At 35.8% G+C, this 72,089-nt stretch overlaps 1 pseudogene; it reads left to right on the top strand.

Moving 5' to 3' along the window:
- Nucleotides 1–14,083: 14,083 nt before the first annotated feature.
- Nucleotides 14,084–57,691, top strand: LOC122490504 (annotated as a pseudogene).
- The last annotated feature ends 14,398 nt before the right edge of the window (nucleotides 57,692–72,089 follow it).

Below are 72,089 nucleotides of genomic sequence, written 5' to 3'. Positions count from 1 at the left end.
CATTGTGTATGACGGCTATGGGTTTTCCTAGATGGCCTTTATTATGTAGAGGTGTAATCCCTCTAAACCTACTTTGTTGAGAGTTTTTATCATGAATGTTGTACTTTGTCAAATGCTTTTCTGCAAAATCTATTGAAATAATTATGTGGTTTTTATCCCTTGTCTTGTTGGTGTGATGTATCATGTTGATTGATTTGCTAAAACCCACTTGATCATGGTGGACAATTTTTTTTAAATGTATTGTTGAATTCAGTTTGCTAGTATTTTGTTGAGGATTTTGCATCAGTTTTATCACAGATACTGGCTGGTAGCTTGTAGTTCTTTCTCTCTCTGTCTGTCTGTCTCTCTCTCTCTCTCTCTTTTTTTTTTTTTTTTTTTAGTGTTTTTCTGGTTTTGGTGTCACAGTTATACTGGCCTCACAGAATTAATTAGGAAGCTTTCCTTCCTCTTCTATGTTTTGGAATAGTTTCAGAAGAATAGGTAACAACTGTGTTAAGTGTTTGGTAGAATTTACCAAGGAAGTTGTCTGGTCCTGTACTTTTGTTCATTGGGAGTTTTTGATTACTTATTCAATTTGATTGCTAATAATTGGTCTGTTAAATTTTTCTATTTTTTCCTGATTCAGTTTTGGGAGGTTAATATGTTTCCAGGAATTTTTCCATTTCTTCTAGAATATGTAATTTGTTGGCATGTAAGTTTTCATGATATTTATTATAATCTTTTGTGTTTCTGTGGTTCCAGTTGCTATTTCTCCTTTTTTATTTATGATTTTAGTTACTTGAGTTTCTCTCTGTCTCTCTCTGTCTCTCTTTTCCTCTTTCCCTTTCTCCTACTCTCTCTGTTGTTGTTCTTGATTCTGGCTAAATGTTTATCAATTTTGTTAATCTTTTCAAAGAACCATCTCCTGGTTTCACTGGTCTGTGCTATTGTTTTTTGTTGTTGCTGTTGTTTCTGTTTTATTTACATTTGCTGTAATCTTTATTTCTTTCTTTCTACTGGGTTTGGATTTTGTTCTTTTTCTAGCTATTTTAAGTGTAAGTTTGCATTGTTTATTTGAGATTTTTCTTGCTTTTTGAGGTAGGCTTGTATTGCTATTTTCTTTTCTCTTAGAAGAGCTTTTGCTTCATCCAAAGGATTTTGAATCATTGTGTTTTCATTTTCATTTGTCCCCACATACTTTTTGTTTTCCTCTTTGATTTCTTGGTCGATCATTCATTGGTTAGTAGCATGTTATTTAACCTCCATGTATTTGTGTTATTTATGGATTTTTTTTCTTGTAATTTATCTCTATTGCCATACCAGTGTGGTCAGAAAAGATGAGTGATATGATTTCATTCTTTTTGAATTTGTTGAGACTTGTCTTTTGGGTCAACATGTGATCTATTCTGGAAAATGGTCCATTCCATGTGCACTTGAAAAAAAAAAGGCGTTCTCCTCTGTTTTTGGATGGAATGTTCTGAATATATCTGGTAGATCTAGATATGGTCCAATGTATGATTCAAAACCACTGTTTCCTTGTTGATTTTCTGTTTGAATGATCTACTCATTGATATAAATGGAGTGTTTAAGTACCTTACTATTATTGCATTACTATCAATTTTTTCCTGTATGTCTGTTAATAGTTGCTTTATGTATTTGGGTAGTTCCATGTTGGGTGCATAAATGTTTAAAATTATTGTATTTCTTGTTGAATTGTTCCCTTTATAATTATGTACTGTTCTTTGTCTCTTGTTACAATGTTGGATTTAAAATTTATTTTGTTCAATATAAGTATTGCTACCCCAGCTTTCTTTTTGCTTCCTTTTGCATGATAGGTGCTTTTCCATCCCTTCACTTTCAGTCTGCATGTGTCTTTATGTCTGAAGTGAGTCTCTTGTAGACAGCATATAAATGGGTCTTGCTTTTTTTGTTTTTAATCTATTCAGTCATCCTATGTCTTTTAATTGGAGCATTTAGTTTATTTCCATTCAAAGTAATTGTTGATAGGATCTGTTCCTTTCTTCTCTGCTCATTTCTTCTCTTGCTCTTCCCTTTTGGTTTGATGGGTTTCTTAGTGATATGCTTGGATTCCTTTCTCTTTATTTTTTGCATATCTCCTACAGGTTTTAATTTGCAGTTATCATGTCCTATGCATATAGCAGTCTGTGTTAGGAAGATGCTCGCTTAAGTTTGAACCAATTCTAAAAGTATTAAATCTTTACTACTCCACCCATATTTCATGTAGATGATGTCATACTCTATCTACATCCTTTTGTGAAACATTTGATTGAGTTTTGTAGATGTAATTGATTTTACTGATTTTGTGCTTTAACCTCTGCACTAGTGATTATAAATGATTAACTTGCTACTTTTGTTATGTTTGTGTATACCTGTGATATTTTTTTTCCTTTCCTAATTTTCTTATTCCTGATTATAGCCTTTCCTTTTCCACTCAGAATTACATTTAACGTTTCTTGTAGGGCTGGTTTAGTGGTGATGAACTCCTTTAGCTTTTGTTGTCTGGGAAACTATTTATCTCTCCTTCTATTCTGAATGATTACTCTGCTAGATAGAATATTCTTGTTTGCAGGTTTTTTCCTTTCATCACTTTGATATATAATGCTACTCCCTTCTGGCCTGCACAGTTTCTGCTGAAAAATTAGCTGATAGTCTTATGGGATTTCCCTTGTATGCAACTGTTTTATTTTCTCTTGCTGCTTTTAAAATTATCTCTTTGTCCCTACATTTTGCCCTTTTAATAATTGTGTGTCTTGGTGTGGGCCTGCTTGGGTTGATTTTGTTGGTAGTTCTCTGTGTCTCCTGGATCTGGATATCTGTTACCCTCTCCAGATTAGGAAAAATTTCAGGTCTCTTTTCTCCTGCTTATCCTTGTGGGATCCCTATAGTATGAATGCTTTTACTTGATGATGTTGCTGAGTTCTCTTGATCTATTTTCATTTTTTATTATCACTTTTTCTGTTCGCCATTCAGCTTGGCTGCTTTCTATTACTCTATCTTCCCACTTGCTAATCCATTCTTCCTCTTTCTCTAGTCTACATTTTATTTCCTGTAGTGTATTTTTAGTTTCAGTTATTGAGTTCTTCATATATAATTGGTTCTTTTTCATACTTTCTGTCTCTTTGGCAAACTTTGGAACTTACTGAGTTCCTCCACTCTTTTCTGAAGTCCAGTGAGTATCTTTATGGACATTACTTTAATTCTCTATCAGGCATATTGTTTATTTCCATTTCATTTAGCTCTTTTGCTTAGATTTTGTCCTGTTCTTTAGAATATAGTCCTCTGTCTCCTCTTTTTGTCTAGCTCTGTTTGTTTGAAAGTCAACTGTGTCTCCTGATCTTGAAAGTAGAGGCCTTATGAAGAAGAGGGCCTGAAATGCCCTGAAGTGCAATGTCTCCCTTTTACCAAAGTGTGGCACTTTAAGGGTCTTTCCTATGTGTGTTGTGTGTGCCTTACAATTGTGGATGAGCCATGCTTGTCTTCAGTCCAGTTGGCTGCAATTGTCCACTCTGCCTCTCCTGGGCAGGGTTTGGTCTCTGTACTGTTTCTGGGACTGCCTTGGGCTCATAGTTGGTTCAGACCAGATGTGTCCCTAAGCTTCTTCACTGGAACTGTGATCACTCTCAACTACAGGCCACTCTCTTTGTATTGTCCCTGGAAGGCTTTTGTTGGCCGGCAGGACCTGCATTCAGACCAGATGTTTGCCCCTAGTCTGTCTGTTGGGGTTGCAGTGACCCCAAACAGGGTTCTCTCTTTGTGCTGCCCCATGTGACATTTTTGGTGGTGGTCAAGGCCAAAAGCCAGTCAGATGTCTGCCCCCACCATAGTTCTGGGGCTGCAGTTAAACTGGTGTGTGTGTGTGTGTGTGTTTATCTTCTCCTTTCCCCAGGGCAAGAGTCACTTTACAGTGTGGGCCACTGTTGGGGCTGCTTGGAGAATGAGAGGCATTAAGCACCACTTTGGAAGGACTGCTGCCAAATAAGGCTGGTTGGACAGGGCAGTCTGCAGGAGAATGCAGAGGCTAGGCACATGGTGTTAGCAAGCTAGACAACACCTTCATTCTTGATGATACACATTTGTGTGGTTGGTTCTTTCTTTTTACCAATATTCCAGTTCAAGTCACTTCTGCAGAGTTGCTTTTCCTGACTTACCAAGCTGAAGTCCTTCACACTTGTCACACCTCTGCTATTCTCTGTCGTATCACCCTGTTATTTTTTATCATCCATTATTTTCTGAACTTCTTTTGGTTATGTAATATTTTAGGTACTGGTTTTCTGGTTTTAGTTACAATGGTGACTGAACATGATGGGTATGCAATCAAAAGTGTTGAATAAATTGACGCCACCATAATAGGATTTGAATAGATTTTAAAGGGCCTTCTGCTTATCTTTTGTGATAGCATTAAACTTTCTAACATTAGACAAACACATGCCTTAACAAACAATGGAGGAACAGGAGTGCTGTCCCCTAGAGATTGCAGTAAATATGTGCTAACTAGTGTAGCATAAGGCTTGGTTGTATGATTTCTTTAGAATGGACTAATTCATGGGGCGCCTGGGTGGCTCAGTCGGTTAAGCGTCAGACTTCCGCTCAGGTCATGATCTCGCGGTCTGTGTGTTCAAGCCCCGCGTAGGGCTCTGTGCTGACAGCCCAGAGCCTGGAGCCTGTTTTAATTTCTGTGTCTCCCTCTCTTTCTGACCCTCCCCTGTTCATGCTCTGTCTCTCTCTGTCTCAAAAATAAATAAGTGTTAAAAAAAAATTAGAATGGGCTAATTCATAAAAACAGCATATTTAATTACTAAACACCAGAGTGTATGAAATTCTATTGTTAATTTGGGACTCATGACAACTTCTGGCAAGTTCTCCAATATATAGTACATCCTGGGTAAGGCAGACTATACCATATGACATAACTACAACATGCCATCCTGATATAAAAGAGATGATGTGCTTCAAATGGAAAGGTTTTTGGAGAAATAGCAATTATTATAGCCTAACACTTACTGAATATTATTTCATGTCTAAAGTACTCCTAGTTTTTCTCATTTTGCTGTAGAAAAAATTGAGTCAAAGAAGGGGCAGAAGACCTTATTCAAGTAGTAATTATTACAACTAGTAATTAAAGGAGCTGGTATTTGAATCCAGGAAGTGACTGTCTGGAACCAGTCCTCTCAATCACCATACTACACTGTATGGAAAGGGTAGGAAGTAAAAGTTTTGTTGTTGTTGATATTGTTGTTTTTCCTAGAGTAAGTTCCATTAGTATAATGGTATGCTTAATAGGGAGATACAGTTAAATCAAAAATTCCCAAAATGTGTTCCAAAGAACACTAATACCTCTAGACAGTCTGTGAGGTGAAAATATCTTAGAGTAATATCATTTTAAGAAAACCATATAAATATAATGGCTTCCTTAGGGAATCCTGTTGTATTCCAGACTTATAAGAGTTTATCTGGCTCTGAGGCACTCCAAAAAGTACTGACATAGCACGAACATCCCTACATTACTTTTACAATGGAATGACTCCTCTTCCTTTTTTTATACTTATTGATATCCCAAGAGGCAAACCATAATTTTGGTAGGCCTTTTTAATATGAATTTATAGTACATTGAAAACACTTGGTTGAAGTGGCCATAGAATATCAAATTTGAGAATGGGAGCAGTTGTGTTGCACCTCTATCTATTAATGACTATCAGCCTTAGCTGACTGAAAATATTTTAGTCCCCACTTCACTGATGGTTATTAATGTACAGAGAAACAGATCGACTTGTGGCTTGCTCATATGAAGTAAGTCAGCAACACTTAGGAATGCAGATCTCTGTGTGGGTGTGCATATGGGCTGTGAGGAGGGAGAAGCAGGGCAGCTGAGAGGAGAAAAGAAGCTTAGTTACATACATATTTAAAAGTCAAGAGGATGTGATGCTTAATTTTTTTCTTGTATTCATTACTCCTCTAATCCTTGACTTTGTTACCTTTAATTCTGCTGATTAAAAGGTATTATGTGGGTGGGATAGTCAGTGCTGTGGTGTTACTGAACAGCAGGTAGACAGTAAGTATAGTTCATTTTTTGCAGTAGGACAATTAAAAATGTAATCAGCTTTGGAAACTGAGGGTAAAAAAGAAATACCATGTAGAGACGGATCTAAATAACTGTCTGGCTCCCAGACGGTCATTGCACATCTCCAGAATTGGAATAAATTCTTTTTAAAATTTAGGGAAGAGTCAGATTAGAAAAGAGATAATTTTTCTGATTGATCATTGCATACAAAAAAGGCTTGACTTATGCATTTTACAACAGAACACAATGTAAAAGCTGAAAGATATACCATAAAATACAATGCAAAATTTCCATATCACAGCTGCCCAGAGTGCATAACAAGGAGAATATTAGTAATGTCCAGATGCACATAAGTCTACAGGGATGCCTCTTGCCAACAGCAAAATGAAAGGAATGACAGTGTCAATCACATCCAATAGACTATGTTAATGTTTTTCAAACAGTTCTTTCACACTCAGAAATAGTGCTCATTAATAATGGATAGTACTGTATGAAGGAGAAGGAATGTTGCCTACAAAACTGATGGAATTCATTGTTCATTGCTCATCTCCTCTCAACGATGAACTGCATTTCTGCAGAATGATTTTCCTTTTGTCTTTAAAGCTATGCCAAAATTGTTGTAAAATTTCTAAGCTAATTGATCCCTTTCTTTTCTGAACTAACATTTCCTATATGGCATTAATGCACTGCTCATCCTCACATTTCCCTCTTCATCCCTACCTGTTCCTATTTAAAGCCTCCTCTCTTGTAATCATATTTTTTTTAACTAGTACTGCTGAAATATACAAGAAAGTTCTCACATTTTCAAAACTACCTTGAAATCTTGATGGTAAATACAAGATTGAGGTTTTGGTTTTTTGTTGTTGTTTTCAATTCTTTTTACCCTTCTTCTGCCCGGCTGCTCAAGCAACTGTCAGTAGGGCCTCTGGGTTTGCTGGTATATTTGGAGGTTTCCAGATTGTATAATCAAATATAAGAACTGAAAAATCACTGAAATTCAGAAAGGTTACCAATTCCATGGAGATTAATTTCCTAATATACCACTTTCTTCAGGGAAGCACCTAATTATCTCTCTTTGACTAAGAAGCCATTTGGAGTCAATTTTGTATAATGACCTCCATTTTTAACATTTTTAAGTAAATGCTTTTTTGGAATAGCTTTGAATATTAGATGATTATTCTGTTCATATTAAAAGCTATCTTTTAGCAATATATTGGAAAACCCATGTACAGAAATACAGGATTCCACTTAGAGCTATAGTAAAAATATATTTATATAGACTCTAATGATAATGCTTTTCATGTAAAAATGAATACTAGATGAAAATGACAATTTGTGTTGAGATATATAGCAATAAAAAGAGAAATTCTGTCTTTGGAAATATATCAATTGCTAGTTAGTTGATAAATTCAGGTTTTTCCATCTCTATAATTTAATTACAGTGATTAATTAATAGACAGGAGAGATTTCTTGTCTATTGGAATTCATTCATCTCAATAAAATAATGTCTTATCAAGAGATGAAAAGAAGTGCAGAAATATTTAGAAATATTTAGAAATATTCTGCAATCTGCAGAATTTCATAGGACCTTCTCCATTGCTTCCATTAGATCTTGATCTATTACCACATCCATGTTGGTTACCCTTTATGCCTTTATACTACTTCATTTTTATTCATATAATTAATTATTATACTAAATTTTATTGTATGTTAACTTAATTCATTATTTTCTGCTCTCCCACTCAAATTAGAAGTTCCCTGAGAGCAGCTGCTGTCTCCCTCTGTTTCAACATTGGAGGTCTAGCAACCAGAACTGTACCTACCACTGTCAGTAAAATGAGGTTCATTCTGAGGTTTAGCTTGAATCAATGAGTGATTAAAAGTTTTCATACATTATTAGGAAAAGTCCTAGGCATTTATTTTTTATTATTTTTATTATATTTATTAATTTATTAATTTTTAAATTTATATCCAAGTTAGTAAGCATATAGTGCAACAATGATATCAGGAGTAGATTCCAGTGATTCATCCCCTATGTATAGCACCCAGTACTCATCCCAACAAGTGTCTTCCTTAATGCCCCTTACCCATTTAGCCCATTCCCCCTCCCACAACCCCTCTAGTAACCCTCTGTTTGTTCTCCATATTTAAGAGTCTCTTATGTTTTGTCCCCCTCCCTGTTTTTGTATTATTTTTGCTTCCCTTCCCTTGTGTTCATCTGTTCTCTGTCTCAATGTCGTCGTATGAGTGAAGTCATATATTTGTCTTTCTCTGACTGACTAATTTTGCTTAGCATAATGCCCTCTAGTTCTATCCACGTGGTTGCAAATGGCAAGATTTCATTCTTTTTGATTGCAGAGTGATACTCCATTGTATATATATACCACATCTTCTTTATCCATTCATCCATCGATGGACATTTGGGCTCTTTCCATATTTTGGCTATTGTCGAGAGTGCTGCTACAAGTATTGGGGCATGTGTGCCCCTTCGAAACAGCATACCTATACCCCTTGGATAAATACCTAGTAGTGCAATTGCTGGGTGTAGGGCAGTTCTATTTTTTGGTTTCTTGAGGAACCTCCATACTCTTTTCCAGAGTGGCTGCACCAGTTTGCATTCCCACCAGCAGTACAAAAGAGATCCTTTCTCCACATCCTCACCAACATCTGTTGTTGCCTAAGTTGTTAATGTTAGCCATTCTGACAGGTGTGAGGTGTTATTTCATTGTGGTTTTGATTTGTATTTCCCTAATGATGAGTGATGATCATTTTTTCATGTGTCGGTTGGCCATCTGGATGTCTTCTTTGCAGAAGTGTCTATTCATGTCTTTTGCCCATTTCTTCACTGGATTATCTGGTTTTGTGTGTTAAGGTTGATAAGTTCTTTATAGATTTTGGATACTAACCCTTTATCTGATATGTCGTTTGCAAATATCTTCTCCCATTCTGTCGGTTGCCTTTAAGTTTTGCTGATTGTTTCCTTCCATGTGCAGAAGCTTTTTATTTTGATGAGGTCCCAGTAGTTCATGTTTGCTTATGTTTTCCTTGCCTCTGGAGATGTGTTGAGTAAGAAGTTGCTGCGGCCAAGGTCAAAGATGTTTTTGCCACTTTCTCCTTGAGGGTTTTGATGGCTTCCTGTCTTACATTGAGGTCTTTCATCCATTTTGAGTTTATTTTTGTGTATGGTGTAAGAAAGTGGTTCAGGTTCATTCTTCTGCATGTCGCTGTCCAGTTTTCCCAGTACCACTTGCTGAAGAGACTGTCTTTATTCCATTGGATATTCTTCCCTGCTTTGTCAAAGATTAGTTGGCCATACGTTTGTGGGTTCATTTCTGGGTTCTCTATTCTGTTCCATTGATCTAAGTGTCTGTTTTTGTGCCAGTATCATACTGTCTTAATGATTACAGCTTTGTAATCCAGCTTGATGTCCGGGATTGTGATGCCTCCTGCTTTGGTTTTCTTTTTCAAGATTGCTTTGGCTATTCGGGGTCTTTTCTGGTTCCATACCAATTTTAGAATTGTTTGTTCTAGCTCTGTGAAGAATTCTGGTGCTATTTTGGTAGGTATTGCATTGAAAATGTAGATTGTTTTGGGTAGTACTGACATTTTAACAATATTTGTTCTTCCTATCCAAGAGCATGAAATCTTTTTCGATTTTTTTTTGTCTTCTCCAATTTATTTTATAAGCTTTCTACAGTTTTCAGTGTATAGATTTTTTACTTCTTTGGTTAGATTTATTCCTAGGTATTTTATGGTTTTTGGTGCAACTCTAAATGGGATGGATTCCTTGATCTCACTTTCTGTTGCTTCATTATTGGTGTATAGGAATGCAACCAATTTCTGTGCATTGATTTTATATCCTGCAACTTTGCTGAATTCATGAAGCAGTTCTATCAGGTTTTTGGTGGAATCTTTTGGGTTTTCCATACAGAGTGTCATGTCATCTGTGAAGAGTGAAAATTTGGATGCCTTTTATTTCTTTGTGTTGTCTGATTGCTGAGGCTACGACTTCCAACACTATGTTGAATAACAGTGGTGAGAATGGACATCCTGACCCTAGGGGGAAAGCTCTCAGTTTTCCCCCATTGAGGATGATATTAGCATTGGGTCTTTCATATATGGCTTTTATGATCTTGAGATACGATCCTTCCATCCCTGCTTTCTTGAGAGTTTTTATCATGAAAGGATGCTGAATTTTGTCACATGATTTCTCTGCATCTATTGAGAGGATCATGTGGTTTTTGTCCTTTCTTTTATTGATGTAATGAATCACGTTAATTGTTTTGCGGATATTGAACCAGCCCTGCATCCCAGATATAAATCCCACTTGGTCGTGGTGAATAATTTTTTTAATGTATTGTTGGATCCAGTTGGCTAATACCTTGTTGAGAATTTTTGCATCCATGTTCATCAGGGAAATTGGTCTGTAGTTCTCCTTTATATGGGGTCTTTGTCTGGTCTTGGAATCAAGGTAATGCTGGCTTCATAGAATGAGTTTTTGTAAACAAACAAAAAAATTGTAAGTTTTCCTTCCATTTCTATTTTTTGGAACAGGTTCAAGAGAATAGGTGTTAACTCTTCCTTAAATGTTTGCTACAATTCCCCTAGAAAACCATCTGGCCCTGGACTCTTGGTTTTTGGGAGATTTTTGATTACTGATTCGATTTCTTTACTGTTTATGGGTCTGTTCAAATTTTCTATTTCTTCCTGTTTCAGTTTTGGTAGTTCATATGTTTCTAGGAATTTGTCCATTTCTTCCAAATTGCCCATTTTATTGGCATATAATTGCTCATAATATTCTCTTATTATTGTTTTTATTTAAGCTGTGCTGGTTGTGATCTCTCCTCTTTCATTCTTGATTTTATTTATTTGGGTCCTTTCCTTTTTCTTTCTGAACTGGCTAGGGGTTTATCAATTTTGTTAATTCTTTCAAAGAACAATCTTCTTGTTTTTTTGATCTGTTCTACTGTTTTTTTGGTTTCGATAGCATTAATTTCTGCTCTAAACTTTATTATTTCCTGTCTTCTGTTTTGGGGTTTTATTTGCTTTTTTTTCCAGCTCTTTAAGGCATAAGGTTAGTGTGTGCATCTGAGACCTTTATTCCTTCTTTAAGAGGGCCTGGATTGCTATATACTACCCTCTTATGACCGCCTTTGCCGCATCCTAGAGGTTTTGGGCTGTGGTGTTATCATTTTCATTGGCTTCCACGTACTTTTTATTTTCCTCTTTAACTTCTTGGTTAGCTCATTCATTCTTTAGTAGGATGTTCTTTAGTTTCTAGGTAGTTGTTATCTTTCCAAATTGTTTCTTGTGGTTGATTTCGAGTTTTGTGGCATTGTGGTCTGAAAATATGCATGGTATGATCTCGATCTTCTTGTACTTGTTGAGGGCTGATTTGTGTCCCATTTTGTGGTCTATTCTGGAGAACGTTCCATGTGCACTGGAGAAGAATGTGTATTCCGCTGCTTTAGAATGAAATGTTCTGAATATATCTATTAATTCCATCTGGTCCAGTGTGTCATTCAAAGCCATTGTTTCCTTATTGATTTTCTGATTGGATGATATGTCCATTGTTGTAAGTGAATTGTTGAAGTCCTCTACTGTTATGATATTATTATTAATGAGTTTCTTTATGTTTGTGATTAACTGATTTATATATTTGGATGCTACACATTTGGTGCATAAATGTTTACAGTTGTTAGGTCTTCTTTATGGATAGACTCCTTAATTATAATATGCCCTTACTCATCTCTCGTGACAGAATTTATTTTAAAATTTATATTTTCTGATAGAAGTGGCGACTCAAGCTTTTTTTTTGTTGACAATTAACGTGATAGATTGTTCTCCATTCCCTTACTTTCAATCTGAAGGTGTCTTTAGGTCTAAAGTGGGTCTCTTATAAAAGCATATAAATGGATCTTGTTTTCTTATCCGTTCTGTTACCCTGTGTCTTTTGAGTGGAGCATTTAGTACACTGACATTTAGAGTGATACTGAAAGATACGAATTTATTGCCATTATGTTGCTTGTAGAGTTGGAGATTCTGGTGGTGTTCTCTGGTCCTTTCTAGTCTTTGTTGATTTTGGTCTTTCTTTCTTTCTTTCTTCCTTCCTTCCTTCCTTCCTTCCTTCCTTGCTTCCTTCCTTCCTTCCTTCCTTTGTCTTTTCCCCCCTCAGAGAGTCCCCCTTATAATTTCTTGCAGGGCTGATTTAGTGGTCATGAACTCCTTTAATTTTTGTTTGTTTTGGAAACTTTTAATCTCTCCTATTTTGAATGATAGCCTTGCTGCATAAGGAATTCTTGGCTGCATATTTTTCTGATTCAGCACATTTAATTTATTCTGCCACTCCTTTCTGGCCTGCCAAGTCTCTGTGGATAGGTCTCCTGCAAACCTGATCTGTCTTCCCTTGTAGGTGAAGGACTTTTTTTTCCCTTGCTGCTTTCATGATTCTTTCCTTGCCTGAGTATTGTGTGAATTTGACTATGATATGCCTTATTGATGGTCGGTTTTTGTTGACTCTAATGGAAGTCCTCTGGGCTTCCTGGATTTTGATGTCTGTTTTTCCCCAGGTTAGGAAAGTTTTCTGCTATGATTTGCTTACATAACCCTCTTACCCCTTTTTTCTTTTCATCTTCTGTGACCTCTATGATTCTGATATTGTTCCTTTTTAATGAGTAACTGATTTCTCTAATTCTTAAATTGTGCTCTTTTGCCTTAGTATCCCTCTTTTTTTCTGCTACATTATTCTCCATAAGTGTGTCCTCTATATCACTGATTCTCTATTCTGCCTCATTCATCCTTGTCACTGTGACATCCATTCGAGATTGCAGCTGAGTTATAGCATTTTTTATTTCATCCTGACTAGCTTTAACTTCTTTTATCTCCACAGAAAGGGATTCTAATCTATTTTCAACTTTAGCTAGTATTCTTATTATTGTGATTCTAAATTCTGGTTCAGACATCTTGCTTCTTTCTGTATTGTTTAAGTCCCTGACTGTTGTTTCTTTCTGCTCTTTCTTTTGGGGTGAATTCCTTTGTTTTGTCATTTTGAAGGGAGAAAAGGAATTAATGAGGGAAAAATTAAATAAAAAATTAAAATTAAAAAAAATTAAAAACAATACACACACCCCCAAAAAATCAGATAAATGATGTTAGATCCTAGGTGTGTTTTGGTCTGGGTGTTGAAAGAGGCTTGATAAATTAGAGGAAAAAAGGAAAAAAAGGGAAAGAAAAAAAAAGAAGGAAATCACTTGAAAATTTGAAAAAATTAATACACTGAAATAGAATAAAATGAAATCATGGAAATAGAATTTGAAAATGAAATTTGAAAAACTTTACAAAAAAGGAAAATATATGGTAGAAAAAAATTAAAAATATTTAAAAAAATGAAAATATTTTTAATAAAAATTATTTGAAGAAAATTGAATAGACTGAAATATGATTGAAATTACTTCATTTTGCCCTATAAGTCAATCTATGAAGCACTTTATAGTCCCTAAACTAAGCAAGTGCAGAGAGTTGTGTTCCTAAAGAGTGTGGTTGGTCCAGTTTGGCAGGGCTTAGTGTAATGGTTCCATTCTCCACTAGAAGGCACTGCTTAGCTTATTGGGGTGGATTGTTGTGGCTCTCATTTGTATGTGTTTGCACGGGAGTGGTGAAAATGATGTCACCCAGCTACCCCTTCTCTAGTGTCAGAATTCTGTTCTCCCTGATCCACAATTATGCATCTGTCCTTTGTTTCCTGCTTCCATCCATGCCCTGCTTTTACACTGTCCATGCAGCACCTCCCTCCTGAGTTTTATTTCAGATATAGCTGTTTTTCCTGAACCCTTACTTCTGAGGAACTGTGGCTTTGATCTGCTCAGAACCTCTGCGGAAGGGTTTCCCCAAGTAATGGCCAGATGCCGGCTGCACCCAGGATCGTTCGCAGTACTGTGCTGTTGCCAATGCCCAGAGACTGCGGCTGAGTACCAGCCCACCCCAAAAAAGTTCACGTGATCATGTAGCAGCAGCATTTCGTGGATTATGGAAAATCACAATACAGATCTGTCACCAGGCTTCACCTTTAATGACCTTGTTCTAGCACTAGTGAATGTGGTTGTTCTCCCGGGTCCCCTGGGGTCTTTGCCTGTTGTGGGGACCACAAAGCCTCTATCAGATGTCCTCCCAGCAGAGGAACTTCTTCTTGCTGTGTGGCCTGAAGACCCCCAGACTTTACTCCTGGGGATTCGCCCTTCCCACCAGAAAACCAGCAGTTACCCAGCTGCAGAGTTCAGACTCTGCATTCCCCCTGTTTATAGAGGCTTAATGGAATTTAAGCCTCTTCCTTTTTAGTTCAGTCCCTGTGGCTGTTTCCTTTCAGTTCAGTCCCTTTCTCTTCCTTTTTAGTTCAGTCCCTGTGGCTGTTTCCACTTTTCCACTTTCTCTCCAGCTGCTTTTGGGGGGAGAGGTGCCTTTCCCGTATTCTCCTCCCCCCCATCTCTCCTCTCTCTGCAAGCAAAAACAACTCCCTGCCCTCTTAGGCTTCTCTCTCCCCCAGTTCACCTCTCTGTGCTATGTACCTGCTGAGTTCTGTGGTTCAGATTGTGCAGATTGTTGTGTTAATCCTCAAATCAGTTTTCTAGGTATGCAGTATGGTTTAGTGTTGGTCTGGCTGTATTTCATGGACATGAGGCACAAAAAAAACTTCCATGAGGTTCCACCATCTTGGCTCCTCAAGACTATACATATTATTATGGTCTAAGTAATAGCATATCCTTTTATTCTTCAAAGTACCTTGGTTTAGATAATAAATTATATCATTGACCTAACTGAAATAAACAATATTAAGGATGAAAAGAGACTTAATTATAGATGTTTCTGAAATCAAAATGTAAAAAAAGGTATTTTCAGCAATTACACACTAGTGTATTTGAGAATTTATATGAAATAGATATACTCATTTAAAATCAATGCATTAAATTGATAACTACATATATACATGTATATAAAACTATACATATATTATATATAACTATATATAAAACTATATATATGTGTGTATATAACCTAAGGAATCATCAGAGAAGTTGAATGTGTTAAACATTTTCCCACAAAGAAAATATCTGACTGAGATGGTGACATCCAAAGAGTAAATAATCCAATTTTAACATAACCTTGCAGAGACAGGGAAAAAAGACAATAGCCTCTCAATCTTCATGAGGCAAACACAATTTTAATAATAACATTAGATATTGATAATACTGAAGAGAGAGAGGGAAACTAAAAAATAATTTTACTCGAGAACATAGGTGTAGACTCCCAAACAAAATATTGGCAAGGCAAATATAAATATTTTCCTTCATATAAATCCAAAAGAGTGATATAATGGACACATATAACACATTACATTCTCCCAAAGAGAAGAATGCACGTTCTGTTCAAGACCAAAGTGTTTATCTCAAGTGTTTGTCTTCTCCTGAAAGTCCATATATTGTCCTTTCTACTCAAAAGTCCAAATAGATAAATACATTGCCCAACCAAATTCAAAATTTCCCAAATTACATTTATATCTATTTAATAAATTTTTTGTCACATCCTCTTTCTTTCCCCTACATTAACCAGCTCACTAACCACGAACTCTTGGAGTCATCATAAACTTTGTCCGTTCCTTGCCCAGAGGCTTTCACTTGGTTACTGCATTCTGCCAGTTCTTCTGTCTGGCTCTAAGAGCAGTCCTCCCTTTTCCATCTACATTGGTAACACCTTAGTGTGGCCCTCATTGTTACCATTTAGACTACTAAGCAGCATTCAATATCATAATTTTTTTACACATTCTTCCCATTCTTGCAACTCCTGCAGATTGATGTCTTTAATATATGTATCTGATTATCACTTTCCACTTAAAACACTTTTGCAGTTTTGTATCCCCTTCAGAATAAAATCTAATCTTAATATAAAGTGTGTTTCTGGCTTCTTCCTTCTTGACATATTGCCATATTTCTCTACACTTTAATTTATCTCTACTAGATTACTTGCAGCACCTGAAAACCAATATATTAATTTATGTTTATTTTTGCAAATGCTCCTTCTTTTCCTTGTAGTATTATGTTTTCTTTTCTTAAATGGTTAATCCATAATTTCTTTAGAGACCCATCACAAGAATCATTTACTCTGAGATTCTTTCCAACTAATTATTATTTTTTACCTTTCTCATGACCAACCCCTCCCCTGTTCAGTCTCTACTGTATTTATCACATTGTAGTTTAGTTTTCTTTTTACTTTTTTTCCCTATCTAGGCTGCAAGCTCCCTGAAAGAAGGAATCATGACCTGACCTTTGTGTTGAGTGCCTAGTATATACACACAATGAAGATTTGAATAAGTGATTATGAATATAAAGAAGTAGAATATGAAACCATATGTACCAGTATCCATATGTACACTTAAATTTTTGAAAGTAATTATTTCTGTTTTGACTAAATATGAGATTTTTTTTCCTTTCGGTATCATTCTTAGTTTATATTTTGAGGAATAATGTGTACATATGCATTTTTTAAGGTGGACATAGAATTAACATGGGAATTTACTGTGGAATTGATGAGTTAAATGAATTCAATGAGTTAATGAGTTAAAGTATATTTGGACTTCTTGTGTTCCTTTTTGTGTTGCTAAAAAACTTTAATATTAATTTTGAACACTTGAAAGAAAAAGAAACAGAGGAATCAGTAGAAACTACACCACTTTTTGGCATGTGGTATGCATTTGCTGAAGCAGAAGCCTGCCATATGCCATACGTGATATGCCACCCAACTTTGCCATCATGTCAGGGAATGCATTGTATCCTGCAGCCAAGCCACATGGGCATGACATGCCTTCCACTTCAGCATTTCTATGAACATTTTCCCACTTAATTCTGTCACACATGGTATCTATAATCTGTTAGGAGGAGTTCTGCCCATTTTGTCACCTTTAACATCTGAGAGCTCTTATGATGGCGCCAAATTGATTGTTCTTCTGATTTGAATCAGATGTGAGTCATTCTGGGTGAAATTTCTAAAAAGGGTTTCCAGTAGTCACTTTTCCATAAAAATTGAAACAAGAATGGGTAATGGCACATACAAGAAATCACTTGGAGTGTAGTTAATTGCATATGCTTTCTTTCTTTTTTTTTTACTCACACATTCATTCATTGACCAAATATTTATTGGCCCTTCATGATGTGCCATGCACTGTGCTATATGATGAAGAAGAAAAAAAAGAGAGAGAGAGAGAAAGCATACTAAACCAGGATCTTCCTCCTCAAGAAAGCTGGGGGGAAATGAAAAACAAACATTTTTAAGTTTTTATCTCATTTAATTCATTGTATCTTGCTGTTTTAAAATAATTTTATTTCAAATATTTATCCACTCAAATTCTCTTCTTGCCATTTTGAAAAAAAGAAAATTCAGCCTATGGATAGAGCTATTTTTTTCAAAGCAGAATGCAATATATAACAATTCAGAAATATAGAGAAGAGTCAGAAAAATTCTATATATAAACAAAGCAAACAAATACTGAGCACACATTTTTACATGTGTATTTTCAGTAAAAGTTATTTTGGGGCTTTGGCAGAAAAGATGGCATGAAAAACATTTCCTTACAGGTCTTTCATTATTTAATTTGGAAGAAAAGAGAGTTTTTTTTTTTTATTTACCTCTTTTCTTAAGCATATATTTTGGTAGTCATATTAAAAAAAGGGCTGTCCTCAAAATAAATGTCAAAGTAATACGTTAAGACATTTGCCCTTTTGAAAGAGTACACTTCGTGAAAAAATGAACAGACTGAAATAATGGAATAGGTAAATTTCAAAGCTAATTTTTAAACCAGAGATGGGAATGTCTGTGGAATATCAAAACCAGTATTTGTGAATGGAAAGGGCTAATTTTTATCACAGAGTTTGACATTTGCAAGCCACTCAGAGTTGAATTCTTAAACATGAGAACTCTGTTTACTGTTCCATATGTATTCCTATAGATATTTATTCAATTTAGACCATGTGGCATTTATTAAACTCTGTTAGAATGTTTCATCATAATGAGAGTTGGACTGGATAAAATTAAAGATAGACTTTTGGTTTTGGTTAGAATGTTTATTTTTTCCTATCGTAAATATTAATAAACTTGATTATATAATTTTATATCTCTCTTCCAATGTATAATGTACATAAAAAAATCTGACAATCTATTTCCCATTAATAGGCTCTTGATATTTAGCTAGTATCACATTAAAACCATAGAGTATAGATAAAAAATTAGAAAAGACAGACCTTCCTGGATTAATTTTAAAATCAAAAGGTGATTGAATTCAGTAAGAGATAAGAAAATAAATGTTAGGATTTTAAGAACATTGTTAATATTTTATTTAAAAACAAAATTGCCCTAAAACCATTTTTATAAAGACAAAAACAAAGTATTCTCTAGAATCTCAAAATACTAAAAAAACCTTATAGTTTATATAGGTATTTACATTAAGAGATAACTCTATTACTAAAATATGTAATTTCTACCTGTCCCTAGTGTCCTAGGTCAATTTTATGCATGACAACAGTAGCACACAATTGAATAAATAATAATATAGGAGCAAAAATAAGATTAAGACAGCCACAGACACAAGAAATACTTGAATGTATTTAATAAAAATGGAAGCATTAAAATGGATGATAAAGCAACTTGTAATGGCCATGGCTATGGGATATGCTAAATCAGATCTCTGCCACAGACCACCAGTGGCCACAACTTAGTGAGTTTCCATTGCTCTTACAGTGAACATGACAAACATGAACTCATTCTTCTTGATGACTGTCTTCCTTAAGGAAAGTCATTATATTTTGTGTGTTTCTACAAACATTTTGGCAGTGCCTGAATGAACTGATGTAATGAATAACATTGGCTTCAGAATTATGAGACTTGGATCATTCACATTAAATATATCTAGGATGTCTTAGAAAAGTTAACTTCTTGGAATGTTCTATTCATCAACAGGAGGAAAGTTAATCGATGACCTCTAAGCTACTTTATATTTATAACATTTATAACTATATCAGTGATCAGAACGTGCTTTATGGTAGTATTATGGTTTTGTTAATATTTATAATAGTATTGGATTCATGCTTGTAGACACAGCTGAAACCTAAGCACTTAGAGCCTGCCATCAATATTTAGTGTGCTAGGGGCGCCTGGGTGGCGCAGTCGGTTAAGCGTCCGACTTCAGCCAGGTCACGATCTCGCACTCCGTGAGTTCGAGCCCCGCGTCGGGCTCTGGGCTGATGGCTCAGAGCCTGGAGCCTGTTTCCGATTCTGTGTCTCCCTCTCTCTCTGCCCCTCCCCCGATCATGCTCTGTCTCTCTCTGTCCCAAAAATAAATAAACGTTGAAAAAAAAATTAAAAAAAAATATTCAGTGTGCTGATCTTCATGCTTTTTTTCTCCTTTTTTCAATATTTTCCTTATTCCTTCCTTCCTTCCTTCCTTCCTTCCTTCCTTCCTTCCTTCCTTCCTCCCTCCCTCCCTCTCTCCCTTCCTCCCTTCCTCCTTCCTTCCTTCCTTCTAATTTCTGCAAAGTAGAATAACATGTACAAAATTTATATTTTGTTTTGGTTTATCTGTGCATGTGTGTGTGTGTGTGTGTGTGTGTGTGTGTGTGTATGTGTTTGTGTGTTTATATGCATATGTGAAGGGACTGACCAAATTTGCATCAGCCTTCCCTGTGATGATATTGGAAAATTTCAGCCCCATATTGAATTCTTTTGTTAGTTTCCTGATTTATGAAAAATTCCCTCTATCCCACATGTTCTCAATTCTGTGAGTTTACTGTTCTCATCCACAGCACACCTAGAAACACATGAAGTATTTTCTTCTATTCTTGCTTAAATTTTAAATCAGATACTTGCTGCTCTCTGGGCATGAAATGGCCCTGACATCATACAGAAAAAGAAAACTACTGGTGGTACTGGGGAACATAAACAATTGACACTGTAATTATTTTTTTCTGCCATACCAGAGGTAAAATTATTAAAGATTTTAAGAGGTACCTATTTTTAGACAACTGGTTAGTAATTTTAGATATATGCATGGGATATGAAAGAAATGGCATCTCTTAGGCCTTAGCTAAATTACAGGGTAAGTATTTACTTATCCACATGTTTAGTATTTTAGCCAGTGTTTAGAATTCCTTCCTTGAACCTGGCAATATATTTTCTGTAAGTATATTTCAATTTTGGGAACAGCAAAATAAGGGAATATTATCCTAATGTGCCCTCATATCTGTTTCATTTCTTTCCCCTCCGGTAAACTCATACCCATTTTTTTAAGGTAAATATTTACACAGTCTCAAGAATCATCTTTCCATATAACCATCCCCACCTGAAGTCATAGTGAAAAGTATCAAAAGTCAAGAGTTTATTAATGAGAGGTATCAAATGGATTTGTAGTTGGAGAGTAGCAAAAGACATCTAGAAGAATTTAGTGAACTCCATTCATATGTTTAAATTAAAGTCATCTAAGGATCCACCTTTGCTGCCATGCTGCTTATTTACTTTCCATGAATTTCATTCTGGGTGAATATGATAATCAGGCAGGACTCTTTCTCCAGAAAACAATTAGTCAGAAATGAGGGCTATCATGATCTTTATTTTATTTTTTTTAACTGACATAAAACAAACAAATGGGTTAACATTACACATTAACTCCTAAATTTTGATCAATCCTTGAAAGTTCTTTAGACTCTTGTTTCTCATTGCTTGTTAAGGGATGCTAAGTTAGTAGTGGTTTGTTTATTCTTCAAGTGAGGCTGCAAGATAAAATATAAAAAGGGAATAGGCCTAAAAAGAAAAAAAGAAAGTTACAAAATTTATCAACTCCCATCCGCAAATTGTCAGAGATACTGCCTCGCAGATTCATGTTCTCCACTACCAAAGGGTAATACCTGTTTACCTTTGACAAAAATTTTCATAGATTATTTACCATTTCAAAATCATTTGTTACTGGATCCCTGCTTTGATTTTAAAAAAGAAGATGGAGGGGCGTCTGGGTGGCTCAGTGGGTTAAGCGTGAGATTTCGGTTCAGGTCATGATCTCATGGCTCGTGAGTTCGAGCCCTATGTTGGGCTCTGTGCTGATGGCTGGGAACCTGGAGCCTGCTTTGGATTCTGTGTCTCCCTGTCTCTCTGCCCCTCCCTGCTCACTCTCTGTCCCTGTCTCTCTCTCTCAAAAATAAATAAACAGTGGGGCTCCTGGGTGGCTCAGGCGGTTGATCGTCCTACTTCGGCCCAGGTCATGATCCTGCTCTTCTTGGGTTCCAGCCCCGCATCAGGCTCTGTGCTGACAGGCTCAGAGCCTGGAGCCTGCTTCAGATTCTGTGTCTCCCATTCTCTCTCTGCCCCTCCCCCAGTATGTCTCTCTGTCTCCTGAAAATAAACATTAAAAAAATTATTAAAAATAAATACATAAATAAACATTAAAAAATTTCTTTAAAGAAGATGGAATTTCCAAAAGCTTATATATTATATATGCAAAACATATATACATACACACATCCATATATATATAAATATATATGTATATACTACACATACATAAGCATATATATGTATTTGATTATATATAGGCTTTCAGAGTTTATTTTCTTTTTTTAAACTTTTTTTTAAGAGCTTATTTATTTATTTTGAGAGAGAAGGAGATAGAGAGCAAGCAAGGAAGAAGCAAAGAGAAAGGGAGAGAGAGAAAATCCCAAGACATGAGGCTCGAACTCACCAACTATGAGATGTCCTAGTCTGAAATCAAGAGTAGATCCCTTGACTGACTGAGCCACCCAGGCTCCCCAGTTTGTTTACTTTCTTCGTGTTTAATGTAAAATAAATCTGATCTAAATTTAAATATACCCCAAAACCCTGCCTTCAGTTTTTTTTAAGTGTATTTATTATTTTAGTAATGTCTGAACCCAACATTGGGCTCAAACTCGCAACCCCCAGATCAAGTGTTTCAAGCTCTTCTGACTGAGCCAGCCAGGCATCTCCCTTCAACGTTATTTAAAGAAAAAAATTATAAATTTTAATGTAGTTTACTACATAATGCTGCTGGATTGATCAATGATATGTTGTTAGCTACTTTAAGATGTCTTTTAATATAGTAGATTTAGAATTGCCTTTTTGTTAAGGAATTGGTGTCTGCATCTTCAAAAATCATAATTAAGTTTGTTCAGAAGGAAAGAGAATAAAATTATATGGAAAGCTACTTTTATTGGTGTGTAATTAGATTGAATTGTAACTTAAAAAATTGTGAGATAAACATCTTCTGATAGGTTTATAGTTTTTATCCCATACAAGAGAATTGATTAACCAATGATTTCAACCATTGTAAATGTTACAGCTGTTATTATAGCCCTTTAATTTATGGTTTAAAAAATCAATTTAAGATTTCATTTTATACAAACAAAAATATAAATAATTCAGTGGGGTCAATCCAATATATTGTGTTGTTTTTTAAGAAATAACTTTGCCATAATGACATGAGTGAACATGGCAGAGTGAGGTCTCTTGGAAATTCTTCCTATTATAAGAGCAGTAAGAACCCTGGCAAAAATGGTCAGAATCAACCTTTTAGAACTCTTCAAATTAACCAGACTTTCACCAACGAAGGGAATGTTTATTTAAGGAAAAAACAAAGTTGAATCTCATTAAGAAAAACAAGCCTTATGGCATTTTAACACCATCTAATCCAATTCTTCTCTTTTCAGCTTTCAGTAGCCTTTGAAATCAACAACTACAATTACGGGGAAAATCAGCAATCTGGCTGAAATGGGAGGAGGCAGCATGGGATTGGAGTACTTTCAAAGCCCCATTCTCAGGGAATTGTCATTATTTGACTCATCTTGATTCTCAGGAAGACCCCATTTAAAAGGCCATATTTATTGGACCTGACTCTGAGCTTGCTCAGTCCAATCAGTCTTCTCCTGTGGGACATTTGTCAACAACAATCAGAGGCAATTGTTGAATTTTTGAACAACTGTTGAATTGCTCAAGGCAGTGGATAATAGTTGAGGAAAACAACAGCCTAAACAAATAAACTTAAAACAAAATACTGGAATATGAGATATCCATATGGTACCTTTAAGGTTCCAACATATTCCAAGGAATCTAGAAGGGCATATACCTGTGTAGGGTTGTGCACATGCCAAGATTGTTATACATTCTCAGGAAAGACTAACAGCCTCTAAAACCTCAACTTTGGCTAATTTTGAGGCTCTGCCCAAGAAGATGTGAAGGCTAAAGTGTAGTTGAAACTACCTGGCTCAATGTGGGAGGCTTGATTCACATGAACACAGAGCCTCTTGGCAAAGACTAGGAGACTTATTAGTTCCAGGACAAAAAAAGGCCATTAATAGACACTGCTTCTGAGGAAATCAGATGCTGGAATTACTAGGTAAAAATTTAGGTTAGTTATCTTAACTATGTTCAAAGGACCAAAGGAAGCCATGAAAAGGAAGTTTAAGAACAATGTCTCATCACATAAAGAATATAAATATATATAGAAACTATGTATAACAAGAACCAAATGGGGCACCTGGGTGGCTCCACTGGTTAAGCAACCAACTCTTGATTTGGGCTCATATTGTGATCTCATGGTTCAGTTAGTGAGTTTGAGCCCCACATTCAGCTCTGCAGTGACAGTGTGGAGCCTGCTTAGAATTCTCTCTCTCTCTCTCTCTCTCTCTCTCACTCTCTCTCTCTCTTTCTACCCCTCCACTACTCATGCTCTCCCTCTCTCTCAAAATAAGTTAATAAAAGATAGAACCAAGTAGAAATACTGGAGGTAAAAAATTTAATAATTTAAATGAAAATTAACTGGAGAGCCTGAACAACAGATTTATGCTGGCAAAATAAAGAAATTCAGCAGACTTGAAGATAGGTAAATTGAGATGTTATGGTTCAAGGAAATGTTGGCAAAAAGAATGTATAACAAGTCAACAGTCTCAGGATCCATGGGACATTATAAAGCATATCAAAAGCCACATAACTGAAGTTCCAGAATGAGAAGAAACAGAGAAAGGAGCAGAAAAAAATATTTGCAGAAATTAAAACCAAACACTTGACAAATTCAACAAAACACACTAATCTAAATAGCCAATAAGGAAAATAAACTCCAATTAGGGTAAATTCAAAAAGACTCACACTAGACACATCATAAGAAAACAGCTTAAAGACAAAAACAAAGATAATATCTTAAAAACAGCAAGGGAAAAGCTTTCATCTAGTAGAGGGAATACTCAAAATTGAGCTACTGTCTTCTCATCAGTACCATGGAGGCCAGAAAGCAGTGGGATGATATATTCAAAGTGATGAAAGAAAAAAAAAGCAACAAAACAAACAAACAAAAACAAAGTGGTGAAAGGAAAAGACTTTCAACGAAGAATTTTCTCTTTTTTGATGTTTATTTATTTACTTTTGAGAGAGAGAGTATATGCACATGTGCAAGCAGGAGTGGTGGAGGGGCAGAGAAAGAGGGACACGGAGAATCCCAAGCAGGATCTGTGATGTCAGCACAGAGCCCAAAGTGGGGCCTGAACTCACAAACCATGAGATCACGAACCTGAGCGAAAAATCAAGTAGTCACTTAAATAGATGAGCCACCCAGATCCCCTCAACTATGGATTTTCTACTCAGCAAAACTATGCTTCAAAAATGAAGGAGGAATCAAATATTCCCAGATGACCAAAAATTGAGAGTCATTGCCAGACATGCCTTACAAGAAATATAAAAAAAATCCTGTAGGCTGAAAGGGAATAACGTTAGAGAGGAACTTATACCGGAAGAAATAAAGAGCACTGGTAATTACATAGATAAAAGTAAAATACAGTACAAAAGTAATTTTTGTTTGAAACTCTTTTTTGTCTCCTATCCTATTTATAAAAAAAAATTTTTTTCAACGTTTATTTATTTGTGGGACAGAGAGAGACAGAGCATGAACGGGGGAGGGGCAGAGAGAGAGGGAGACCCAGAATCAGAAACAGGCTCCAGGCTCTGAGCCATCAGCCCAGAGCCTGACGTGGGGCTCGAACTTACGGACCGCGAGATCATGACCCGGCTGAAGTCGGACACTTAACCGACTGCGCCACCCAGGCGCCCCTCTCCTATCCTATTTAAAAGAAGCCTGGATAAACAATGATTTGTGTTTATGAGCATAAAATGAATTAAGAGATAATTTGTGTGAGAAGATAATACAATGTATGAGTGAAAGATATAGCTATATAAGAGCAAAGTATTGTGTAGTATTGTATTTAGGGTGGTATTATTGTGGACTCATTTATTATAAGTTAAAACATTGCCATTCACAGATAATCCCTAGGAAAATTACTAGGAAGTGATAAGGGAATTTGACAGTAGAAAATATTTATTCAACACAAAACAAGATGGTATTGAAAGAATAAAGGAATAGATAGGGCCTAAGACTTGTTGGAAAAAAAAATAACCAAAGGAGTGGAAATAAATGAAATCGAGATTAGAAAAACAACAGAAAAAAATCAACGAAAGCAAAAGTTGTTTCTTAATTTTTATTTTATTTATTTATTTATTTATTTATTTATTTATTTATTTATTACTTAGCAAGAGCATGAGTGGGGGAGAGTGGCAAAGCGGGGAGAGAGAGAAAATCGTAAGCAGGCTCCACAGTCAGTGTGGAGCATGACATGGGGTTTGATCCCACAACCCTGGGAGCATGACCTGCACTGAAATCAAGAGTTCGATGCTCAACCAAATGAGCCATCCTGGTGCCCCAAGGGTTGTTTCTTTAAAAAGATCAACAAAATTGACAAATTATTATTTAGACTGAGCAAGGGAGGTTAAAAAAAAAAAAAAAAGATTCAATATACTGGAATTGGGAATGAAAGAGGAAATCACTACCAAACTTATAGAAATAAAAGCTATTTTAAGGGAATACTACAAACAGTTGTATGAAAACAAATTAGATAACAAAAATGAAATGGACACACTTCATAAACTACATACATACATAAACTAATGATACTGACTCAAAGAAATAGAAAATCTGAATAGACTTGTAATAGGCCAAGAGAGTAAACTAGTAATCAAAACAACTTTCCACAAAGAAAACACCAAAACCAGATGACTGTACTGGTGAAATCTAACAAATATATAAGAATTGACTTCAGTACTTCCCAAATGCTGCCAAAAAATAGAAGAAACATTTGCAAACTTATTCTGTAAGTCCTTTTGTCACCTGGCCACAAAAACAGACCATGACATTGCAAAAAAAGAAAACTACAAACTAATTTTACTTATGAGTATAGAAGTAGAAGTTCTCAATAAAAACTAGTAGACTGAATCCAGCAAGATACAGAAAGGAGTATATACCAGAAACAAAGTGGATATATCCAAGGAATGGAAGTCTGTCTCAAAATACAGAAATCAATCACTACTACACACTTATTAACAGAATAAAGAATAATAACCACATGATCAATAGCTGCAAGAAAAAGTATTTAACAAAAAACACCTTTCTTAATAAAAAGTACAACATAAACTAAAAATACAGAGGAACTTAATCTATAAATGCCATCTGCAAACAACCTACAACTAACTTAATAGTGAAAAACGGAAAGCTTTTCTACTAAGATTAGGAACAAGATAAAGCTGTCCCCTCTTACCACTAATATTAAATATTTTACTGGAAATTCTAGCTAGGGAAATTTAGAAAAAGAAATAAAAGACATCCAGATTAGAAGGGAAGACTCAAACATATCTCTGTTTACACAATTCATGATCTTCAATATACAGAAAATCTCAAGGATTTTACAAAAACTATTAGAGCTAATAAAGGTTGCAGGATATGAGATCAATATACAAAAACTATTATAATTGTATACACTAGAAATCAACAACAAAAATGAAATTATGAAAACTCTTCTACTCATAATAGCATGAAGTGAAATAAAATGCTTAAGAATAAAGTCAACAAAACAAGTATAGGACATGTACACTGAAAACCACATCACTGAAATAAATTTAAGCCCTAAATGAATGGAAAGACATCTGTTGTGTATTGGAAAACATAGTTTTGTCAAGATGTCATATTTCCCAAATTAATCTATAGATTCGACGCAATTATAATCAAAATCCCAGCTTTTTGAGAACAGTCTTTTAAACAAATGGTTCTGGAACAACTGGATATCTACATGCAAAAAAATGAAGGACCCCTACCTCACAGCATATAAAAAATAAACTCAAAATAGATCAAATATCTAAATGTCAGAGTTGAACTATAAAACTCTTAGAAGAAGCCATAGATTTTGGATTAAGCAATGGTTTATTAAATATGACAACTAAAGCACAACTAACCACTGCAAAAATACATAAATTGTTACAATTATATATTGTTCTTATAATTATGTAACAATTTTATAACATAAATTGTATAACAATTATAAAATTGTTATAATAATAAATTATTATTATTATTAGTAGTAGTATTATCATCTTCAGAGAACACCATCAGGAGAGTGCAAAGACAACTCAGAATAGGAGGAAATATTTTCCAACCACATATGAGTGGTATGTGATGCTGAATATTACATGATTATGACTAAGCCAATGGTTCTTAAAATTAGTTTTGATATATAAGTGCTTTGGATTACAAGCAAGTTTCTGGAACGAAGTATGCTCACAAACCAAGGTTTTACTGTAAACCAGTTAAAAATGGGCAAAATATTTGAATAGACGTTTCTCAAAAAAATGATATATAAGTGAATAATAAGTATGTGAAAAGATGCTCAACTAGTTTAGCAGATAGAGAAATACATAACAAAACCACAATAAGATAAAAATTCCATGCCCACTAGAGTAGCTATAATAAAAATGACAGACAATAACAGGTGTTAAGGAGGATGTGAAAAAATTGGAAAAGTCCTACATTGCTGGTGGGATGGTAAGTTAAGCAGTTGCTTTGGAAAACTGTTTAGCATTTTCTCAAAAATTGAACACAGTTGCCAAATAACCCAGTATTCCATTCTTAGGTATATACTCAAGAGAATTCACAACGTTTGTCCACACAAGAACTTGTACACAAATGTTTACAGAAGCATTAATTCCTCAAAGCCAAAATGTAGTAACAATTCACGTATCCATCAGGAGGTGAATGGATAAACAATATATGCTACGTTCATACAATGGAATATTATTCAGCCTTAAAATAAAGATGAAATATTGAGTCATGGTACAAAATATATGAAATTTGAAAACACTGTATTAAGAAGCCAGATACAAAAGGCATCATATTACATGAATTTACTGATATGAAATATCCAGAATTGGCAAATCCACAGAAACCATAGTGGGTACCAAGGGCAGGAGAACTGGAGAATGAGGAGTGTTGCTAACGAGTATGTTATGGAAATTTTCTGGAATTAGAAAGCGATACTGATTGTACAACTTTGTGAATATACTAAAAACCACTTATGTGTAAACTAAAAGGATGAATTTTGTGGTATGTGAAGTATATCTCAGTAAAAAGGGGCAAAAGTGAACTTTGCCTTCTATAATCCTATAATCAGTTACTTGTCTTATAACAACATTTTTGGGGAAAAATGCATATCATATAAGATATATAAATATTGTAATGATAAAATCAGTGATATATGGCCTGTCTGAAGCTGCCAACTACAATTGTGTCTACAACTTGAAAATATAATTATATCTACTATGTTCTTAGTGATATTTTCCATTCATTTTGATTATTCTTTTAAAAATATTTTGTACTCTCTTCAGTTAGATAGACCATTATAATTATTTAAATACTTTTAAAAGTAATTATATGTAGAAACTCCAAAATGAGATTTAATGAGTTAAAAAATGGTTTAGTGTTTTAGATGGAAAGAAACAAGATTTTTTTAATAGCAAAAAAATAAGAATTTGAGGACACAAATTGGTTTATTTTATCCCCCTTATTTGTACTTTTCATAATTGAAACTTAGATACATAGAACTGAATTCATCACAATTCTTTATTCATAGCACATTATCATCATGGGTCTATCCATAGTTCATTTTCAACATTCAACATTCATAGTGAATGATTTTTCATTCATATACTTTGTAATATATTAAATCACCCTAAACATCATCCAACTTCAGAACTAGCACACTCTCTTACTTATATCGAATTATGTAAACCTCCCTGTATCATCTCCAAGTCTTCTTGTCAGAAGTAATTACTATTTTTATGTTACCATTTTCTCATTTTTCTCACATATAATTAATGCCTAAATAATATATAGTTAATTTTTACTTGATTTCAATCTATATAAAATGATATGGCATATATATTCTACTAGGAGCTTCTCTTCCAATATTAATATGATGTTAATACGATTAATCATTGTTAAGCATACCTACTATTTATTTACTTTTACTTCTGTATAATACATTATTGACTCAGTATACTTTATTTTTTATCCATTTTCGGTCAATTAGTATTTCAGTTTTTTCCAGATTTCCTGGTAATGGAATGATCATTTCTGTAAAAATTCTTATTCATGTTTTTTGTTATACATGACCTGAAATTGTTCCTTTATGATTTCCGATGTTATAAAATATTGCCAATTTGTTTTATTTTTTTTATTTTATTTATTTATTTTTTTATTTATGATTTTTTAATGAAATTTATTGACAAATTGGTTTCCATACAACACCCAGTGCTCATCCCAAAAGGTGCCCTCCTCAATACCCATCACCCACCCTCTCCTCCCTCCCACCCCCCATCAACCCTCAGTTTGTTCTCAGTTTTTAACAGTCTCTTATGCTTTGGCTCTCTCCCATTCTAACCTCTTTCTTTCTTTTTTTTTTTTTGTCCTTCCCCTCCCCCATGGGTTCCTGTTAAGTTTCTCAGGATCCACATAAGAGTGAAACCATATGGTATCTGTCTTTCTCTGTATGGCTTATTTCACTTAGCATCACACTCTCCAGTTCCATCCACGTTGCTACAAAAGGCCATATTTCATTTTTTATCATTGCCACGTAATATTCCATTGTGTATATAAACCACAATTTCTTTATCCATTCATCAGTTGATGGACATTTAGGCTCTTTCCATAATTTGGCTATTGTTGAGAGTGCTGCTATGAACATTGGGGTACAAGTGGCCCTATGCATCAGTACTCCTGTATCCCTTGGATAAATTCCTAGCAGTGCTATTGCTGGGTCATAGGGTAGGTCTATTTTTAATTTTCTGAGGAACCTCCACACTGCTTTCCAGAGCGGCTGCACCAATTTGCATTCCCACCAACAGTGCAAGAGGGTTCCCGTTTCTCCACATCCTCTCCAGCATCTATAGTCTCCTGATTTGTTCATTTTGACCACTCTGACTGGCGTGAGGTGATACCTGAGTGTGGTTTTGATTTGTATTTCCCTGATAAGGAGCGACGCTGAACATCTTTTCATGTGCCTGTTGGCCATCCAGATGTCTTCTTTAGAGAAGTGTCTATTCATGTTTTCTGCCCATTTCTTCACTGGGTTATTTGTTTTTCGGGTGTGGAGTTTGGTGAGCTCTTTATAGATTTTGGATACTAGCCCTTTGTCCAATACGTCATTTGCGAATATCTTTTCCCATTCCGTTGGTTGCCTTTTAGTTTTGTTGGTTGTTTCCTTTGCTGTGCAGAAGCTTTTTATCTTCATAAGGTCCCAGTAATTCACTTTTGCTTTTAATTCCCTTGCCTTTGGGGATGTGTCGAGTAAGAGATTGCTACGGCTGAGGTCAGAGAGGTCTTTTCCTGCTTTCTCCTCTAAGGTTTTGATGGTTTCCTGTCTCACATTCAGGTCCTTTATCCATTTTGAGTTTATTTTTGTGAATGGTGTGCGAAAGTGGTCTAGTTTCAACCTTCTGCATGTTGCTGTCCAGTTCTCCCAGCACCATTTGTTAAAGAGGCTGTCTTTTTTCCATTGGATGTTCTTTCCTGCTTTGTCAAAGATGAGTTGGCCATACGTTTGTGGGTCTAGTTCTGGGGTTTCTATTCTATTCCATTGGTCTATGTGTCTGTTTTTGTGCCAGCCAATTTGTTTTAAAAAGTGGTTGGGGGGCGCCTGGGTGGCGCAGTCGGTAAGCGTCCGACTTCAGCCAGGTGACGATCTCGCGGTCCGTGAGTTCGAGCCCCGCGTCGGGCTCTGGGCTGATGGCTCAGAGCCTGGAGCCTGTTTCTGATACTGTGTCTCCCTCTCTCTCTGCCCCTCCCCCGTTCATGCTCTGTCTCTCTCTGTCCCAAAAATAAATAAACGTTGAAAAAAAAAAAATTAAAAAAAAAAAAAGTGGTTGAAAACTCTCACTGGCAATGTTTTAGCAATACAGATTGTGTACAGACCCTCAAATCTTTGATATAGTCAGTTCTCTTATATTGTGCCATTCAAATGTTTCTAAAGTGGTATCTCATTTATGTTTTAATTTGCTTTTCTTGGCTAATAGTAAGATTGAATATCTCTTAATAACCTCATAAGTCATTAATATTGTATAATACACCCATTCATGATTTATTACCTCTTTTTTCTTTTGGTTCATTGGTCTTTTTACTTAATTAATATGAAGTTTTTAGAATTACATATTTATTCTTGACACAAGTCCTTTGTGACTGTGTGTCACAAATATCTTTTATTTTAAAGCACATCTTTCCCTTTTTCTAAATGTCTTTGATGAATTAATTTTAATTTTAATGCTATATCTACTATTAGCTTCCTTTATGATTACTTTGTACTTATTAAAATGTCTTATCTGTCCCCAAATCACAAAGATATACACTGTATTTTTTTCAAAAAATTTAAAAAATTTCCTTCTCATATCTAAATTCTTAATTCAGTTAGAGTTTATTTTTGTGTAGGAGATGAGGAAGGGTGTTTCTTCCTGCCCTATTTATTGTATTATTCTTTTTTTCTCCGATGATTTTTTTCATTTCACTTGTATCATATCTCAAGGTTTTAAGCTGTTAGTCTAGGCTCTCGTTGGGCTCCACAGATCAGTTTATAGTCATCCCTTCACCAATACCAAGTCATTTTGATTGTAATATTTTATGGTAACTTATAAGGTTACCTTATTCTTTTTTGTTGTTTGTGGATCTTAAAAAAAAATTTAATGTTTATTTTTGAGAGAGAGACAGAATGTGAGTGTGGGAGGGGCAGAGAAAGGGAGACACAGAATCTGAAGCAGGCTCCCGGCTCTGAGCTGTCAGCACAGAGCCCAATGTGGGGCTTGAGCCCACAAGCCATGAGATAATGACCTGAGCTGAAGTCAGATGCTTAACTGGCTGGGCCACCCAGGCGCCCCATTAGTGGATTTTCTTGACACAATGTTCCTCCATATACAGTTTAGGCTATCCTTTCCTAATTCAGGGAAATTATTATCATTTCTTCAAATAATTCCTCTCCATCTGTTTTTGCCAACTTATTTCATCTTAATGTTGTGTTTCTACTTTTATCTTCCATAGCTCTTAAATTTTACATTTTCTCTTTCTTTATCCTTCTTGTTTCCTCCCAAGAGGGTTCCTTAATATGATTGACTAAACAACTTGATCTTCAGCTGAATTCTATCTACCATTCCCATTTATCATGTCTTTTTTGTGTTTTTACAACTGATACTTCCACCTGGCTCTTTTAAGGCTTTCTCATTCTAACCGAATTTGCTAGTATAACTTACTTTTCTTATATTTTTGTTCTGACAGTTCTAATATTTCTGTTTCCAATGATATATAATGTCCAGTCTTTCTTCCTTTGAAAGTAACAGTTCTCTTTAAATATTTAGCTTTCTTTATTGTATAAGTCCTTATTTTCCTGAGTCTATCACCTACTCTGTTTTACAGTATGTATTAAGGGGTTTAAGGCTAGCCCCTGGTTCAAGTGAGTTCAAGGAGGCCGTGGAGGATGATCCCTTGGGTGGAGAGCTCCAGGCCCCATGAAATCATTGTTAATTGCACGTATTTACTATAATTTCCACAAGGTTAGTTTTAGGACTTCACCTTAAATCCTGAAAAGGAGCAGCATTGGGAAAAGGCAATGTTCTTAGAAAAATCATTTTAAAAAATTATAGAAAATCAATCATATCTCGAGTCTGTCCTTCAGCAGCTCATCCAAAGGGGATTTTTTGTGGAACTTTGATACCACCCACTGACCTCAGCAGAAAGGAGCAATTAATGACTGTTCCAAGGTGGTAGTGGTGGGAGGGAAGGTGGAATATGGGTATGAATAACAAACTCGAATGAATTTTCGTCTTCATCATTCTCTCACTACCATGGCTGCCCTAAGTCTGTCTAGACTACAACCACCCACAATCCACACAACTTTTTTTATTTTTTTTAATTTTTTTTTTCAACTTTTATTTATTTTGGGGACAGAGAGAAACAGAGCATGAACGGGGGAGGGGCAGAGAGAGAGGGAGACACAGAATCGGAAACAGGCTCCAGGCTCTGAGCCATCAGCCCAGAGCCTGACGCGGGGCTCGAACCCACGGACCGCGAGATCGTGACCTGGCTGAAGTTGGACGCTTAACCGACTGCGCCACCCAGGCGCCCCCACACAACTTTTTCAAAATCATCTTCTGTCTCATTGGGTCTTCCAGTTCTTGTCTTGCTATTTTACTTTTATTTTATTTTACAATTCTATTCTATCTTATTTTATTTTACTTTATTTACTATTTTATTTTATTTTAAATTATTTTATTTTATTTGTGATCCAGAGAGAGGGGCAGAGAGAGAGAGAGAGAGAGAGAGAGAGAGAGAGAGAATCTTAAGCAGGCTCCATGCTCAGTACAGAGCCCGATGTGGGGCTTGATCCCACACCCCTGGGATCAAGACCTGAGCTGGAATCAAGAGTCAGACACCCAACTGACTGAGCCAGCCAGATGTCCCATTTTTAAATTTAATTTAAATTAATTTTAGTTTTGGGGCGATCTCTTAGCTTTTGATGTTGTTGCTACATTGTGGATGCCACTCTCTCCTCTCTCCTTTCAAAAGGGTAGCTTTTGAGAGAGGAGGCTAATTCCCATTATGACAGAAGGTGCTAATTCCCAAGATATATAATGACAGCTGTCCTTTTTTCCTCTTCACTTCACTTCATGTATATTTGTGAGTTTTCCTTATTTCAGAAAATAATGGCATGGGCTTGTATAAGTATTTTTAAGTGCACTGTTTTGACTTTATCTGCATTAGGGGGAGAAACTGCTTTAATAAAGAACAGTTTAACTTTCTCATCACAAAAACTAAAGAAATGTGACACTCTTTTACTATGACAGTGGTGGAAAAGAAATTGACAGGATATGCATAGGGTTTCTATAAACTTCCTCTGTACACTGGAAAGCACTTAAATTTTTCAGCAGCTATCATATCTTAGTTATGAACCAACAATGACTTTTTTTCTCCTGAAGTCCACTAAAGCGAAGTTAACCCATCCATACTTTTACAGTTTTCCCTTTGCTCCAGTAATATTACTAATGGAATTGGGGGGAAAAACTTTTAATCTGTCATGCTGCCATCACAGTTCAACCCTACTTTGCCTAGTCTAGGTTCAGAGAATTCTCTTGAGGTCTTTTTATCCTTGGTGAATTTTTTACCACATTACATCCAATAATTGTCTAAGTCATTACCGATTCATTTATTGCCTATTTAAAAAAACAAATATGTTGGGGCACCTGGGTGGCACAGTCGGTTAAGCGTCTGACTTCAGCCAGGTCACGATCTCGCGGTCCGCGAGTTCGAGCCCCGCGAGTTCGAGCCCCGCGTCGGGCTCTGGGCTGATGGCTCAGAGCCTGGAGCCTGTTTCCGATTCTGTGTCTCCCTCTCTCTCTGCCCCTCCCCCGTTCATTCTCTGTCTCTCTCTGTCCCAAAAATAAATAAACGTTGAAAAAAAAAATTTAAAAAAAATAAATAAAAAAAAAACAAAAAAACCCCACAAATATGTTATAGATGTTGGACTTAATACTACTATAACTATGATAAAAGTTATTATCATGCTGCCCTTCAGCCATTTTTTTATACAAAACAATACTACATTCTCCATTCCTCTCTCCCTATCTCCCTCCCTTCTCCATCCTTCTCTTTCTCTCTCTCTCCCCCCTTCCCCTCTTCTTCATACACACTTCAATTCACAAGTACAAAATGCAGTGTTTTTGTTTTAATTCCAGCATAATATATATCCGATGTTCTATTATTTTCAGGTGTACAATATAGGGATTCAGCAGTTCTGTACATTACTCACTGCTCATTGCAAGTGAACTCTTAATCCCCTTCACCTATTTCACCCATCTCCCCACCCACCTTAAAATGTAGTTTTATGAGCATGGAGAGAAAAAGAGAGAGAGAGGCAAACAAAAAACCAGACTCTTAATTATAGAGAACAAACTGATGGTTTCCAGAGGGGAGGTAGGTGGAAGGATGGGTGAAATAGGTGATGGAGATGAAGAAGTGCACTTGTGATGAGCACCGGGTGTTGTGTGAAGTGTTGAATCACCATATTGTACACCTGAAACTAATATTATACTATGTTAACTAGCTGGAACGTAAATAAAAACTTTTTAAAAACTAAGAAATAAGCAAAACCAAAAAAATAATAAAGGTATTCACTAAATATATAAAAAATGCAGTTTTAATTATTTTCTGGAAGACAGTGAGGTGCATTTGTAGTGATCCTCTGGAATAAGCTCTTCTGATAGTTTGCTGCCAAGGGCACACAGGTTAGAGATGACTGGCTAGCACATGGTAGGTAGTTTGTTCTCATAAACTAAAGGAGCTAATTGGATAATTCTGGGTAGAAACTGACTTCGACTTTATTAGCAACAACGTTTGCAAAAGTGGTAGAGAATTGTTATATAACTGCTTAAACACCAAAAGAGGGAACATTTTCATCAATGATAAGTGAATGTTGTATACATGCTATTAAGTAGTAAAAACAGAAATAAACACCAAATGTTTTATTTTTAAATCAATAGTCAAATTTAATGATCAAATTTATATATGTATATATAAATGTATACACACGCAAACACACATACATATATATATATAATACACATGAAAAATTAATCACTATTTGAAATGGTGATAGTAAAGGGGTTTTTGAGATACGGTAATGCATGAATATCTGAGGAACATCAATTACCATTCAATACAACTAATACTCATAAATGCACTAATTGACAATAGAAGAATAATAGTTTCAGAACACTACATATTGACTTGACTAAATGTTATTTGACTAAAAATGTCTGTTTAACATGACACCCTAAACAATACTTTCCTCATATTTAATTATATGTGTATTTCAATACAAAAAAATTGTTTTTAGCTCTTAAAAATTGGGGTGCAAAAGTATTTTATTGATAGTTTAAAGTTTAAATCTATTAATTTTTCCTTCCCTTTCCCCCATGCTAGATATCCAAAATCAATACATTAAAGTCTGCCAGCCGTAATAAATGCATGATAGCTAAAACAGATTTTCTGACCACAAGCTATATATTTTGAAGTGATTCAACCATGTTTATGAGAAAATGTATCTATTTTTAAATCCAGTTCTTTTCTGAGTTAACTTATAGTCTCTTTCTGTTGAGTGATATTCCTCATACATTGAGTTCAATCAGTGTATCAGAATTTCACAATATATATCTTAAACTTAATGTTTAGAGACTTTTTAAAGGAAATGTTTTATGAATCTGTAAAATATTTTAATAAAATGTAGCACTTATAGAATAGCAATTATATTTCAGCTTTCATTTATGTTTTGTAGTAAACTACTGTTTATCATCTGCCGACATCTACCTGTTGTCCCTCACCCTTCTTACCATGCCTCTCTTCCCTTGCTTCTTTAGGAAGCAGCTATGAGTTCCTTGTGGAATTACCAATAATTCATACAGTTCAAGTGAGGTTGACCCCTTCTACATCTTTGGGTGTGGACATAGAGCTCAGCAAATTGAGCATTTTGTTTTCCTGGATACAGTGATTTATTCAGGGACAGGCATGTGACACATGCAATGCCAATAAGGATAGGGAAATGCAATCCTGGGACTTATGTTTAAACAGTTGGTCTAAAAAAAATTAACCTCAAGGCTTTTGGGTGGCACAGTCAGTTAAGCGTCCAACTTTGGCTCAGATCATGATCTCCCGGTTGGTGAGTTCAAGCCAGGCATCAGGCTCTGCACTGATAGTGGGATTATCTTTCCCTCCTCCTCTTTCTCTGTCTCTCCCCAACTTGCATGCACCTGCATGCTCTCTCTCTCTCAAAACAAACAAGTAAAGAAATAAAACAAAAACAAAATAATTTTTTTTTTAATTTAGCCTCTGATAATGGCAGGCTAGATTACTTTACACCTATCAACCGCCCCAAAACAACAAAAAATAGCTAGAAGGCTAATATAAAGCACCTCTTTAAAAGGACTGGGGCATTACCAGTGCAGCAAGTAAACTCCAGAAGGTGAGTCTGACATTTGGCATCACTTTCTTCTCAGGGATTGCCAAGAACCAGAGAATGGGAATTCAGCTGAGAACCTGAGCCTGAAGATGTGGTTGAGAGGCTGAGATGTAGAATAAAGTTTTAATTAGTTTCCTAAAAGGTTGGGAGCGGGGGGAGCTCAAAGCAGTTGGGGTACTGATAAATACCCTGGTATTTCATTTGGGAAAATAAAGATCTAAAGCCTATGAGTAAGGTCATACCAGAGTAGGTGTGACAGGCCTAAACAAGTTTTACATTAACTCAGCTCCTAATGGGTTAAAGGCAGTGGTTCTTAAGCAGGGGTGACACCAGAGTCAGCCCCAGGGGACATTTGACCATATATGGAAACAGTTTTGATTGTCAGAACTTGGGAAAATGCTACTGGCATCTTTACAAAACAAAGAATTATCCAGTCAAAAGTACAAATAGTTCCGGAGGTTTAAAAACCCTGGTTTTAGATGATTTGCACTAGCCAGACAGGGAAAAGGAAACTCTGGATGAATATATCACATATTCCTCTGTAATTTGTATACTAAATTTCCCTACTCAATTAAAATTCAATCAAAATAATTCATAATAAAAAATAAATAACTAAAAACCAAGAGAAAAAATAGGTAATAAAAACATAAAATAGAGGTTTAAAATTGGAGTATTTAGCCTCTGATTCTAAAAGAATAGTGCATACTTAAGAGTTATAATGACAATAAATGTTGACAGAAACCTAGAGACTATAGAAAATAGTCAAATGGAGTCTAAAACTGCAAATCAATACAACTCTTAAACTATGGATTGGCACACAGGAGAAAAAAATATTACGAAGGATATAGGGATTCGAACACCATAATACCTAACCTTAGAGCATACTTGGCCTTTATGTATATAACACTGAAGACAACACATTTGTTTCAATTGTTCCTGGTGCATTTATAAAAAGTAACCATATACTGGCTCCACAAAGCAAACTTCAAACAGCTTGTAGGGATAGATCATATACATAGTAGGTTCTCTGATCATGATGGCATTAAGTCAAAATCAATAAGAAAAAGATAACTAGAAAGCAGTAATACATTTGAAAATTAAGAAGTACTCTTGTAACTACCTAATATTACACAAGAAAATGCTTATTAAGTGTTTTAGCAAATTCTAGGTATATACTGTTAGACTTTTACATTTGTTATTCTTATCTTCTAGCATACAATCTTGTACTTTGTATCTAAAAATAAAGTAATATATTCTGTAGGTCTATGTAAATGTTGCCTTCCTTAAACTTTTCAACTCTAGTTTCCATTATTTGGATCCATTCTCAGGAGGTGTTCCACTTTGTATAACATTATGGTTGCCTGGAACCCCACTTTGCATTCTAACTTCAACCCAGGTTGAAGCATTTCTGTTTCTTAACAATTTAGGGGGTGCTGGGTGGCTCAGTTGGTTGAATATCGGACCTTGATTTCAGCTCAGGTCATGATCCCAAGGTTGTGGGATTGAGCCCCATGTTGGGGGCTGCTTGAGATTCTCTCTCTCTCTCTCTCTCTCTCTCTCTCTCTCTCTCTCTCTCCCTCTGCCCCCCTCCCCTGCTTGCTCTCTGTCTCTCTCAAATAATAAGAAAAAAATTAGTTTGGTTTTCAAATGAACTTTTTTTTTTAATTGAAGGGTAACTCCGTACAGAAAAGTATGCAGCATAAATACATCTCTCTACATAGAGATGAATTTCAAATGAGTACAGACCATATAACCACCACCCTGATCAAGAAATAAAACATAGTCAGCATCTAGAAATTCCTTTTGCTCCATTGGGTAAAAGGAGCAATCAAAGTGGAAATTAGAGAACACTGAAAGTACTACCAATTAAACTTGTAGGATGCAGTTAAATGACATGATTAGATGACAAAAAATTGTGGACATGCCCTGAACACTCATCCAATGAGGGATTATCCGAAATTTTGAGCAGGCTAATTTTATGCTATTTTAGGAAGTTTAAATAGCCAGTTGTACAGAGTGACCTATAAGGAAAGTGAAGTCAATAAATACAAAAATGAGGTTACGGTAGTAACTCAAAAGTGAGGCTTTTATTTAGAGATAATCATAGTGAAAGTTGGAAATGGGGTTGAGGAGAGACAAAGATACAGAGGAATCATTGATTAGCTGATGAGAAGAGGAAGGAAGAGCAAAGGGTAGCATTATGACTTTGTTTCTGAATGCCAGTGACAAGAGAAAGAAGGCAGAAAAATGATTTTAGATAGAGGGATATTAATTGCTTTCGTCAACTTCTTGATTATGATATTTTATTTTTGCCACTAAAAATAAAAACAAAATTACAAGCCAGATGTGTCTAGTAATAGATTAGCATTGTATGGCAATCTTAAAAAATGTGTTTTTAAAAAGTGGTTTGGTCTTTCCATAGAGAGAGGGAAATCTGTATGCATGCTGGCAGAGCATGTCTAGACCATCTATCCTCAGTCCAATAGAATGGAAAGAGTACATTTTACACAAATATCAGAAATGATTAACTAAAACTGGAACTGCTTATGACAACTGATGAAAGTAATTCTTAACCTGGATTCATATTCATATTTACTACATGTATTTCCCTGTGTAATTGTAAAATGGAATACAAACCTGAGAAAAGGTGAGTGGAAATTTTCAGAGAGGCTTTAAAGATATATGGGCCACAGGAATGTTCAAGAAGAAGGCTTCTAATTTGATCTCCTTTCAGCTTCTATTTGAGGCAAGTGAGTGATGCTGTCATTTCTCCAGATGTTAATATTCAGAAAACTCTGTTACTGTACTGGAAAACGCATCTGAAGATTACATGAGTAGACAGCTTGGGACAGTTCAGTTTTAGACCTGCTACACGAATGCTGTATCTGAGCAGAATCAAGGATCAAGTCTGTCATTTTATTTATTTATTTGTTTATTTATTTATTTATTTATTTATTTATTTATGTATTTATTTATTTATTTATTTATTTATTTATTTATTTATTTATTTATTTAAATAGAGAGAATGCATGCACACATAAGCAGGGGAGGGAGAGAAAAAGGGAGAGAAAAATCCCAAGCAGGCTCTGTGGTGTCAATGCAGAGCCCAACACACGGCTTGATCTCAGGAACTGTGAGAAGAACCTGAAAAGAATCAGAGGCTTACTGGACTGAGCCACCCAGATGCTCCAGGTTTTTCCATTTTGGCAAATAATGGTTAATTGCTACATTGATTGAATGTGCTTTGCTTTTCTAAGTGCTTATGATCACTTTCTTTTACTACACATGAGACCTTGTTTGGCTTTAACATCGATTTCATTATTTGGATACCACCCCTCTTTTTCTCTTTCACCAGTTATAAAACATTTCTAATTGTATTTTTAAAATCCTGTAATCTCCTTTTTCAGCATTCATGGGTGTGCAAAGTTCTTATGTGTGTAAAAAAGTGGCTTAGGTATATAGGACAGAAGAGTTGGCTGAAGTGTCCAGTCTTGTAACTCTGATACATGTTCCCCAAATAAGAAAATAAGCTTTCTATCAATTAAGTTTAGCTAAGCTAGCCAAGAATTTAAACATATTAATAAAAGTTCTTTTAAGTTAGCTGTTAATTTATGATAATTATGTTAATTTATCTCTAAGTTGCCTCCAGTACCTAGAAAGAGTAATTATTTCCACAAAATCATATAAAACAAATCCAAAAATTTGTAATGTTAATGTAACATTTAATTTATACAAAATATTGTATCATAATTATTTAGAGATAATAGGAAAGAGTATTATTCTTGGCCTGAGATATCACAAAGTTCAAATTAGTAAAGTTTTAGTTCATGAGTACTTACTACATAATTTTTTAAGATAAAATTTGAATTATGAGGGTTTTTTATTTTAAACAGATACCATCGGATGATTCTATATCCTGGTTTAAAGAGTAACTTAATATATACAGCCATGTAGAAAACACTCTTCAGATCAGTGAGGTCACCATGTATAAAGGCATGTTGCTACTGCTGAATCAGTCAGAAGCAAGAACTCTATAAAGCAAGTCACTAGGGGATGTGTCATAGTTTTTCCCAGCTGTAAATTTCTCTATGCATGTGTTACAAACATGCCTGACACTAAGTATGACTGTTATAGCTTAGCATTCATTTCCCCTGATATATTGACACTGGAGTGAAACATGGCAGCCTGGGACAAAGAGATTTGGTGTTCTCACGGTGAATCACCCCACACCGGCTACTGATAAGCAGTACCACAAATCATGGATAGCTGGCAAGGTCCTATGCCCTAATTTGTTTTTAAAATTTTCATTCAGGCAGTGTAACTTCATTATATCCCTGCAAGCAAGACCCCAGGCATTGTGTGAGGGAGATTTACAGCCAAGTAAGACAGCCATTTCAGACTGCAGAGAAATCCCTGCCCCTGCACAGTGTCTGCAACTTTTCCTTAGTTTGGTGAAGTACATTTCTTACGATATTTACTTTTTTTTATGATAGATTTTTTTTTCTTCATTTGACTGGATGAGGGAATTTACTGCTGGATGTAAAGAAACACTCATTATCTCTGGTCACAGTCTTATTGAAAATCGATGTGTAAAAACTCTCTAATATCCTTTATTGGTATTCCTTAATCATAGTTTTCCTTTTCCTGTGAAAAGGTAAAAATAATTCAGCAGATTGACTCCAGGTGAGGATATACATTCTGACATAGAGCTTGAAGTATGATGGAGAAAGAATGTATCATGTCAAACACCTTCAGCCATACTGTTGACAAACCAAATCTTGTCAAGTACTGGACAGCTTGCTTTCCCACCAAACTGCCTCTCCTGCTTGAGCCACGCATTAAAACCTGGCAGATCAACTTTTAACACTGACAGAAATGTTGTTGCCTACTTACTACTGCTTGGAGAGTGAACAGTCCAACTGACCTATTAAAGAACTTTGACACCCATAAACAATTTATAAAAACCTCGATTTGGCACAATGAAAACAACTCAACTGAAAAGACTTTGAGCAAGAGCATATCAGAGAGATAACCCATTTCCTAGAAAAGGATATATTTCTCAAACAAAAGAGCCATTTAAAAATAATATATGATTTATTGATTAGAAGTAATCAAAAAGTTCTACCCTTCCTTTTCTGTTGAATTTGTTTAACATAAAGAATGTCTGAATTGCTTTTTAAAATATTTGTTTTTTTCTGCCCTACTGATGTAGTTAATGTAACTACACATGGTAGAAATTTTGTAGAATATTGAATCCTCCTTTGACTTCCAGAACAATAATTATATTTTGAACACATAATTAGATTTAATCCAAAGCTGAAAGGGTGGTTTAAAGAGATTAAGCTAAAAACAAGTCTTGCTTAGTTGTAAATCCAAAAATATGTATATAAAAGTTTCTTAATATTCAAATGTATGTTTGAAATCATTCAGAGTTGAATCTTGGATGATACATTTATTTTACTCTCATGTGTTTCTCATTTTCTGCACTGAAACTGGACTTCAGTTTCAGCCTAGAAACGGGCATGTAAATATAATGCAAAAGACTGTTTGTCATAACTTCAGTGGATGCTTCATCCATATACTTTTGAAAAGTTTGTCAGTAATGTGACCAAGAAATATTCAGTTCTCAACCTGTAGCTCAGTGATTCTGGGTGGTGTCAGGAGAAATGCTGATGGCAGATATGTAGGCAGCATCTGTCCTTCAGGCCCTTGGCCTACGAAGGACCCAGGAGTGTTGAACTTTGACTGTCTTTAGTATTGTTTTTATATCCATGCAATAAATCCAAACTATGTCAGTTTGAGATGTTGTTGGCAACATATTTTTACATTCCCAGGAGTGAGGGGCATTATGTTTTCTCTCATATACAGGAAACCCAGAAATGTTAGACTAGAAACAAAAATAGAATAGAAATTAATATCTTTAACTCTATGTGAGCAAAGCCATTTTTTTACTTTTAATGAAGTAAGGATAATGAATATGCCAGTATTACTTTTGAGTTATTGCACATGTTCATTTTGAAAAGTATGCCTTTGAAGTTTATTCATTAGAAAGGTGAATATTATGTTAAATGCATTTAAATTTATTTATTTTTTGTCAAAATTCACAATAAAACACGTTAATAAATGATACAACCAAATTTCTAGGGACCGTGAATAAAAAGAGATCACATGAAGAAAAACAATACAAATTCCTTTATTTAATAGTAGAATATGTATATGCTCTCTCTCTTTTTGACTTTTTATTTTCAGTGCCCCAAAGATTAGTGCAGGAATCTAAAGTTGTACTGCTCCTCTCCCTCCCAAAAGTAAATCCATTTATTTCTTTATTCAGTAGCATAGAGTATAAGCAAATGCTTCAGAGAAAACACAATCCTTGCAATTGTCTGAATTTTAACTGGCTACTGTGTTTAGATTTTCAATTTTCCTTCCTTTTTCCCTGCCAGTTTTGAAGAGAGTGTTCATATGCCTCACAATATGCTGAGCTCAAGATGATCAGCCAAGTCTTGGCTTCTTTGAGAGCTTAAACCCTTTAAACTCAGTGCTCTTTCCAGCTGGCAGGTCAGCAGCACTGAGCAGACACTGCAGGTTTCTGCTTAGTTAAGTTTCCACAAATGCAGCTCTGCTTATTCTTAGCAAGAAAGGGGAAAGATTATCTGCCCCATGAACAATTCTATCCATCTTCCTTTTCTTAGCTCTCTGTGTCTAATCTGTTTGGCATTGCAGGCTTTTTTTCTTCTTCTTTTATTCATAAGTTTTTGATTGACAGATATTATTAGAAACAAACAAACAAACAAACAAACCATAAGATGTTAATATCTTTCACTCCTGAAAGCATATATTTACTTCTCATGAAACCTGCAAATGTTTCACTTGTTTTCCCACTTCATATTAATAGACATAGTTGGCAATATAATACTTAGTAGATTTATTCTTCAGATGCTAGTTTTTATGTAGAGATTAAGTTCACAAAAAACAATGTACACTTTCTTTAAATTCATTTCACTCTTCACATCGAAACTCCATTTCAGACATTTCCTCCTTAACGCTTCAACTCTTGTTCAAACACTGACAGCTTTTCTTAGGGTTATTCAAATTGGCTACACAAAGTTGGAATGTCTGTCTTTTCTGCACATTTTCTTCAGGTCATTATTAAAACCTCAAAATAAAAATAAATGGGATTTAGGGTAGCACTTAAATCACTTGGATAGCTTATGAATGAAAATTCAGTATTGGCTGACATCAGCTTAAGCAAGAATCAGGCTACATTGCTACGTGTTCTTGATTTTTGCATGCATCTGCAGATGAAATTACTGGTTTGCATTGGTTTGAGTTTGATTAGTTACTTGAATTTCCTATGGTAGAACTCTGTAAATGGTTGAATTAAAAAAAAACATGCAATGATTTCATTTATTATATGATTATTAGACTTAGCTGTGGACAAATAATAATAATAACTATTGATTTTGGCCTTAGGTATAACAAGAAGCCCAAAGCAATATATTTTATTTTAAATTGACTATTGTGAATTCTAAATCCCCCTTCAGCTGTCATTTATTTATTTTTATTTTTAGCTGATATATTTGGCATTTGTTTTCATGAACTTTATGAGAAAACCAAATCTCTTCCATGACTTCTTACTTATATATATTGTCCATCTATATATAGGTTGACCTACATTTTTTTTGTCTTCTTAATTAATTAAGGATTTCTGGCCCAGAGATTTTTAAATGACTTTGGACAAAAAAATGATCCACATCTGTGAAGTCACTCTATAATTCAAGCTTCATTTAGTGTTATGGCAAAATATTAAAGGGTAAGGGGAAGAAACGTGGGAAATTTTCCACTGGAATGGAAAACTAGGTTCACAAGAACATGAGGGTCACAGTCCTTTAAAAACTTCTATGTAAGGCCACATTAAATAATGATAAGAATAATAGCATTAAATGTTTGTATCTTTTAAATTATACAGAAATTATCAAAATGTATTTTTTCTAACCTCATTTTTCAATCTTAAAATTGCTGTTTCATATCCATTGTTCCTCCTGTTTCTGCAGTAACCTGAAATTATGTAGAAAAGACTTCATTTTTGACACCTCCAATAGGAAGCCCACACCTGAGAATCTGAAATATAAAACTCAGGTGCTCTAAAATCAGTCTTCAAATTTTTGTAAAAAGGGGACTTGGAGCAAAAGTTTTAGAGAGAAATATAATTAACCCAGTGTGGTTATCATTCAAGCTCCTGGTAGGAAACACATGGCATGTTCAAAAGGGGTGATTCAAGAGAGATTGATACTAAGATGTTTTGTTTTGTTTTGTTTTGTTTTGTTTTGTTTTGTTTTGTTTTGTTTTGTTTTACAAAGGTATTGGCAGGGTTAAGAAAAACCAACAAGGGATGGTTTTAGCAGAAAGCCGTTACCCACCCCCCCCCCCCCATGTTGGTGAGGTTCAAGTGGAAAGCTGATACCAGAACTCTGTCACACCTACAACTATAGGAGAGGTCTACTGAGCCTTTGAATTAAGGTCTCCACCATGATCAGCTTACAACCAGGCAGTGAAGGATGTAGCTTTATAAATGTCTTGTCTTTCTAATCAACCACTAATAGTTCCATTGACTATTAGTAGTTCACTAGTAGTTCCATTGGCCAAACGAATTAGAGGTCAGAGAGCAAGGAAATTCATTTGATGCAATTCATAAAGATCAGCTTTCAGGGGAACAGAGCAATGTGGAAGCGTGTAAAGCAGGTCTCTAGGATAAACCAAAAATATCTGTACCATTAATAAACTAAAATGCACAAAGTATTGGAGTGACTGGCTAAATGGTGCATTTCCAGGTAAAGGGATAGTATACATAATAGTATAAAATACTGTAAGAAATCATCCATATCCACTGCGAATGCAAAGTGGCTCATTTCCACTTTACTAAATCACCAGAAAAGGTTATTTTTCATTATGTAGTAATGACTGGGTTTTAAATAAGTTTATAGAAAAGAGGTGGTACTTTTTTAAATAGAGAACTCTAATAAATAGAAAACGCTAATAATTGTGTGTAGCAGCCAAATGCTTACCATAATGTAGGACAGTATCTTGTATTATGACAGTCTGTCAAAATTATTCACTCAAATTGTTTATTAAAGAGTATCTGTCTATTATTCTGTGAGCATAGAATCTATATTGTGTAGATGCATAAAGAAATGCCAAGTTGATCAAACGTAGAAATAAAGGGAACTAAGAGGGGAAACACTATTTCGTTGCCAATATCTTAGTCAATTCAACCTTAACACCCATAGTATCAAATGCCTCAACTTCACTTAAAAACTGACTTTGCCACTTCCTTATTTCTGTCAGTGATGAAGCCATGTTTTAAAGACTTTTATACCATTAATCAATGCATCATCTTTTTCTTCCTCCCTATTTTTTGCCTGGGCTTTGTGCATGTGCATTGTTTTCAAGAAATCATGCTTTTAAACTGACACTGCTACAGTGAACACACACACACACATAGAACCACACATGGGTATATGTGCACATGTGAGCTCACAGGTGCTTTGAAGAGGAAAATGCATACTATGATGTTCATGAAATCTAAGTTTAATTTGAAATAGAATAAAAGATTCAGAGCGAATATTGTAGACAAAATTGTATAGTGATTGACGCCAATATGACCAAAAATTACAGAGCAGAAAGCACTCTTTAGCATAGATAGGAGATAGAAGTACAGTTAAGGATGAAAATGAAATTTGATTTTACATGTGAAATCTGGGGAGAAGTTATTACTCAAAGAATAGCCGATACTGCTTGCTAGTGATTAAAATAAGATTCCTTGTGTTATCTCTTCAGATAAATTGTTAGTGTCTCTCATATTTACCAGTATTCTGATCTAGGACCCAAACCTCTGATGATCTATAATAAGCTTTTCTCAACAAAAAATAAGGGACCTAGTTATACAACTCCAGACATACTGTTCTTAAGATTCCTCTCTTACAGAGTTTAATTCAAACAGAAAATTTATCTTGGCTTTTCTGGTGTGTGTGTGTGTGTGTGTGTGTGTGTGTGTGTGTGTGTGTGCGCGCGCGCGCGCACGCGTGCACGTGTTACGTGTGTTAGGACCAAGGCATGCATTTTAAGAAGAGAAATATAAATATTTAATTTATTGCCTTGTAATGTGATCCTTTAAGTCACTATGTACTTTTTAAGTTCTTTCATGTGTTTAGAGAAAACAGAAGGCAGGAGATTCAGAAGGCCTTTCTGAGAAACGCCCAATGCTCAAATGTTTTGGTTGCATTTTTTTTTCCCTGAAAAGAGATCACCTAAAAAGGTGACAGTCTGCCACCTAAAAGAATTCTGATAGAACTAGCACATTTTTTGTGCCCAGTGATAACTCATAAAAATTGTCTAAACAGTTTGATAATCACTCAGGTTTTACTATAGGAATTTGTATATTAATATAGATTTTCTATAATTTGTTTATCCTCATGGCTTCATCCAATCCTCTAAACAATCTATAATGGAGACTGAGAAAGGCAAAAGAGCCAAAGTTTCATTTTAAAGGATTATCAGCTAATCTGTAATTGTCTATAAGCTTTTATTTTTGAAATGTCAAAGGGTACAATGCACTTGGTAATTAGAATGCTTGCACTCGCATTGGTGTCAAGTATAAAATACATTTTGCCGTATGAAAATACATTGGGTCAATTTTTGCATCTTCTTTTCAGATCTGTATTCAGAAGTTTTTCCTGGTCATTTACTTTTTTCATGAGAGGAATTGAACTATTGTCAGGAATATTTTTAACAGAGCAATGACAACAGTAATACAACAAGCATTTTTAAATGCCTACCAGTTGTCAGACATAGAGCTAAGTGTCTTAAATGGAATTTCTCATTAATTCTTACAGCATCTTTTTCAGACAAGAAGTTGTACCACTTACATATGAGGAAACTAAAGAAAAGATCAATTAAGTGTACTTTGCTCCCTAGGACAGTAAATGGACAATCAGATCTCACTGTTTTAACTCAGCCCTGCTGTGATGCTTCCTTAAACATAACTCTAACAGGGCTTTTTCCTTTCTTTCCTTTTTTTTTTAATAGGATAGACCATCAAAGGCCTTTGGAAATTAGAATTCATTAACAATCACAGGACCAAAAAGTATGAGAAATTATTTTTGTCTCAATCTCATGTAACAACAACATTGAAAATACTCTGGCCCACGGACTTAGGTACTGTTGGAAGGGAAAACGAAATTGTTCTAGATTAAAAAAACAAACTAAAACAAAAATTACTAAATAATCTTGTACAGGAGCCCAAAAAGTAAGAGAAAGCCAAATTGGCAAGCTTGAATGTTTGCAAAGTCAGTTTATCAATAGACATTACAAACCCCCTATAAACAAACTCAAGAAAGATATATTAACTTATTCTTCAATATCAAATTACACTAGAGAAAATTTATTCCAAAATTTAGAATTTTAATATTCCCTTCCTGTAAAGCTAAAAGTGAGGATCCCTCTGTATGGCTAGCAACATGTGTTTAATGTTTATTCTCTTTTACAGTGATACCCTTTAAGAAAAGTAAATAATTATATTTTATTCAAACCTAGATAAATACACTCACAGTATTAGCATACCATAAGTGATATGAAAATAAAGCCATCTTAAATTTATTCATAGAATAATGATGGCCCTTTTCTGTTTCTTATTAATGTATTTATACTTGCTCTTTATTAGAAATTTTTAAATTTCTGTAGTTTTTTTAAAGGTAATTAGTAAACATACAAATCATTTGATGGATTTGTTACATTGTGCACTATTTTATAAGAAATGAGACCTTTATTTTTTTAATGTTTATTTATTTTTGAGAGAGAGAGAGAGACACAGAGCATGAGTGGGGGAAGGGGAGAAAGAAAGGGAGACACAGAATCTGAAGCAGGCTCCAGGCTCTGAGCTGTCAGCACAGAGCCTGATGCAGGGCTCTTATCCACGAACTGTGAGGCCATGACCTAAGCTGAAGTGGACGCTTAACTGACTAAGCCACCCAGGTGCCCTAAAATGAGACCTTTATTAATGTTCCAAAAGCCAAATATAACTTCATATATATATGAAATTTCTTCCTTTAGCCTTTTCTAGGGACTTATTACAATATGACATATACTGTAAAGGTACACTTTGAAGAGAATTAGCATAGGGTTTGATGTTTCTGTGCTATACCTAACTGTAATAACCAAAGAGCAAAACACAGAGGGTATCATAGCCCTCACCTTGTTGGTTAACAGTCCAATATAGAACTGCAAAAGACTCTTTTTTATTTAGCTAGTAACTCTGTGTGATTGCTGTAGGCCCCATCTCTCTTTCTAAAATGTGAATTTAGGAACCATCAATAGTTTATGCCTCTGACTGATCTTCAAATAAGTAAAGATAGTCCCAAAGAATACCTTAAAAACAGATTTTGGAAAAGTTTTATTTGTAAATAGGATACATTACTAGTTCAGGCTACTTAACTGTCCTGGAAAAATCTATAAACCCTAGAAAATATACAGTTGATAATAAAGTATATTATTTTATAAACCACATAAAATTCATATTATTCTAAATTCATATTATGTTTTGAAATATCTAATTAAATTTTTATTTTCTACCCATCAATAATAAAACTATTCTCTCTTCCAAGTTACAGATGACATGTTTGAGGTATAAGGTGAGAAAAATGTTCCATATTAGCCTACTCCACATTGCTTAATGGAAACACGTTATAGCTTATGACTGAGGAACATACTTTTTTAACATTTATTGAACATCTATTAACACACTGCTTATGTATATCCACCAAGTTGCATTCTGGTCTTCTTTCTTCAATTAACTTACTGTGTAACCTTAATTCCTGTATCTCATTTATGTAAGATAATTAAACGAGGTGAACTATATTTCCAAATGGATATTTTTTAACTTAGAGGAAATAGTTGTATATGACAATAATTTCATTTTAATTCTATTAGTATCAGAATTGTTTGGACCTAGTTCAGCAGTTGAACTTTTGATGTTTCAAAAAAATCTTACTATTTGAAGGGTCGACCTATAAAATAACAAGATAGTTCTCTAGTGAGGTTCAGAGAAATATAAGCTAATTTTAGGCATCATGCGTTGTGTGTTCTGTTCTTTCCTAGAGGAGGACGAGGATAAGAGACCAAATAGATCTACAATGAAATCTAGTTAAATATAAAGGTTTATATATTTTCAGTGTTTGAAAGGGAAATATCAGTGTCCACATGGAGGGCTAAGTGAACACTGACCTTAAAACTAGGTGTGTATGTTGGAACTTTTCAAAGACAGAGCCCCTGCGTAATTATCTCCTATATCTTCAGAAAGACTTATCACAACAAGTAATTCGTGAACCTGCTAGATACTATCAAACATTTAGTATATGGATATTCTTATTCAAGTCTATTTGTTTGGCTTTCTTACTGGTCTAATCCCATAACTACAGATCAGAGGTGCAAAGAATTTGACTTCATTAAGTTTTTTTTTTAATTAATTGATTAATTAATTAATTTAGAGAGCAATTGGGGGAGGGACAGAGAGAGAGAGAGAATGCCAGGCAGATTCAGCATTGTCAATGTAGAGCCCAAGGCGAGGCTCAGACTCATGAAATGTGAGATCATGACCTGAGCCTAAGTAGGATGCTTAGCCAACTGAGCCACCCAAGAGCACATTGAAGTTTTTTTTTTAACTTCTATAAAATGTCCTAATTAACAATTCCAATAACTTACCTCATAGAGTTATATAACTTTAACCATGTCCCCCGCTCCAGTCATTATGAGCTCAACCAGAATGCAGTAGAACATACTAGGTTTTCAGAAGTGTAACAGCTTTTCTCATGCTTTTCTTTTTTCTCTACCTCATTCATGATGAAATTTCAATTTTTCTTATTTTATTCTTTTTTTTAAGTTTATTTATTTATTTTTAAGTAATCTCTACACCCAACATGGGGCTCCAACTCATGACTTACGATCAAGAGTCACATGCCCCTTTGAGCCAGCCAGGTGCCCCTCAGTTATCCTATTTCTGTCACTCACTCCATTTGATCACCATTGTCTATCCAATTGGTAACCACAATGTTTGTTGGTTTGCCAAATAAAGCCTTTATGACATTTTAGTGGATGCTGTCTGTGATTTGCTGTTCAGAACTTCCTTCAGGACTGAAAGATATAGTCCTTGCTGGTGTAAGTGCTTCCAGCTATTAGCCATCTTAGAAAATTGTCCTCAGCCGGAGAGGATCATTTCACTCCTGGTCTTGCTCCTTCAATGCATATCACTGGTGGATACATGATTATGTAGGCCCAGCCCCCTCACCATCAAGTAGAATGCTTCTGAGGAGATCTCCCAGACTCTGTTATTTATTTGGCTTCAGCAGATCCCTTTAAGACTGTATTTCAGTCTAACTTTTCCTCTTGCCTATTTTCTTTCTTTCCTCGGATGCTTATCCTACACATTTGTTTCCGTTTTAGAGTATGCTTTCTGAAAAGGTATCAGAATTATTTATCATCTTTGAACATTTTTTTTTTGGTTTTGTTCATAGAGTCTTAGTCATCCATGTCTCTGTAAACAAGAAATAAAATGAATTTATTTGTTAGAAATAATTAGATACAAAATATAGCATATAACATGTAATAGATTGTATAGAACAGAAATCAGACATATAGTTTTTTCCAATAAACTGTAGTTAACATTCATTGTTTAGCATTCATTCTTTTATAATTTAGTTTCCTATACATTCACTTTTTTTTAATTTAAATCCAAGTTAGTTAATATATAGTGCAAAAACGGTTTCAGGAGCAGAATTTAGTGATTCATCACTTACATTTAACACCCAGTGCTCATCCCAAAAAGTGCCCTCCTTAATGTCCATCACCTGTTTAGTGCATTCCCTACCCAACACCCCTACAGCAACCCTAAGTTTGTTCTCTGTATTTAAGTCTTTTATGGTCCCTCTGTTTTTATCTTATTGTTCCTTCCCTTCCACTATGTTCATCTGTTTTGTTTCTTAAATTCCACATATGAGTGAAATCATAATATTTGTCTTTCTCTGACTGATCTATTTCACTTAGAATAATCCTTTCTGGTTCCATCCATGTTGTTGTAAATGGCAAGATTTCATTCTTTTCAATCTCTGAGTAATATTCCATTGTATATACATACACCATATTTTCTTTATCCATTCATCTATTGATGGACATTTGGGCTCTTTCCATACTTTGGCTATTGTCAATAGTGCTGCTATAAACATTGGAGTGCAAGTGCCCCTTCCAATCAGCATTTTTGTATCCTATGGATAAATACCTAGTAGTACAATCGCTGGGTCATAGGGTAGCTTTATTTTGAATTTTTTGAGGAACCTCCATACTGTTTTCCAGACTGGCTGCCCCAGTTTGCATTCACACCAACAGTTCAAAAGTGTTCCCCTTTCTCTTCATCCTCACCAACATCTGTTTCCTGAGTTGTTAATGTTAGCTATTGTGACAGGTGTGAGGTGGTATCTCATTGTGGTTTTGATTTGTATTTCCCTGATGATGAGTGATGTTGATCATTTTTTCATGTGTCTGTTTGCCATCTGGATGTCTTCTTTGGAGAAGACTGTCTGTTCATGTCTTTTGCCCATTTCATCACAGGATTATTTGTTTTCTGGGTGTTGAATTTGATAAGTTATTTATAGATTTTAAATACTAACTCTTGGGGCGCCTGGGTGGCGCAGTCGGTTAAGCGTCTGACTTCAGCCAGGTCACGATCTCGCGGTCTGTGAGTTCGAGCCCCGCGTCAGGCTCTGGGCTGATGGCTCAGAGCCTGGAGCCTGTTTCCGATTCTGTGTCTCCCTCTCTCTCTGCCCCTCCCCCGTTCATGCTCTGTCTCTCTCTGTCCCAAAAATAAATAAACGTTGAAAAAAAAAATTAAAAAAAAATAAATAAATACTAACTCTTTATGCAATATGTCATTTGAAAATATCTTCTTCCATTCTGCTGGTTGCCTTTTAGTTTTGGTGATTATTTCTCTCATTGTGCAGAAGCTTTTTATCTTGATGAGGTCCCAATAGTTCATTTTTGCTTTTGTTTCCTTTGCCTCTCAGGACATGTCTAGTAAGAAGTTGCTGTGGCAGAGGTCAAAGAGGTTGCTGCATGTTTTTTTCTCTAGGGTTTTGACAGTTTCCTGTCTCAACATTTAGGTCTTTCATCCATTTTGAATTTATTTTTGTGTATGGTGTAAGAAAGTGGTCCAGGTTCATTCTTCCGCACTTGCTGTCCAGTTTTCCCAATACCATTTGTGGAAGAGACTGTCATTTTTCCACTGGATATTCTTTCCTGCTTTGTCAAAGATTAGTTGGCCATACGTTTGTGGGTCCAATTCTAGGTTCTCTATTCTGTTTCACTGATCTATGTGTGTGTTTTTGTGCCAGTACCATACTGTCTTGATGATTACAGCTTTGTATAATACAGCTTGAAGTCTGGAATTGTGATGCCTCCACCTTTTTTTAATTTTTTTCTTTTTCAACATTGCTTCAGCTATCTGGGGTCTTTTGTGGTTCCATACACATTTTTGTATTGTTTGATTACAACTTTGTATAATACAGCTTGAAGTCTGGAATTGTGATGCCTCCACCTTTTTTTTATTTTTTCTTTTTCAACATTGCTTCAGCTATCTGGGGTCTTTTGTGGTTCCATACACATTTTTGTATTGTTTGTTCTAGCTCTGTGAAGAATGCTAGTGTTATTTTGACTGGGTTGCATTGAATGTGTAAGTTGCTTTGTATCAACATTTTAACAATATTTGTTCTTCCAATGCTTGGGCATGGAATGTTTTTTCAATTTATTTGTGTCTTCTTTAATTTCTTTCATAACCTTTCATAATAGTTTTCAGCATGCAGATTTTTCACCTCTTTGATTAGGTTTATTCCTAGGTATTTTATGGTTTGGTTGCAATTATAAATGGGATCAATTCCTTGATTTCTCTTTCTGTTGCTTCATTATTGGTGTATAGAAATGCAACTGATTTCTGTACATTGATTTTATACATTCACTAATTTAAGTTGGACAATAACTCCCTTTGAACATGAGTATAAATAGGACAGTGGATGAATTATTCTCTTAGATTTTTCTATAAGTTATGAAAAAAAAAAGAATTAATAAAAACCAGACTCTTATTTTTCTTTATTCATTTAAAGTTATTTTTAATGGACTTGATACCATATTTACAAAGATGTTTTCCATCTTTCCTTCTCTGTATCAAAATAAACTGTTCCTATAACTTTAACTTGTACTACCAAAGTATCCTGACTGACTATTCATATATTTTGCCACATGTAGAAAACACATATAAAGATATTATAAAAATGTAATGATATGTAACCTTGTTTTAGCAGAATCAGGTATTTAGTCTAAGCTGACTCCAAGGAAGTTTAATCCATGGAGTAAGGAAAGGATTTAACTAAATGTTGGCATATCATGAGTGAAATCTTTTGAAATCCAGAGTAATAGGGAAGACAATCAAAATGGGAACTGAGATAGAAAATACTAATTGTCTAATTAAATCTGCTTCCTGATTCTGAGTAGATGTGCCATTATATCTGTTAGGTCTTGCACATGAAGTCCAAAAATTCCTTTCATGACTGATTAAATTCAAGGTCCCACATTAATCACAAGCTGTGTGTTTATCTTTCATTTGTTTCTCTTAATTAAAAAGAAAAATGGAAATTTAAGTAGTTACCTTCAACAGAATTACAGGAAAAGGTAGCAGACATATGTGACCTACTTTATTTAGAGATCAGTAAGTTAAATGTTTTAATATTTTCACATAGGAATTATCCAATAAACAGATGCACACATTTAGCTCAATTGAATGGAAGAAAAATAGACTATAAATCTTCAAATAAAAAATTACTCAAGACAAACCCACATGGATTATTTTAAGAAAACTGTCAGTTAACATTAATGACTTCATGTGATGAATTTCAACACAGTATGGCTCCCTAAACCCAAAGTGTGCTGTTTTGCAGCAGCGTCTTCATTTGTTCCTAGTCTAAGGCAATGAGTGCTGGCAGTAGAACTGGATAGGGATAACAATGCTTCAGGTGGATACATCCCTCAAGGTGAGAAACCTCCTACAGAAGACCAGCAACAGCACATCTCTCTCAGTGGCATATTCCAAACCATAATGTACCATAACCAAAGGAGCAGGTTGGTAGAGAATATAATCATAGTGCTGTCAGATTTAAGAAATAAATATTTAGGACATTCAGTTCAATTTACATTTCAGATAGGCAATTACTAATTTCTCACTGTAAGTATATACTAAATATTGTATCTTCTATTTTATCTGGCAACTCTATATAATAAGTTTCCAAAGACAAATAAGAAGAACATATTCAAAGGCCAATAAGGAAAGAAGAAACCATTTAAGGTATTTCACAGAAAATTTAATACAGAGAATTGGTTACATGGGTATTGGAAGGCCTATGAGAGCAAAAGGGAAATAGTGAGGTCACTCGGATGTTAGTAACTACAGGAAAGAGCTATGATCTGCAGGTCTGAGGCACAAAAGGGAGGGGCTTATTTCCTGGAACCCACAATGAAAGGAGAGGTAGCAGAGCTGTACCTAGACCTTGATAAGCGGCCCCACCATTGATAGGCAACATGGGGAAGGAACCACCCAAGGTAAAGTATGAACCCCGCAAAAAGTTCCAGGTGGGATTAACAAGACCACCAAGGAAGACAAGGAGCCGACTCTGACTACTGTGGAAAAGAGGCTTGCTCTTGAATTGGTGTTAGCTACTGCTGTATTAATGCTGATATCAACCCGCCTTCTCCTCCTCCAACCATTGGTAGAGCCCAGCCTGAAACAAGCTGGCCAGGAACTCTAAGAAATACCATTCCCCTCTCCTTAAAATACACAGAGAAACACAGAAAGTGTGAAGGCAATTCCTCAAAGACCATCTTTTTGAAAATCTGGAGAAAAGAATAAGGTTCAGAAAAAAATTAGAACATTAATTTAAGTTCCAAAATTAACAAACTAAAGAATTAACAGCTGAAGTGACAGAATTAATAAGAAAGACAAAGACTTTATGTAAGTATAAATAATTTCATCAGAGTGGTTAGGATAATATTTCTCTTATAAAAAGAATTTGATTTCCTATAAGCTGCAAATAAATTTGGCAAGGTAAAATTAAAACTATTTTAACTAACAGGCAGAAGAGAAAAATGGCCAGTACCAGAGATCAAATCAATCAAATGGAGGAAGGTCCCAGAGAATTTTCTTAGTGTTAAAAACACATAAAAAAAAGAAAGAAAGAAAGAAAGAAAGAAAGAAAGAAAGAAAGAAAGAAAGAAAGAAAGAAAGAGCTAGACTATTCTAGGAGCCTCATCCAGTCTGGTGGTCAATCTTGCCACACTGACAAGAGTACATGATGCTAAAAATGCAGCAGATAACTGGCCAGGTGGGCATGTTCAACCCCATGGCCATCCCATTTGGGGCTCCCAGCACCCACACACCAGCACTGATACAGCAGCGAGAGGCACTGATGGCGTCATTTGTGCCGGATGGCCACCTGAACCCCATGGCTGCCTTCACTGCTGCTCAGATGCAACAGATGGTGGCCCTCAAGATGAACGTCCTGGCAGCCTCACCGTAACCCCAGCTTCAGGCGGCAGCACCTCTCCGGGCATCAATCACCAGCTGTGCGTGCCTAGCGCCCCAACCCCTACTGGGGTGACTGGCTTCACGGGCCTCCCAACAGGCCAGTGGGCAAGCTACTGTGGAAACAGTTTCCCACTGGTATCCCTACCCCCCTACCCAGCACAGAGGCCCACCACCACAGGCTCCCTGCAGCAGGCTACTGGAATCAAAAGTATTCAGGTCCCACGGCCTATTGTGCCAACTATGGTCAGATAAGACAGGCCTTTCCTCAGCAACTTCCATTGATCCCCCAGCAACAGAGAGAAGGCTCTGTGAGCTCCAACCTCCCAGCCAGCGTGCAAACCGTCAGCCAGGCCGTGAACGTCTTCCGGGGGGGGGGGGGGGGGAGGGCATGAGAGGCTCAAAGTGCAGCAGAAGCGGCCCAGAGACGCCAATCGCCCTTCCGGTGCACCTACAGGTCTCTCCCTTCACCCCGGGGGGAAGACCAGGACACGTGCAGGGCAGGATGCTTAATGGGCTACATTAAAAAACAAACCTCTCTCTCTCTATTTGAAAATGAGAACTTTTGACGTATCAGCCAATATCAATCAAGCTGAGGACTCCAGACACTCAGTGAACTAATATTTCGTTAAGGAAAGTATAGTATCTGTGAGATTCAGAGGGCACGTGCTTGGGGAAAATATATATGACGTAAAGAAGAAGACAATGAAGAAAATGGGGGGGGGGGAGCACAAAAAATGGCATCTTCTCAACAAAATAACTTGAGACCAGATGGGGATGCTGAAGGGCTGAGAATCAGGAAGAAACGCAGCTTACTGATCCCCAGAGCTTTTCTAGCCTGAGGGCTCTAGGGCAAACTGGGGCAGGCTGGGGCAGCTAGGGCAAGCTGTGTGGCCTGGATGGTTCCCAGGGGACAGCTAGGAAGATGCCAATGAGCATCTCTATTATTCCTTTAGCTATTTGGGGACCAAAGGACCAAACTTTTTATTGCAGATGTGTAGCTCGATGTCAACCAGAGGGGTCATGGAGGAGAACCTCCTTCCCGAAGCGTGGGTGTTCTTGAGACAGCTTAGCATGATTGTCTGAAAAATGTAATGAAAAATGAAGTTTAAAAACCACAAAAAAACCAAAAAGGGGAAAATGCTTCAGTGCTTTTAAAAGAGTAAAATAATAGTTCTTTTATACTTTGAGAGGTGCCTTCATTATCCTTGTTCAAGTCTATGACGCTTTCCTACAGTTTTATGTATCATATGTCTGGATGGAGCCATTAAGATGAACACATGGGTGGGTGTTTGGAGATAGTAACAAAAATATTAAAACACATTAACCATGAAGTGTGAGAAAACAAGGAGGTGAACAAAGGGACTGACATAAGCAAGATAATTGTGAAAAGTTTGTAAATGCTTCTCTTTCCCCTCTTAAAATCCTAATAAGTATACAGAATTTTTTAAAAAGCATTTGAAATACCTATAAAATAGAGGAAAAATTAGGAGAATGCAGATTTTAAAAAAATTAAAGGAAAAAAAAACCCTATAGATGTTAGCATTACTGCTAAAATCCCAGAAGTTGTAGTGCTGTACTTTTGCAGAGTTGAGTCTCAGGGCGAATCCCTTCTCCCTGCATGCTCTCGGAAGCCATTGACCCCCAGAGCCAGGCCAGCCTCACCCAGACTTGCAGGCTCCTGGGTGCCCACCACTGGTGGAGGCTGTGCCCCAGGCAGTAAAGACCCTCCACCAGCTCTTGCCTGCCTCGCACTGAGATCTGGATGCACTATCAGATCATTCTCTCTCTGCAAACCCTCAACCCTTTCTGCTTCAACACCTTCCAGAGATTTTCCAGGCAAGGGAGACCTGGGAACTTTCACCCTAAAACAACTAAACAACACAAACGCACACATACAAAAGCCTTGAAGAAGAGAGAAAAAAATAAACAATCTTTGAAGATTTCTGAAAACTGTTTAGAAGGAATTTTGAAAAACAAGGATGTTTAAATTATGCTGGTTCAGTTTTTTTGTAAATATATTTGCATATTTTATAAGGCTTTTAATTGTACTGATAGAGAAAATAATGAGGAAAATTACGTAATAAAAGCACAAAATTTATCTTTGGTAAATTATTTATTGCAGTTAAAAAAGACTATTAAAAAACTCAAAATCAGAAAAAAGCACTGAATTATTGAAGAAGACATATTTTAAAGTATAACATATTTAATATAATTTATTTGCTCCTTTGGGAAGACTTATTTTGGCATTCTCCTTGATAGCCCTTCTCCCATTGTTGCCCAGTTCATCTGGAAGCCAGGACATCTCAGATCTACCATTTCTTTCTTTCTTTCTTTCTTTCTTTCTTTCTTTCTTTCTTTCTTTCTTTCTTTCTTTCTTTCCTCTTTCTTTCTTCCTTCATTTCTTTCTTTCTTTTCTTTTCTTTCTTTCTTTCTTTCTTTCTTTCTTTCTTTCTTTCTTTCTTCCTTTCCTCTTTCTTTCTCTCTCTCTCTCTCTTTTTTTTTTTTTTTTTAGAAAAACAACTATCTGGTTACTCTCCTGCTTTATCTTTCCATTTTGTTGGTTAATTATTCTTTTTAAAATTGTTTTTTTCTTTCTCTTGGCTCCTCCTTTGGGGATGTCCAGAAGAAAACAAAAACAAACAAACAGTTGAAATTCAATACAACTTATCTTTTCACACTCAACTCCGTAAAATTCCTTGTAACTTTCTGTAACTATTAGTTGGTGCTTTCTCTAGCTTAGCCCAAATTAAGGCACATTTTAAAAGAAAAAGAAAGAAAAGAAATGGAAAGAATTAGAGAAGCAAGGAGACATGGAGATACAGAATAAGATACAGGCATTCTAAAATCAATCAAATGTAGTTATAGAAGTAAGAAAAACAGGAAGAAATCAGATACACAATAAAAAACTACTTCTTAAAATTGAATATTTCAGAACAAAATGGCGTATCTAGTACTAAGCAAGTGAGTATCATAGCCAGGACATTTTGGTGAAGTTTCAGAGTCCCAAGAATAACATTAAATTCCTAAACGATTCCATAGACAGAATTCTAGTTCCTTACAAAAGAACAAATACCAGACATTTCATCAACAACTCTGCCAGGAAACAATAGAACAATATGTTTAAAGTCATCAAGGAAAACTTTACAAATTAGTAACTAAATGTCCAACAAAAGTGGCATTCAAAACTAAGGAGAAATAAAGCCAAATAATATTTTGGTTTCTTTCCAAAAAAATTTTTGAAGGAAATATATAGAGATTACTTCCTCAAAATGATACAGCATAAGGAAGAAAGAGAAAGATATAATTGAAAACTGAAAAAAAGGGGGGATGAACAAAGAAACCAATAAAACATAATAAAAGAAAATTAAACAGAAACCAGCTAGTATTCACAGAAAACACTTTTCAAGTGTAAATTTATTGAACAGTGAAAGTAATTTTAGAAAAAAAGGTTTTGATTTGTTGAATAAATATATTGGTAGAAAATGTAGGTAAATGTAAGGAGGTAGGGTTCTGAATGGGACAAAACAATGATGCTTTGTTTGCTTTATAAACCCTAACATAGAAACAGAAATAGCAACTGGAACACCAAAGAGAACACAGAAGCAGCAATTTCAGCAAAACCAAGTTAAAAGTTATCCCCATCACCCTACCCAAATGCCCTGAACGTGAATGAAACAGCAAATCCTTCATAGACCCCTCATGGGTTTAATAGCAGTACAAGTAGCTGGGAGAAGAAAAAGGGACTACTAATAGTTCTAAAGTCTCAGAGTCCAATAAACCCCAGCAGATATTCCCATGCATATTGAGAAAATCGGGAAACAAGAAACAGTATCTATAGGCTATAATTTGTGGGTGGGAGGTTAAAAATATTTACCAAGCCTCACTACACTGGCAGCATGAATATCAGAGTGTCCTGGGGTAGCTTATCTCTGAAGAGCTAAGGTGTCAAATATGGTGGCTACTACCCATATATAGCTATTAAGCTAGTCTGGATTCCAATTTACTGATAATATGAAATACGCACCAGGTTTTGGAGACTTAGTGGCCCCTCCACAAAAAAAAAAAAAAGAGCATAAATTATCCCAGGCTTTTATTTTGATTTAAAATTAAAATGTTAATTATTTATGATAAATAAGATTGTGTAAAATGTATTGTCAAAATTAATTTCATCTGTTTCTTTTCATTTTTTTCTAATGTGGCTAGTAGAAAAGTTAAAACTGCTTATGTGATTCATACCCATATATCAGATGGTGCTATTCTAGAGGCTCAGACATATCTCAGAAATCTTTAGAAACTGACAGAGACTTCCAAATAGTGGGGGTAGAATTAAAACTGAGTAGAAAAGAAACACTAGAATAAATGAACAATTTCAGATACTGGGATGAGAGGGTTCTTTAAGAGGTAGTTAAATCCAAAATGTGGGACTTTATATAGGAAAAATGACTGTTTCTCTGGAAAATCCATTGTATGAAAAAGGGAGAGGAAATTTAGAAGTATAAAAGAGACTTACAAAACACGACCAAATTAGATAGTTTATACTGTCTTCAACTTCATTATTTCTGTATCTCTAGTATCATATCAATAATAAAGCCCATCTCTTGAATTTTTCATTTCAGATATTAAGTTTCTAAGTTCTAAAATTTCTATTTGATTATTTGGTTTTGCAGTTTCAACTTCTCTGCCTTGAGTTACCATTCAATAACCTGTGGTATTGATACTTTCTTTATACCCTTGAATATACCTGTAGTGGGTGGTTTAAGCTCTTGATTTGCTAATAACAAGATTTTTGTTACCTCTAAGGCTGTTGCTATTGATTTTTTTGTTTTTCCTGGCTATGAGTCACATTTTCATTCTTCCTAAGTGTTTATTATATATATATATATACATATACACACACACACACACACATACATATGTGTATATCTATATCTATATCTATATATCTATATATATATACGTATGTATATATATATATATATATATATATATATAAATGAACATTGTGATACTATGCTGCTGAGTGTTGTGATTATGGTGTCTTCCTTTAAAGAGTGTTGATTTTTATTTAAGTTTAATTACTATCATTTAGCCAGGACTCATTCAGTTTTAGTTTACATTGAAGATAGATCCACTATAATCCTTGAGTTAAGACTAGATTAGCCTTTGCCTCAGTGTGTGGCTTTTCTTTTTTCTCATTTGTATTCCTATTATGTTCAACAAGGTGTCTCCACTCTGGCTAATGGATGTGTTAGTATCTCTTAGAACTTCATGACCTATGAAATCTCCATCCAGTTTTTAGTTTCTCAATGACAGTTCTTTCTCAGGCCTCACATAACCTGCATATGTGTTTAGTATTTGGTCAAAACTCAAAAGGAAACCTATGCAGATTTCTGAGAAATCAGAATCCCTGGAATCTGATTTCTGACACTTCCACCTTGCTGACCTGATGATCTTTAAAATTTGTATTCCATTTCCTAGTACCATAGTTTGCAAAGTACATTATAAGAGAGGGTAAACATGGAACTCAAATCAAGTGTTTTCCTTCTTCAGGACCATAGCCATGCACTATCTGCTTTCCAATGCCCACCCCCCCAAATTGCCTCATATTGTCTGTCAAATTTTACAGTTGTTTATAGTTGGGAAGAGCCAGGTCAACTATAAATTATTCTATCACGGAAGAGACTAGAATTCTACAGGGAGAAATTGATTAATCTAAAGTCATAGTGTGAGAACATCCTCTCAGAAAATTATAGACTAAACAGATATGTAAGTTTCACAAAATTTGGCCACTTGTTAGTTTACAGAGGGAAGTTCAAATCTCCAAAAATAAAAACTTATGGACACTAGCACTGGTGAATTTGTAATTGAATAAAAAAAAAGGTATACAACTGTCTTAGTCATAAAATAATTCATAATAACTTAAAAGAATTTAGAATACAAAGTATGTTCTTTTGCAACAATAAAATAAAATTAGAAATCAATAATGGAAAGATATCTAGGATATCTGCAGATGTTAAGAAATTAAATAACATATTTTAATAACATGGGTCAGTGAAATCAAAATGTAACATAGAGAGCATTCTGAATAGGATGAAAATGAAAATACAACATATTATAATTTGTGAGATGAAGCTAAAATAGCACATAAGGGAAATTTATATCATTGAAGAGTTCTGTTATTTTTTTGTTTGCCTTAATAAACAAGAACAAAAAGAGTAAGTTCTACCCAAAGTAAGTAGTAAAAAGAAAATAGTAAAGATCACAGCAGAAACTGATAAAGTGAGAAACAGAAAAATAATAGAGAACATTAATGATATCAACTATTTTTTTGTAAACATAATATAAATTGAAAAAATAACACAACTTATCAACATAAAAAGAGAAAAAAGTTATCAACATCAAGAGATGTCTATTTTAGCTTCAGAAATTAAGATAATAAATTAATATTAAGTATGCTAATAAATTTGACAACTAAGATAAAATGAAAATAAATTTTAAAAAACATGAATTTTCAAAGTTGACTCAAAAAGAAATAGATAACTAGACTTCTGGGGAAAATGGCAGAATATGAGGATCCTAAGTCACATCATCCCACAATACAGCTACATAACACACACATCAGTGTAAATTGCCCAAAAATTGACCCAAGGCTGGCAGAACAGACTCTTCACAACTAAATGCAGAGAAGAGGCCACATCCAAGAAGAAAGGGTAGAGATGTAGTGGGAGCCAAAGAGACTCAAGGGACTGTCTGCAGGAGGAAGGAACATTGTGGGCATGGAGAGGAAAGAAGACTAAATCCCACAGCAGGCACTCCAGGTATGGGGGGCCCACACAGAGAAGACAAATCTCCATAAACTTTGGCTTTGAAAAGCAGAAGAGTCTAATTATAAGTGAGGCTTAACACCTGGAACTTTAACAGTCAGCATGCTGGGCTCTGAGAGAGCCAGCAGGGGGCATTTCCATCCTTAAAGAGACAGCCACAACAGACAGCCCTGCCAAGATACAACATAGAAGCAGCAATTTGATAAATACCTGGGGTATTTGCAGCAAACCAGCATGGAACATGCTGGCAGCTGCCTCTGAGTTCTCCTGTATACCTGCCCTCTCCAATCAGCCTTTGGCTGGAGCCCGTTGAAAGTGGTGCCACAAGTCTGGCAGTGTGCAAACAGCCTCAACAGGAGTCACTGCCACTCTAAAATGACTCCTGCCCTAAGGAGAAAGAAAGATAACCATGCACACCAGTCTTACTGTGGCCTCAGTAGTGGCAACAGGAGCAGAGGTATGGTCTGACTACAGGCCCCACCCACCAATGAAAGCTTCTCAGGGGATAATACAGGGAAAATGCCTTGCAGTTCAATGCTACTGCATCTCTGGCATATGTCTGGTCTGACTCACCTCAAGAAGGAGAGCCCAAGGAGGCCCCAGACTAGCCTATTAACAACACAAAGACCAAACCCTGTCCACAACAGGCAAAAAGAGCCATTGCAGATGACTGACTGAAGACAAATCTACCACAGAGGGGCACATGCAGCACACACAGGAGGCACCCCTAAAGAACCAGGTGAACAGGGGACACAGCACTTTAAGGCACAACAGGAACTCTTCTTCATAAGGCCACTATTTACAAGAGCAGGAGGTGTAAATGACTTTCCTAACACATAGAAACAGACAGACTTAGACAAAATGAGAAGACAGAGAATATTCCTCAAATTAAAAAACCAGGACAAATATCACAGCAAAAGAGCTAAATGAAACAGAAATAAGTAATATGCCTGATAGAGAATATAAACTAATGTCGTAAAGACAGTCACTGGGTTTGACAAAAGAGTGGATGATCTCAAAAAACATAAAACATAAAAAAGAACCAGCCAAGGATGAAGAAGTCAATAAATGAAATTAAAAATACACTATAGGGAATAAATAGTAGACTAGGGGAAGCAGAAGAATGGAACAGTGACCTGGAGGACAGAGTAATGGAAAGCAATCAAGCTGAACAAGAGAGGGAAGAATGACTAATAAATAATGAAAATAGATTAAGGGGAAGGTGGCAGCATAGGAGGATGCTGGGCTCACCTTGTCCTGCTGATCGCTTAGATTCCACCCACATCTGCCTAAATAACCCAGAAAACTTCCAGAAGACTAGCAGAACAGACTCTCTGGAGCCAAGTGTAGACAAGAGGCCCATGGAAGAGGGTAGGAAGGGCAGAGAGGTAGTGTGTGCCACAGGGACTGGCGGGAGCGAGCTGGGGTGGCTGAGGGGCAGCTCACCCAGCAAGGCAGAGCCCATGAGTCTGGCTTCCAAAAGCAGAAGGGCCAGACTGCGTGAGTTCTGACAGCTAGCGGGACTTAACATCTGCAATGTTAAAAGTCAACAGCTGTGCTCTTGGAGACGGGGAGGGCGAGAGGGCACTGGGAGGGAGAGTTGCTGAGCCCCGGAAGACAGAGCTCAGCTCCGTGGGGAACAAAGGTGCTGGCAAGTGCCATCTCCCTCTCCCATTCCCCAGCTGAAATTCCAAAGGAACCAGTTCCCATCACCGAACTTCCTTCCACCATGCAAACACCCAACGCTGTGTTTCTGTGGATCCATCCCTCTGATGGGTCTGCCTCCCTCCTGGTGCTGCAGGGCCTCTCCCTCAGGGGAGCATCTACGGCAAAGTGAGCTGAGCCTGCCCCTCCCACCCCTGTGCTCCTTTCGGATCCACCCTGACTAATACGCCAGATCCCATCCAAGCAGCACCACAAGCCTGGCAGTGTGCAAGTAGCCCAGACAGGGGCCACACCACTCCACAGTGAGTCCTGCCCCTGGGAGACGGGAAGATAAGGTACACACGAATCTGACTGAATTTGACATAATTCAGCATCCTTTCTTAATAAAAATCCTCAAGAAAGTCAGGATAGAAGGAAAACACTTAAACATCATAAAAGCCATTTATGAAAAGCCCACAACTAATATCATCCTCAATGGGGAAAAACTGAGAGCTTTCCCCCTGAGATCAGGAACAGGACAGGGATGTCCACTCTCACCACTGTTGTTTAACATATTGTTGAAAGTTCTAGCATCAGCAATCAAACAACAAAAGGAAATCAAAGGCATCAAAATTGGCAAAGATGAAGTCAAGCTTTCACTTTTTGCAGATGACATGATATTATATATGGAAAACCCAATAAACCACCAAAAGTCTGTTAGAACTTATACATGAATTCAGCAAAGTTGCAGGATACAAAATTTATGTACAGAAATCAGTTGCATTCTTATACACTAATAATGAAGCAACAGAAAGACAAAAAGAAACTGATCCCATTCACATTTGCACCAAGAATCATAAAATACCTAGGAGTAAACCTAACCAAAGATGTAAAAGATCTGTATGCTGAAAACTATAGAAAGCTTATGAAGGAAACTGAAGAAGATACAAAGAAATGGAAAAATATTCTGTGCTCATGGATTGGAAGAATAAATATTGTTAAAATGGCAATACTACCCAAAGCTATCTATACATTCAATGCAATCCCAATCAATATTGCACCCTCATTCTTCTCAAAACTAGAACAACCAATCCTAAAATTTGTATGGAACTGCAAAAGACCCCGAATAGCCAAAATAATAGTGAAGAAGAAGACCAAAATGGGAGACATCACAATCCCAGACTTTAGCCTCTCCCACAAAGCTGTAATCATCAAGACAGCATGGTATTGGCACAAAAAACAGACACATAGACCAATGGAATTGAATAGAGACTCCAGAATTGGACCCACAAACGTATGGCCAATCTTTGACAAAGCAGGAAAGAATATCCAATGGAAAAAAGACAGTCTCTTTAACAAATGGTGCTGGGAGAACTGGACAGCAACATGCAGAAGAATGAAACTAGACCACTTTCTTACACCATTCACAAAGATAAACTCAAAATGGATAAAGGACATGAATGTGAGACAGGAAACCATCAAAACCCTAGAGAAGAAAGCAGGAAAAAAACCTCTCTGACCTCAGCCACAGTAATTTCTCACTTGACACCTCTCCAAAGCCAAGGGAATTAAAAGCAAAAATGAACTATTGGGACCTATGAAGATGAAAAGCTTCTGCACTGCACAGGAAACAATCAACAAAACTAAAAGGCAACCAACAGAATGGGAAAAGATATTTGCAAATGACATATCAGACAAAGGGCTAGTATCCAAAATCTATAAAGAATTCACCAAATTCCACACCCGAAAAACAAATAACCCAGTGAAGAAATGGGCAGAAAACATGAACAGACACTTCTCTAAAGAAGACATCCAGATGGCCAACAGGCACATGAAAAAATGCTCAACGTCGCTCCTCATCAAGGAAATACAAATCAAAACCACACTCAGATACTACCTCACGCCAGTCAGAGTGGCTAAAATGAACAAATCAGGAGACTATAGATGCTGGTGAGGATGTGGAGAAACGGGAACCCTCTTGCACTGTTGGTGGGAATGCAAACTGGTGCAGCCGCTCTGGAAAGCAGTGTGGAGTTTCCTCAGAAAATTAAAAATAGGTCTATCCTGTGACCCAGCAATAGCACTGCTAGGAATTTACCCAAGGGATACAGGAGTACTGATGCATAGAGGCTCTTGTACCCCAATGTTTATAGCAGCAGTTTTAACAATAGCCAAATGATGGAAAGAGCTTAAATGTCCATCAACTGACGAATGGATAAAGAAATTGTGGTTTATATACACATGGAATACTACGTAGCAGTGAGAAAGAACGAAATATGGCCTTTTGTAGTAACGTGGATGGAACTGGAGAGCGTTATGCTAAGTGAAATAAGTCATTCAGAGAAAGATAGATACCATATGTTTTCACTCTTATGTGGATCCGGAGAAACTTAGCAGAAGACCATGGGGGAGGGGAATGAAAAAAAAAAGTTAGAGAGTGAAAGAGCCAAAGCATAAGAGACTCTTAAAAACTGAGAATAAACTGAGGGTTGATGGGGTGTGGGAAGGAGGCAAGGGTGGGTGATGGACATTGAGGAGGGCATACAGATGGCCAATAAACACATGAAAAGATGCTCAACATCGTTCATTATTAGGGAAATGCAAATCAAAACTACAATGAGATATTACCTCATACCTGTCAAAATAGCAAAATAAAAATTACAGGAAACAGCAAGTGTTACTAAGGATGCGGAGAAAAAAGGAACCCTTGTGCACTGTTGGTAGGAATGCAAAGTGGCACAGCCACTGTGGAAAACAGTTTGGAACTTCCTCAAAGAATTAAAAATAGAATTACCATACAATCCAGTAATTCCACTACCGGATGTTTACTCAAAGAATACAAAAACACTAATTCAAAAAGATATATACACCCCTATGTTTATTGCAGCATTATTTACAACAACAAAATTATGAAAAGAGCCCATGTCCATCATAGATGAATAAATTATTACATATATAAGAATAGATAAATCATTACAAATACAAACAAAACATAAGTATATAATGGAATATTATCCAGCTCTGAAAAGAATGAAATCTTGCTATTTGCAATAATATGGATGGACCTAGAGGATATAATGAGTGAAATCAGTCAGAGAAAGACAAATGCCCTATGATATTACTTACATGTGGAATTTAAGAAACAAAACAACCAAAGAAAAACAGAGACAAACCAAAAAACAGACTCAACTTTAGAGAACAAACTGATCACTAGTGGGAAGGTTTGTGGGGGGATGGGTGAAATAGATGAGAGAGATTAAGAGTACACTTATTATAATGAACACTGAGTAATGTGTAGAATTGCTGAAGCAGCATATTGCTGCTTTATGAAACCAATATAACACTGTTTATACTGGCATTAAAATTTAATAAAAACATTGATAACTTATTTATTTTATTTTTTATTTTTTAAAATTTACACCCAAATTAGTTAGCATATAGTGAAACAATGATTACAGGAATAGATTCCTTAATGCCCCTTACCCATTTAGCCCATCCCCCCTCCCACAACGCTTCCAGCAACCCTCAGTTTTGTTCTCCATATTTATGAGTCTCTTCTGTTTTGTCCTCCTCCCTGTTTTTATATTATTTTTCTTTCCCTTCCCTTATGTTCATCTGTTTTGTCTCTTAAAGTACTCATGTGAGTAAAGTCATATGATTTTTGTCTTTCTCTGACTGACTAATTTCACTTAGCATAATACCCTCCAGTTCCGTCCACGTAGTTGCAAATGGAAAGATTTCATTCTTTTTGATTGCTGAGTAATACTCCATTGTATATAATATACCACATCTTCTTTATCCATTCATCCATCGATGGATATTTGGGCTCTTTCCATACTTTGGCTATTGTTGATAGTGCTGCTATAAACATGGGGGTGCATGTGTCCCTTTGAAACAGAACACCTGTATCCCTTGGATAAATGCCTAGTAGTGCAATTGCTGGGTCATAGGGTAGTTCTATTTTTACTTTTTGAGGAACCTCTATTCTGTTTTCCAGAGTGGCTGCACCAGCTTGCATTGCCACCAACAATGCAAAAGAGATCCTCTTTCCCCGCATCCTCACCAACATCTGTTGTTGCCTGAGTTGTTAATGTTTGCCATTCTGACAGGTGTAAGGTGGTATCTCATTGTGGTTTTGATTTGTATTTCCCTTATGATGAGTGATGTTGAGCATTTTTTCATGTGTCTCTTGGCCATCTGGATGTCTTCCTTGGAGAAGTGTCTATTCATGTCCTTTGCCCATTTCTTCACTGGATTATTTGTTTTTTGGGTGTTGAGTTTGATAAGTTCTTTATAGATTTTGGATACTAACTCTTTATCTGATATGTCATTTACAAATGTCTTCTCCCATTCTGTCGGTTGCCTTTTAGTTTTGCTGTTTGTTTCCTTCACTGTGCAGAAGCTTTTTATTTTGATGAGGCCCCAGTAGTTCATTTTTGCTTTTGTATCCCTTGCCTCCAGAGACGTGTTGAATAAGAAGTTGCTGCGGTCAAGGTCAAAGAGGTTTTTGCCTGCTTTCTCCTCAAGGATTTTGATGGCTTCCTGTGTTACACTGAGGTCTTTCATCCATTTTGAGTTTATTTTTGTGTATGGTGTAAGAAAGTGGTCCAGGTTCATTCTTCTGCATATCACTGTCCAGTTTTCCCAGTACCACTTGCTGAAGAGACTGTCTTTATTCCATTGGCTATTGTTCCCTGCTTTGTCAAAGATTAGTTGGCCATATGTTTGTGGGTCCATTTCTGGGTTCTCTATTCTGTTCCATTGATCTGAGTGTCTGGGCTTGTGCCAGTACCATACTGTCTTGATGATTACAGTTTTGTAGTATAGCTTGAAGTCTGGGATTGTGATGCCTCCTGCTTTGGTTTTCTTTTTCAAGATTGCTTTGGCTATTTGGGTTCTTTTCAGGTTCCATACAAATTTTAGGATTATTTGTTCTAGTTCTGTGAAGAATGCTGGTGTTATTTTGATAGGGATTGCATTGAATATGTAGATTGCTTTAGGTAGTATCAACATTTTAACAATATTTGTTCTTCCTATCCAGGAGCATGGAATCTTTTTCCATTTCTTTGTGTCTTCCTCAATTTCTTTCATAAGCTTTCTATAGTTTTCAGTGTATAGATTTTTCACCTCTTTGGTTAGATTTATTCCTAGGTATTTTATGGTTTTTTGTGCAACGGTAAATGGGATTGATTCCTTGATTTCTCTTTCTGTTGCTTCATGGTTGAGGTATAGAAATGCAGCTGATTTCTGTGCATTGATTTTATATACTGCGACTTTGCTGAATTCATGGGTCTGTTCTAGCAGTTTTTTGCTGGAATCTTTCCATATAGAGTATCATGTCATCTGCGAAGTGTGAAAGTTTGACCTCCTCCTGGACGATTTGGATGCCTTTTATTTCTTTATGCTATCTGATTGCAGAGGCGAAGAGTTCCAATACTATGTTGAATAACAGTGGAGAGAGTGGACAACCATGTCTTGTTCCTGACCTTAGGGGAAAAGCTCTCAGTTTTTCCCTATATAGGATGATATTAGCGTTGGGTCGTTCATATATAGCTTTTATGATCTCTAGATATGATCCTTCTGTCCCTACTTACTTGAGGGCTTTTATCAAGAAAGGATGCTGTATTTTGTCACATGCTTTCTCTGCATCTATTGAGAGGATCATATGGCTCTTGTCCTTTCTTTTACTGATGTGATGAATCACATTGATTGTTTTGTGGATATTGAACGAGCCCTGCATCCCAGGCATAAATCCCACTTGGATGTGGTGAATAACTTATTAAATGTATTGTTGGAGTCGGTTGGCTAATAGCTTGAGGATTTTTGCATCCATGTTATTCAGGGAAATTGGTCTATAGTTCTCTTTTTTAGTGGGGTCTCTGTCTGGTTTTTGAATCAAGGTAATGCTGGCTTCATAGAAAGAGTTTGGAAGGTTTCCTTCCATTTCTATTTTTTGGAACAGCTTCAAGAGAATAGGTGTTAACTCTTTCTTACATGTTTAGTAGAATTCTCCTGGAAAGCCATCTGGCCCTGGACTCTTGTTTTTTTGGCAGATTTTTGATTACTAATTCGATTTCCTTACTGGTTATGGGTCTGTTCAAATTTTCTATTTCTTCCTGTTACAGTTTTGGTAGTGTATATGTGTCTAGGAATTTGTCCATTTCTTCCAGATTACCCATTTTATCGGCATATAATTGCTCATAATATTATCTTATTATTGGTTTTATTTCTGTTGTGTTGGTTGTGATCTCTCCTTTTCATTCTTTATTTTATTTATTTGGGTCCTTTCCTTTTTCTTTTTGATCAAACTGGCTAGTTGTTTAATCAATTTTGTTAATTCTTTCAAAGAATCAGCTTATGGTTTCATTGATCTGTTCTACTGTTTTTTTGGGTTTCTATAGCATTAATTTCTGTTCTAATCTTTATTAATCCTGTCTTCT

Source organism: Prionailurus bengalensis, chromosome B2 (genome assembly GCF_016509475.1).
Source record: "Prionailurus bengalensis isolate Pbe53 chromosome B2, Fcat_Pben_1.1_paternal_pri, whole genome shotgun sequence".
NCBI classification, from domain to species: domain Eukaryota; kingdom Metazoa; phylum Chordata; class Mammalia; order Carnivora; family Felidae; genus Prionailurus; species Prionailurus bengalensis.
This window is presented reverse-complemented; position numbering and strand designations above follow the sequence as displayed.